The 72089-nt window shown below is 41.5% G+C and overlaps 1 protein-coding gene across 1 annotated transcript; it reads right to left on the reverse strand.

The window, feature by feature from the left end:
• Positions 1-399: 399 nt before the first annotated feature.
• Positions 400-5874, reverse strand: nrsn1l (neurensin 1-like). Its single transcript, XM_072447708.1, has 3 exons — positions 5138-5874; positions 2507-2659; positions 400-849 (listed from the first exon to the last, which is right to left on the reverse strand). Exons 1-3 carry the CDS (start codon positions 5195-5197, stop codon positions 436-438), a joined length of 627 nt encoding a protein of 208 aa, XP_072303809.1. The 5' UTR covers positions 5198-5874; the 3' UTR covers positions 400-435.
• Positions 5875-72089: the final 66215 nt, after the last annotated feature.

Here is a 72089-nt window from a genome sequence, read left to right on the forward strand (position 1 = left end):
ACCATGACAAACAAGGTATAACCTGAATATATTATTATTGGAAACTGCAGTGTCATTTGTACAATAGCTGTAGATAAACTGTAAGGATGTACTATAACATGATTCACAATAACACCTCCGGGTCTAACTGCTATTTTGATTCCATTAGGGAAAAGAAAAAGTCATTGTTACTTTTATAAAAGCATTCAAGTAAAGTAGAAATACGGCAGCAGTTTTGCTTTTTTAATGTTGTAATAAACTCTAATTAAAGGGACAGTACACATGTAACATTTGTACAGATCTTTTGTAAAAGCAGCTCTTGGGGTTAAAATTAGACTGCAGTGTGCTGTTTGGGGCAAAAATGGGGAATCAGTTGGGATTGTGTTTTTTAAAACAATAAAAATACGGTACAGTGCCTTTAACAGATATATGCAGAATTGAACATTGAAGAAATGTTTATGAAGCTGGTTGAACATTATCAACTTTAGACAGAGTTACAGGGATTTTTTTCTCGTCTGAAACAGGTGGCTTGGTAACTACATCCCCTGCGTCGCTAAAACCCATCCATTTGGACATCCACTCGCCCCTGCCTTCCCCATTTTCTGCTCCGTTGAACAGCCTGTTCTTCCATTCGGTCCGAGGTAGGACCCAAACCACAAGCCCCATGGCAGCCAGCGCTGTGCCCAGGCAGGAGAGCCCAATCCCAGCCGCCCTGCTCTGGTGAAGCCCCTGGTTGAAGTTAATGGCCTGGGTGTCCACAAAGAAGAGGTCGCCTTCCCCGAAAGACTCGATTTTATGTGGAGTGGAGTAACCCACGGACAGGCTGGCTACTCCTGCTGTTAAGATGAGGAGACCCACAGCCAGGGATACCTGCAGAATTGAAATACAAAGTACTTTTAGACACATATTAGAGATTACAATTTCACACCTTTAGTATGGCACCTCATGTCTTAGAAGATAAAAAATAAAACAGTGTTTGTAAAAACAAAATTATATTTGGATCTCTGCTGCTTCCAGCAGGACTGAGTTTTTGTACCATCTACTGGCTACAGAGGGAATTACAACAGGTTCATAAAAAAACAACTGGAAGGTTCACAAGGAAGCACACAGTTGTACTGATCGTGATTAGATGGGATAAATTCTCAGAACGAGTCTGGTGATGATTTATGGACCTCAAAACAGCTGAGAAAATTCTCAAAGCCACTTCATAGAGCGACCAATCGCCAATTATCGAGGAGGTGTTTTAGATGTTCGGCGGGGAGAGGACTTTCTGACCAGGATTCATCAAACTAGTGCAAATGAAGCTAAATGCTACTCCAGATATGTTTTTGATGAGAGAACAATTTTAGAAGATGGTTAAAAGACACCCACTAATGCTTATTTAATGTCAAGACAAATCGATTCCATTTGTTGCCCATTTGTTGTTGTAGTAAAGACTACTTCCTGAAAGGATTTTGCCAATTGTGCATGTTTTTATTTGTTGAGGAAAAACAGGTAAAGTAAATAGAGGTAAATATATCTGTGAAAATGATTTGTCATTGATAAAGTATTAAAGGTAAAAATGGTGGCGCAGAAATTCCAAAACACGCACACACAAAAAAAGCAACAAGGGACCTCCTCTTTTTTACATTCGTTTTTATTTTAAAAAAGGTCATACAGTTGTTTGTATGGTTGAAAAAACAGAACAAAATCTCCTAATTGCCAAATGTGCAGGTGGCTGACACGCACAAACCCATGTGCACAAATATCACCACACTGATTGTTGGTGATCCTGCAGAGACAGCACTAAGAACTGCACGCTGCGCACAAATTTCCAATTCAGCTCATTTCCTATTACACTATCCAGGTGTTGCTTATTGCAACCAGGTGTAAGAATGGGAGAGAACATGATCGTGTAGTGTAATGTTCATCCAGGAAGTCAATGAGAACCAAACTTGTAACATGGGGGGCCTTGGCCTGGTCTGAGCTGTCCATGGTGCTGACGTTATCCACTACCACAGAAACAGTATGTGCATTGAATACATTTTGTATGTATTCTTGTAATAAATAGATTCTTGTGTAAAGACAAATAGGTTTGATGGATGCTATGTATCTTAATGCAAGATAGAGACTAATATCAATACTGTATGTGGATAGATTACTGTAATTATACCCACATTTCTGTGTGATTATAAAACCAGTAATTATTAGTGTGGTCCAATAGATTTGGTTTTTCATCTGGCAGATCACTAAGCACGGACAAAATGTATGATTTATGCCAGCAACTTTGTTAAATTGAATGAATAGAAATTTTGGGATTTCTGTCATGTCTTGATTTTAATGCATTTTTTTCCTGTTGAGTGAAGCCTTGTGCACAAATTGTTCTCTACAAATACACTTCTGTTTGCATCATAGGTAATTTTAGGTCATTATAGGCCATTTTAGGTCATTTAAGAATACAGTACATATTTCTATGTTTTTGAAAGCAATCACAAATATACATTTAGAATAATTAATGAACATAGCAGATCTTCATAAAATGAGCTACCTTCCAGATGGCTGAATTCCACCACATGGCTGATCTCTGGCCCTGGACGAAGCCCTGGTCCTCCAGGTTCCTCTGCCACATGGTTGATGAGCATCCCTCATAGAAGTGATGCAGATATGAGCGCACCCCGAACTGCAGGCAGCTGGAGCCGCCCTGAGAGGTGAAGCAAACAAAGCATTACAACCAAGAAATATTTGTCAAGCACAAGTGTAAGGATGAATTAACATGATTAATACTGTTAGACATGTTTTTTTTTAACCTGAACAGCATGTGTTTTAGTGTTCTGCTCCGACTACTGCATGCTGGTTTTGGGTCCTTGGGCAAGACATTTGACTGAGACTCCCATCCATCCATTTTCTACCGCTTGTTCCCTTTTGGGGTCGCGGGTGACTGGAGCCTATCCCAGTGACTTCGGGCCTTAGGCGGGGTACACCCTGGACAGTGGCCAACTTGTCGCAGGGCCAACACAGAGACATAACAGACAGTTCACTCTCACATTCATTCACTAGGGCCAAATTAGAGTTACCAATTTATACCTAACACATGCATGTCTTTGGACGGTGGGAGGAAGCCGGAGAACCTGGAGAGAACCCACGGTAACACGGGGAGAACATGCAAACTCCACCCAGAGAGATCATGTGATGTTGGTCTGGTCCGGGAATCGAACCCATGATCTCCTTCTTGGGAGGCAAGAGCGCTAACCGCCTTCACCACCGTGCACTGAGACTCCCTGTGTAATAATTTGGTGTGAGTGTGTGTGCATGTGAGTGTGTCTGAGTGTGTGTGGATGTGTGCATGTGAGTGTGCCTGAGTGTGTGTGCATGTGAGTGTGTCTGAGTGTGTGTGGATGTGTGCATGTGAGTGTGTCTGAGTGTGTGTGGATGTGTGCATGTGAGTGTGTCTGAGTGTGTGTGGATGTGTGCATGTGAGTGTGTCTGAGTGTGTGTGGATGTGTGCATGTGAGTGTGTCTGAGTGTGTGTGGATGTGTGCATGTGAGTGTGTGTGGATGTGTGCATGTGAGTGTGTGTGCATGTGAGTGTGTCTGAGTGTGTGTGGATGTGTGCATGTGAGTGTGTCTGAGTGTTTGTGGATGTGGGCATGTGAGTGTGTGTGGATGTGTGCATGTGAGTGTGTCTGAGTGTGTGTGCATGTGTGCATGTGAGTGTGTCTGAGTGTGTGTGCATGTGTGCATGTGAGTGTGTCTGAGTGTGTGTGCATGTGAGTGTGTCTGAGTGTGTGTGGATGTGTGCATGTGAGTGTGCCTGAGTGTGTGTGCATGTGAGTGTGTCTGAGTGTGTGTGGATGTGTGCATGTGAGTGTGCCTGAGTGTGTGTGCATGTGTGCATGTGAGTGTGTCTGAGTGTGTGTGGATGTGTGCATGTGAGTGTGTCTGAGTGTGTGTGCATGTGTGCATGTGTGCATGTCTGAGTGTGTGTGGATGTGTGCATGTGAGTGTGTCTGAGTGTGTGTGCATGTGTGCATGTGAGTGTGTGTGGATGTGTGCATGTGAGTGTGTCTGAGTGTGTGTGCATGTGTGCATGTGAGTGTGTGTGGATGTGTGCATGTGAGTGTGTCTGAGTGTGTGTGCATGTGTGCATGTGAGTGTGTGTGGATGTGTGCATGTGAGTGTGTGTGGATGTGTGCATGTGAGTGTGTCTGAGTGTGTGTGCATGTGTGCATGTGAGTGTGTGTGGATGTGTGCATGTGAGTGTGTGTGGATGTGTGCATGTGAGTGTGTCTGAGTATGTGTGCATGTGAGTGTGTGTGGATGTGTGCATGTGAGTGTGTCTGAGTGTGTGTGCATGTGTGCATGTGAGTGTGTGTGGATGTGTGCATGTGAGTGTGTGTGGATGTGTGCATGTGAGTGTGTCTGAGTGTGTGTGCATGTGTGCATGTGAGTGTGTGTGGATGTGTGCATGTGAGTGTGTGTGGATGTGTGCATGTGAGTGTGTCTGAGTATGTGTGCATGTGAGTGTGTGGTATTACATTGCAGGAAAATAGCACAAACATCTTAAATGTAGAAATATCTATTTAAGCTGTTTTTTACTTATATGAATGCAAGAACAGAATGTATTACAAGCTTGTCCTAATGAAATGTTTTCATAAAAAATAAGGCATGGTATGTGTAAAAATGGCCAAAATAGCCCATATTTGGGACATACAAATCAGAAAATCTGGAAAAGCCAGGTTTAAATTTCGATGACATATTAGATACAAAAATTAACAGAATGGAATTTGATAATTGATAATTGACTGACATTTTTCATAACAATTTCACCTCATTTGGAGGGTTAAACCTTAAATGAATCTGGCTTGACATCAAATAAATCTTTCTTTACCATCCGTCAAAATATTGTTAAGAATTAGACTCAAACTATTTTTCTTGTGTTTGTGCTACTTTAATGGCTGATCTTTATGCCCCTGTTTGAGAAATATGCAATGTAAGTGGATTAAATGAAATTATATTTAGGTGCAGATTATATTCTTTCCACTTTCCATGTGAAAACGTATATGTTGAGAGGGCAAACTGACTGTAGTGTCTCCTTTGACCACAGATTGCATTATTTTATTATAGAAAAACCGTACCAGAGGAAGTGCATTGTTCATGTTTGTATTTTCATGTGACTCACCTCGCTGCTGGACGACTCCCCTCCTGAACCGGACACACAGGCGTTGGAGCACAGCACCATCTCACCTCTCTCAGACACCTGCCGTAAAACACACAATTTATCCTCCTGTGTTCCATACAACCCTCATAGACCTGGAAAAGAGTTGATTTGTATGTACCTCAGCTACTAGACCAGTGTAATACGCACATTGTTTATCTCCTGAATATGGATTTCCTTAATAAAACCTTTCCTTCCCAGACGTGCCATAAATCCACCGCGCAGTCTTATTGTCGCTGTGTGAACGATTGAAGGCTAGCGTCGAGGTGCTATTACCCGCCCACGCATGACTCACGTATATAACCCTCTTCGCTTATACACAAATGCTCAAATGTCCGTCAGCTCTTTCCCTCCCTACGCTTTTTTGATTGATTCCTCTCATTCCCAGTGTCCAAACGCTTTTAAACAGGCCACACAACCAAGAATGTAATCCAGTCTGGCTTCAATCTGCAGCATGACCAACAAACTACCATCCATCAACTTAAAGAAGAGTGAAGTGCAGGCCCGGTGATGAATGTGTCTCTCTGTGCTGAAAGTCGCATGTGCACTATAAAATATGAAGCATATAGTAAATCAATACATTGTTTTGGTGAATGTTTGTAAAAGAAGAATAGCTAATTTCCAGTGATAAAGTCAAGACTGTAGAGTGATAATTTCATATTAGCAAATGATTGACTGAAAAAGAGAAGGTAATTGGAGGCTGATGGTGTGAGCATAATAGCATATTTAATGTAATGTGGCAGAATTCAATAAAACACATACGAAGCATTCATCTTCAAACTGTGTAATGATGTAATTTACTCTTTTATCAAACTTTATTGTCTTTACACTGTGGTAAAATCAATAGAGACGGCGGGGTTTTCTTCAACTTACATATTAAATGGACAACGAGTTTCCAGATTTTATAGGTTGGCAAACCATTATGGCTCATGTTATGATAAGTAAACATTAAATAAATGAAAACAAGATGGCGTTTAGGTTGACAAATAGTAGCAATGGCAACAGGTAGTTATGGTTTCAGCAAAGCACAGTTTTACAGGCTATTACTTTTTCTATCTTTTCCATTTTTGTTTTCGTTTGGAACCCGTGTAAGGCCCAATTATAGTTCCCAAATTGAAGTATTTTTACGGTATAAAAAAAAAGCACAGTTTTCAAGGTGATAATTATGGGCCATTAAGAAGCAGATTTCAGAACATCACGTTGGCTTTTTGTGTAATAAGTCTACGTATTTCAGCAAAGTTCATCACCATCATTTTAGAACCGTTTGTCGGTGGTGAGTCATCGCGGCCGCGCACTTTGCTTTGGTCCGCGCCACAGAGCGGCTCGGCTCGGATCCGCACTCGGCGCGTTTGGGCACTTTGTCAACAAGAACCGAGTGTCGCAGAGTTTAAAAGGACTCGAGCTCTTACCCCGGCCCGGAGTGCTGGTGCTTCTCACTGGGGATCCATGAGCTGACGGGACCGATGGATGATCAACGCTGAAGCTGCTGCTGATGTGAACCAGACGAACAAGTGCACTGCGCATGCGCGGCGAGCCTGGCCAAAACAAAACAGACGCTCCAGCGAGAGACTGTGACCGGTGATAAACAGCCTTAAATATGCTTTTTCATTTCATAATCAGCATTTTACCTGAGCTCAGGAGGCAAAAGTGAACAAGCCCCAGATTAAAATGTGCTACTTTACTGTATATTTTTGTATTTAATATTATTATTATTTTATAATGCCAGTTCGACTCTAAGACCACACGTGTTTCAATGGGGTATTTAAAAAAACAAAAAAAAAACTTTTCTGGTGGTGCGTTTGGCATCTGCTTGTCTCCACGGAGATGCCATTGCTTTGTTCCACAGAATTGCATTGGATCTATATTTCTTGCAATTATGCAATAACAAGTATTCTATTGAGAGAGACAAAAAAAAAAAAAAACATACATTCATGTTTCTTGAGGGCGCGTCTATCTTCAGATATGATGTGTGATACCTTGTGGTATCACCTGCTTCTCTCCATGGAGATAGAGTTAAGTGCTACACTATGGAACATTCTAAGTAAGCGATGTTGGACGCCCACTAGAAACATAGCTCACCTCTATGGTTATTTCCTGTCTATCTATAATGTATCTATAAATATATTTACTCCAAATCCACATCCAACAGAGAGCAGGTTTCCTTCTTGAAGAGTTCAGTCAAATTGCTCCAGCAAAAACATACTCTCTCTTCCTATGCTGGCATAAAATATCCCACAATGTACAGCTTTACTACAATGGATTAAGGTCTAAGCCACTTGAAAAGTCACTATTAGTTGCTCCATATTCTGCTCTCCCGGAGGAGTAGTCGGAGATTTATAGCAGTGCCAGATTAAGCTGCCTATATATTTAGTGTATTGGTAGCCCATCGCAGGCACTTCTTCAGCAGGATGAGCTGTTTGGAGGTCCCCCGTGGGCATCTCCTCCACCTGTCCACATATTAGAGCTTTGATGTGTGCGCTCCCAGGGCTGTGTGCTGTTCATAGCCACAGGTGATTTGGAATTGGTCTGAACTTTTCATCCTCAACCTCGTTTCAAACTGTGTCAAAATAACAAAGTGTTTCCCTAAAAGTGACCTTTGTTTGAAGTGGACTTCTGTTGTGCATCTGTTCATTCACTGTTTTGTTCACATTTATTGTTATCTACATTATTAAGTGTAGGTAATAGTTAATTCAAATGTACTGTACATTTCCAAGACTGGATTATCACTAATTTAAGTACTACTTACTAATAAGTAAATTCAATATTTATTGACCCGCATCAATTTTGGGGAGGTTTTTATAGCAGATGCCCTTCCTAGTGGAATGCGGAATCAGTCTACAATATGAGCCAAATCTCATCAAAGCCAATAGTTCAATTATATTATTCAAAAGTGATTTTCCCAAAAATGTAAGCTGTTTCTGAACCCTTTGGAGTTAGATATATTGTATTTTATTCTAAAGAACTTAAGTTTCTTGTTAAACATTTTAAGTAGAGTCTTACTTTTGATAACCACTAGTTTCTTGTGAGTTGCCCTTCTGGATGAATAAAAGTAATTCACCCTGGAGAGACAAAGAGACCACGAGAATGGACTGTTTAGCAAGCTTTATTCGCGAGTTATTTGGCGCTCAGACCCCGGCGGAAGACGTTGCGATCATGGGCACTCCATGATCTATTTGTATTAGATGTCTCCCCCCGGAGCCTGGAGACTGGTGGTGGTAGATGTTAAGAGGAGGTAGAGGATGAGGGGAATGTAGAGGAGGAGCTGGGGAGGTGGTGGGTCGCAGTACGGTTTGAGCGGCTGAGCCATCTGCCTGAGGGCTTAAATGCGACCGCCTGGTGCTGATTGGAGCAGGGAGGAGTCACTGGGAGCGTTGATTGGGGATGAGGAGCAGGTGCGAGGGCCATGGTACAGACGCCCCCTGACCTTTCACCCTCCTTCTTTGGCCAGGAAAAACTGCATAACCTCTTGGGATAAGCGCAGAAACCTGGGAGAGTCCATGGTGAAGTGAGGGATCTGACTCTCACAGACGGACAGGCCACGCCCGCTTGAGTGCGATGATGGCGCTGGGGAGAGGGGTCCTTCTATGGTGGCCTTGATGTAGATGGATGGAGTTAGGTCTTCCAGGCTGAATTTACGCAGGCTTCATTTCTGATTCTGATGAAACAAATGGCTGTTGTTATTTTTTTAACTGGAGACTTTGTTGCAGTATTCGCCTCTGATATCGGCTTTACTCTAATTATAAGGTAAGAAGCTATACACAGAGAGAAATAAGATTTCAAATCAGAGTTTTATTTATAGATATATGAAGGAGTGAAGCTGGTGTGGGATGGCCTGATTGACACTAGATTGGGCATTTGTTTGGTTAATTTTGGTTATTTATTCATTTTTTTCCCATTCGATATAGGGAGTTGTAATAAGTAAAAAAGTTCAAATGGAATGAATCCACTCCAACTTTATTTGTATGGCACATTTTATAAACAAGATTTCCAAAGTGCGTAATAGCTTTCTTCTTATAATTCACATGCCCAGTTCTTTTTTTTCAGAGGGAGACAAAAAGGAATATTTTAAGAAATCGTTTTCTCTTAAGAGGGTGTTTGGGCTAAAATGAAAGTCACGAAAATATGTAATGAAAGAATGATACTTTGTCTTTGTGATTTGGCACAAATGTGATACAGGTTAAACATTATAAAGTGCTTAAATTTCCTGTAAATGGTGGCAGCGTTTGACTGTTTGCTTAAAAAAATACAAGACTTCTATTCTGTGGTGCATTTTAGAAGTGTGTTCAAACACTGTCTTATCTGTATGCAGACTGTATGCTGTAGCTAGCTTAAGTGCATACCATAAGTAAACAAACTTCCGCCACACTTCTGAGAGTGGAACAATTCCAGGATGCACATGAATAAAAACAGTCAATCATTATTTTGAATACTATTGAATAATTCCCTTTATTATCTGCAAACACATGATTGAATACTGTAATAGACGTATAACACCCTTTAATGATATTTTTAATGTAATGCCTTTTTACCGCGAAACCTCTAAACTGTCCATCAAACATGAAAGGGACTGAATAGTGGGCCCTAAATTGAGGGGTGCATTCAAACAGCTGTCAATGGCTGATAATGCCAGTGGGAATGCAAACTAGAGGTGCATCTCTGCCTGTGTTAGCGGGAGCTCTCATTAAAGGCGGGCTCACTTCAAGGCAGCGTCCAAAATCATTTTTAAAAAGAAAGAATGAAGAGAAAAAGAAAAAAAAACACCACATGCTCGTAATTTCAAACCGCATCGCATCATACCAATTTGTAAATATTTTAGCGTTTCCTGAAGATACATTATTTATGCCGGCCGTCATAACACATCCCAAACAGAGAAGTCGTACTGTCATTTTCGCATATTTATCCAGTCAAAAGAACATTGCCACACAGGGGCAGAGCGGGGGAGCCTCATCACGCATAACGCATATTTGTTATTGGGAAACTAGGCTTAATTGGCACGGACTGTTTCCAAGGTGCCCCATGTGAGAGGATTGCACACAGAGTACAGTTGAAGAATTCATTATCGTTAGAGCACTACACACCATTACGTCTCACCTAATACTATAGGTGAAATATGTGTATAGGGTTAGGTTCTTGAAATTAAAATATAACATTTTGAAATGCTGTTGTGACTATCGCCCATTCAGATTAAATCTATAAAATGTTGCTTGAAAATAAATCTATCATTAGCATTTTGTCAGTGAATGTTTTCTTAAATTCTCCCCCTCAAAAAATAAAAATAAAACATAAAAAACGATTAAACTGTGTAAGAAAGAATGATAATAAATATGATTTTAAGTCCATAGTGGGGGAGCTACATTTTCAAAGTTCTTATTTATTTATCATTTATTTTTTATGTGTGTTATGTTATGTTAATTATATGTTATTAAAAATCACTAATCTCATAAAAAGGCAGCAGATTTCCGTCGCCAAGGTTCCCCGGTGAGAAGAGAGACATGGAAAACCTCTTTTGGCTGTTTGTTGCTCGTCTCCTTACAGTAGTTTTTGTTCGCCCAAGCTGTGCACCCTTTGAGCGGCAGACAATCGCTATGGTTACGGGTCCAGCAAGGTCAGGCCCAGGAAGTGAGGCCTGGGTGCTGATTGGATGGCAGATAATTACACTATACTCTTTAAGTGCCTTGTTTTTTTCCATCTCTTCTATTTAGGGGTTGTTGTAAAAGCATTATCAGCCATTTCTGCCTCACGCCTTGGTGCCCCTTATTAGTTCCTTTATTCACCAGGCTGGCTGGAGTAATCCTGTGGTGCCATAAATTATGTATAGTCCTGTCTGCAATCTGAAAAATAACCCATGCATCAACCCACCGCACTGCCTTTAAAGCCACTGTCAATATGGCAGAACATTTCAGCCATCATGTTAATTAGAAAAGAAGCATCATTTATTACAAATAGTAAAAGTAAACCGGCTCAAAGTGAGACTATTCCTGGTTGATAACGGGAGGGCAATTTTATTCGTGCATTGGTTTAATCTGTGTTGAAATGGCAGGAAGGTGGCCCGCATTCAACGATCAAAGTGGCAGAGACTTGGAGAGGCTGACAGGTTTGGCAGCATACATGGGGAGAATGATAATAAAGCATATACTCACACCTATTGAATATATTGCGCTTCAAGCACAGTAAAACCGAAATGGAAGTCACTGTTGGACAAATAAAATCAATAATATCACTGGGCCATCATTTCAAGAAAACAACACAATGAATAGCCATGTGTTTTTTACTAGAAAAACATGCCTCTTATCCTTCTTGGCAGTTCTGTGCTCAACATCCTGCCACCCACATACTTAAAGTTCAGCCGTGACGTTTGGCCAAAAGTCAGAATATTTTCAAGGTAGTTTTGACCTTGTTCCTTTGTATCTGTGTAAATATAAATCCTATACTTGAAATGGTCAGTCAGTGTAAGCCTTCATTCACCCAGGAGTAGTCCATTGAAGGAAAGGTGTCAAAGGTTTTAGAAAAAATATATATATTTACATTTTGAATTTTTAAGCCTTTTCTACCATAATAAGTGCAAGATGTTGAATTTAACACAGGAGAAATGTATTTACCATCAGTATGGCATACAGAGACATGAATACTCACTGGAGTTCCCTGGTTCAGCTGGAGACTTGGACATGTACTCAGCCAGCGGCAACCTAATATCATCCTGGCATTGGACAGGTTGATATTAGAAAAAGCTTCAGTTGTAGTCATCTGGACTCAGTTTGAAAAATTAGACGTTTCGACTCTCATCCAAGAGTCATTGTCAATAAAAGAATTTAGATCGAGAACTCCGATATTAATACTGTTCTGTGGTAAGACCAGCCCATTGGGCGGAGCCTTCCTGAAGTAGAAAGAGTTGTTTGTTTCAACAGAAACTCCCCCCTTGTATCTACCGAGCTAGCCTATTCAGAATCTTAATGGGCTATTAGAATCCTCTTTGTCTTTGTGAGACCCTGGCTCAACCACCCTGAGTACCTGATTAGCATCTAAATGTCCTGGTCCTGGTCCTCTACCTTTCCAGGGGTTCAGTAACCCATTATAAATAACAGGAAGATTAAACCTTAGCCCTCCATTTCTGTTTAAAGAAGGTCTTTCTTTTTTTTAATTTTTTATACGCTAAGGAGAATCGCTTGGCCTTTCTTGATTGTTCCACGATCAGAGGAGAGGACGGGAAACTTCAAATAGAAGTATATAGGAAACCTACACACACGGACCAGTATCTGCTCTTTGGTTCCAACCACCCACTACAGCACAAGCTGGGAGTGATCAGAACCTTACAACACAGAGCTCAAGGTGTGCCCACCAGCTCAGAGGGCAAGAAGAAAGAGGAAAAACATGTCCGAAATGCCCTCTCAGCCTGTGGTTACCCCGCTTGGGCTCTCAACAGAGTGAAGAGAACCAAGAAGCAGGACAAAAGGGAAACTGAACAGAGAAGGAAGGGTGTTTCTATCCCTTATGTCTCTGGCCTGTCGGAAAAACTGCAGAGAATTTTTAGACAACACGAAGTCCCTGTTTATTTTAAACCAGGAAACACTTTAAGACAAAAACTGGTTCACCCTAAGGACAAGTTGCCGACTCAAAAACAGAGCAATGTAGTTTATTCGATCCAATGCAGTGAAGAAAGCTGTAAAGAACGGTACATAGGTGAGACAAAACAGCCTCTACACAAGAGGCTTTATCAGCACAGAAGAAATACAAGTTCAGGACCTCAGAGTGCCGTGCATCTCCATCTTGAAGCCTCTAATCACTCGTTTGAAGACGGTGAGGTGAAGGTTTTAAGCAGGGAGAAAAGATGGTTTGAAAGAGGAGTCAAGGAAGCTATTTTTGTTAAAAAAGAAAGACCTTCTTTAAACAGAAATGGAGGGCTAAGGTTTAATCTTCCTGTTATTTATAATGGGTTACTGAACCCCTGGAAAGGTAGAGGACCAGGACCAGGACATTTAGATGCTAATCAGGTACTCAGGGTGGTTGAGCCAGGGTCTCACAAAGACAAAGAGGATTCTAATAGCCCATTAAGATTCTGAATAGGCTAGCTCGGTAGATACAAGGGGGGAGTTTCTGTTGAAACAAACAACTATTTCTACTTCAGGAAGGCTCCGCCCAATGGGCGGGTCTTACCACAGAACAGTATTAATATCGGAGTTCTCGATCTAAATTCTTTTATTGACAATGACTCTTGGATGAGAGTCGAAACGTCTAATTTTTCAAACTGAGTCCAGATGACTACAACTGAAGCTTTTTCTACTATGGAACACGCCTGGACGAATGAGGGATTACACCGACACAGGTTGATATTGTGCAACACTCTGAACTCAATCTGGAAAATCTCTTGCTAAAAGTGTCTGTGAAAAGGCGGAACATCATTATGCATATTCGAAGCTGATTGGGCGAAGCATCAAAACGGCCTATGTAGCAAACTTTACCATTCACAAAGTTCTTTGATTTTCAAAAAGAAAATAGCCCGTGTTTCTGCTAAAATAATAGTAACAAAATAATAGTTTTTGTTTTGATTTGGTGGGGCTTCACCTTTGGCTCCTTGCTTAAACCACAATGCTGCCCTGTGATTGGTCCAGTCTCCTGATCAATCACAACAGCAAGAGCCTGGCCAGGTGTGTTCACAAATATTGTCAGAATTAATTTGCTGGCCAGGGGATCAACAACCCCAACAAGAGGAAATATTGAAAAAAATGAATGTGCATATTTAAATAAACATGTACAATAGGCTCCTCCCCTCTTGGGGCAGGACCCATCTGAAAAAGAGATGCTACATCTCAGTGGGACAATTAAATAAAGGTCCATAATAATCTGAAAGCTGAAAGATAAAACACAGTTATTATGAACAGTGTAAAAGACTGAGATTTGCCATTGGTTTTACCTTTCATTGTGTAAAATGCTGTGTCCCCATAAGCTATTTCTCTCTATGGAGTCTGTAGAATATATGGGAAGAGGAAAACAGATGAAATGACATGATCTAAGGGCTGAAGGTTTTAATTAAATGTGATCTAATGTTAGTTATATAAGTCTAACAATCTCATTTTAATAACAAAGGCATTATCACACATATAGTTGATGGTTGTTTTCAGACATTAAAGCCATTACAATCATTCATGGGCACATTCTTTTAATACCAATGTGAGATATTCTTCTATCTCCACCGTAACCACAGGCTTCACAAACGGCTGCCCAAATCCCTCTCTCCTATCAGAGGCACAGGCAGACGCCCACTTATCTTTTAATTGCACTAAAGGCGTGTTAGCTCATATTCCCTTTTTTCTCCCCTCTGTTATATTTAAGCACACAGTCAGGATACATCTATCTATCTCCAAGGCAGTCATACATTTTTAATTGCATAGTTAAAATGCTGGTTAAATTCACTCTTTGCTTTTTTTTGCTTTTTATCTCTTAGTAAAAGCAGGTATTCCGTCTATAGTTGTGGATGCTCCCAAGCTGTGCTCAAACTACAGAAGCCTTTTGTCAAGCCAAATGCAGCCGAGCTTTTTGAAGCACATATTGTAATTGCACAGTAAAGGCTGGCTGAAGCGCTGGGCTCTGTCTGGGCTCCACCTGAGGTGATGGCGCTGCACAGTTCACAAGGTCACTGCCTGTGTTTGAGGGAGCGGGTCTGGGAATAGGCAAGTTACATCACGCAGAGCGTCAGATAATGGCACATTAACATGAATAATGCATCCCATGTTGACAAGTGGAGGGAAACACACAGAGTCTAAATATTCTATAAGGAGAGAATTCATAGAATAGAATAGCACTTGGGGAGCTAATGGCCCGTCAGGTGTCAGATGGGATGATGAAGAGACAGCCAGCCAGTTTATGTGAATGTGCCCATGTGCACCGGCATGACCGCGCTGCTCGTTATTGTTCAATATGGGCTATAAAGGCTTTCCTTAAAAAAACCTTTTAAATGTATTCTCATTTGGGGCGCCACACTTCTCACTATGCTTGTCAGGTAGAAAAGTGCCTTTTGAAAATATAGTAAGCAGTGCATGTGGACTGTTCAATTAGATTTCCAGACAGTGGAAGTCTGCAGGAGAAATAAAGCTGTCACAGAATGTGGGCTGTGTAAGAGCACATCTATTCAGGATGCTCTGACTGCATGCAGCGCTGATTGATTTGTTTTCTATGGTCAGCAGCCGGAAGTGTGATTTGCAACTGCAGAAGACAATTACTTTGGAATGCATGTGTACCAGGCCTCAAAAATAAACCGTCTCTATAATTTACATAAACTTTTTCCTCAAGTTTCAGGAGCACTTCAGGTTCACCAGTATATTCCTGCCACAGTTAAGCACAGGAAACACGGACGATCTCATCCCAAAAACGAAGAAATTAAACATGTTGTAGCAGAACACATCTTGCCATTTAGCTGTGAAAGTGTGCACATCCATAACAAGGGCGTTGGATATCAGAGCCAATATTTTAATGATGACTTTTGGTGTAATGAAACAGCTGCTGTCGGCACACACAGAGGCGTTTGGAGATGCAGAGTGGAGCCAGGAGTGAGGCTGTGCGCTGAACACATTTAATCAGAAAGTACTAATTCAAATCCCTGGTTGTCTCTCTGTATTTATGTTCAAATCACCTTTTCAACTTCAAGTTTTGACACTGTATTTGCATAGAGTTGTAGTAGTTTTATTCAAACATTTGTGCCAAATGAAATGATTGCCAGCGCAGAATACTAATGTATAAGTGCTCATAGAAAAAAGAAAAAGAATATACATTCTCAGTGAGTGAGTGGCTCAGTGGCTATAGTGGTGGTTGGATCTCGGTCTATAAACTACAATATCTTATCAGCCTGCAATATCTGTTTGCAAAATGTTATATTAAATTGTACATGGTCATGTTGTGTCTTATTATTTTGTAGCTGTTTAAAACAAACAACCATGAGGCAGGGTTGAATATGGCTGATAAATTCACACTAAGTGAATATACTTTTCTAAAAATGATTATTATGAATGGTTAACATCATCAATATTAATTTTTAATATTAACATATAGATCATTCTACAGATAATACGCTCACCACTGACAAACTCTGTGTGTCAAAATTGCAATTATTACAATTAAACCACTATTTAAATATTTGTTGAGTGGCCAGAAATATTCTATATTTATGCAAATTATTATAATCGCTTCATTTGATCAAATCTGTTTGTTTTCAGTAGTCAGATTCGTGCATTAGTGAGAGGAGCAACCAATCGCACTGCTCCGCTAATACATCCAATCACAATCACATATAACAAAATGCCTGACCCAAACAGATATTGCAGGCTGAGTAGATATTGTACCTACACCGGGCCTCGATCAACGTTTACTGCTGTTTTGTCCTTAGGTAAGACACATCATCCACTGCCTATGTATGAATGTAGAGAATGTAGAGCAGCTCTGTGGTTGAGTGGTTAAGGTGGAAGCACATATGCCAGGCTGGCTGCAGAGTCATCAGTTCAGCTATGACAGTTTTTCTAAATGTCCTCCCTTCTTTCATCACCATTTCACACTAAACTGTCCTGTTTAATAATAAAAAAGAAAAATCCTTAAGAAAAAGTGTGAGTGGTGGTCAGAGAAGGCCAGCCGCAGATTGACAGTGACCACACACAAGCAGGATGTGTAATGAGTTTATTTCTGTTATTTAACGTTTATTTAACCAGAAAAGTTCCATTGAGATTCAGAGAGTCTCTTTTTAATGGGTCTCCTATCTTTGAACATTTAGGAAAGCCCATAAAGTACAAAGCTAATGCATTTGAATTATATTATTGGGTTGGTGTCACTCATAATTGATTGATTGATTTTGAGCTTATGACATTTTGTATGACAATTATGCTTTACAATAGTTACAAAATTGTCCCCATGTCTCTACAAACATACAGATGCACACAAAATAGATGCACATTTAATATTCACTATGTGTCCATGTTTAAATACATACTTGTGAGGTAATGCAAGCGATAGGGCAGTTTGTGGGGAGAAACAGCCCTCAGGACAAAAGACTCTTTAGTGCCAGGCCAGGCTTCATAGTCCGTGTCTCCCTCTGCTCTGTTGTGTCAGTCAATGATGGGATGGGCCCTTCCCTTGAAGTATTTCCTCTTCTGCCCTTTTTTGTATAAAATCTCTCTAACATTTCAAAGCTCGGTGGTTGAGTGGATGGCACACGTGCCAGGCTCTGTGTGCAGCCGGCCACGGGTCATGAGTTGGAAATATGAGGTTTTCTGCATGTCCTTCCCTCTTTTGTCCCTGTTTCACGCTACACTGTCCTGTCTGCTGGGGCCTGCGGGAAAAAGAATAAAAGGACAGAGAACCCACAATAGTACATGGATATACCACTTTACTCTTTCCAATTGTATTGTTTGCATGAATTATGTTTATTACTGATTTTACAAAGGTCTGGACTAGTTCTCTTCTATGTTGTACTGTTTTAATTGTGCACAACATGCCCAGGACATATTTTCTACTCTAGGACAATAACTTGACTTAATCCCACTTATTAGATCACACAGGTACAATCAGAAGTGAAGCATTAGATAGAGACATAATTTATTAGAGGTTGATTTAATCCAAAGAAGATCCAGCGGTAGGAGACAAGATTAGTTCGAACACAGTACAAAAAAGAAGGGACTGGGTGTTGATTCATCACAGTTCCCAGTTGAACCTGAAAATACAATTTGCCTGTGACTTTTGCTAAAGACAGCTAAAACTTCACTGTTGTACTGCAGAAAATAAAACAAGTACTCTGAACTTACACAGTTCATAAATAAAAAAAACTGCTAAATATCCACAAGTTGCTGTGTATTATATGAAAAACACAATATAACATGTAATGCGACTATATATGAACTGACATAGTACCAAATCTTTGCAATTCCCAGCGTTTTACCCCACGTTTCAGCCGCTGGTAAACTGTATTTCACACTTGCGCCGATAAAACAGCTAAACCTGCACTTCCAGTTCCGCTGGGCCTCTAGCGTAGCTCCAATTGTTCTTTTGCCCCGGGTGAATAAATTTCATCATTCAGTCTGATTGTCATATTAATACACTTTATCCTCTCTTCACTTCCACCCTGGGAGCAAATGCACTTACACAACCCCTTATATGGATCTAGCTCTATCTATCTCTATCTATCTGCCTGATCCAATATAGTGCATTGGACCCAGGTCACATCTCATCTCCTGCATCTCAGACAGGCTGACCCATTTCTGGTGTAGTTTAGCAGGGAGCAAGCTGCTGCCGGAGGGGTAGACGGGCGCGACATAAGGGGGCTGTAGAGCTCACTGATTCAGGGTCCTCCTTCTCTCCTCCCTGCTCCCCTCTCCGTCTCCCCCCTCCAGTCATTACCAGCAGCAGATAGCTCGACACGCAGGCAATGGATGGCTTTCATTCCAGCAGGCCGCTTCCACTTGTCTGATCATTCAAGGTCATATCGAGCAGATCAATAGATGAGACGGATGTCGAGGCAAGTGGATAACGTGTGTCTGGGGGGGCGGCACAGACACGCACCTGCACAGGGTTACACAGGAGGCTTATCTCAGTTCACTCATCTAACACTAGATGTCAGTGGAGTGCAGCAGTACAGAGAGAGCACCTGGGTGAATTATGTGCCTTTGTCTATGTGCGGTTATCTGTGTTGAAGTACAGGCAGGGTTTAATTGAATTGAAATAAAGAGGAATGAAACTAATTTGTGATGTATCAAAGGTTGATATTCCAGGTGTAAGTGACATTTTGTGCAAAATTAAGCTATATTTCAAAGGCCACAGTGAACATGTCTGAAAAAATGCTGCCAGAATGGTTTGCTACTGATTTTACATAACAAAAAAGTTCAAAGGTCTAAGTATGGGATTATACTGCTGAAATGTATTCTCAAACCTACAAATGCCTTAAAATCATTCTTTTTAAAGTCATACATAATATTGTGAGTTTAGAAGGTGCAAATGATCAATACAGAATACTATTCAGACTGTAATGTTAGTTAGATGAAACACACACACACACACACACACACACACACACACATGAATACATTAAGAATTCACCAATAAAATAAAAATAAACTTGGTCTCATTATATACACAAATGGTCGGAAATAGTGCAAACAGTGAACAGTGCATGAATAGTATTGGTTGAATAGTAGTTAAAGTGGCAGGTTTACACTAAACTACATGCATTGTACTAGAATAAGTGAACAAGGCAAACATACAAATAATTGTGATGATAATTTCAACTGAAAATTACTTTTTCGGACCATTCCTGGACCATGGCACACATTGTACCTCACATTGGTGAACAAAACAAGGTAAATACAATTCAAGACAACAACCAATTACACCAATACACCCAGCTATCATTCAAAGGTGGACCTACAAAGGCTTGGGGCCTGCCCGGTAGAGTGGCACGTGAGGCGTCATGCAATCCCTGTCCACTACCATCACTTTTCAACACTTTAGCATTTGAAATGTTGGCATACATTTTAAGAGTTAGTCTGATGTACCCTATATTCCCATGTTGTTGCATTGTAGTTTAATTAGAAGGTTAGCGCCAGAAGCTACCAACGGTTTTGCTACTTATGCATTCTTTTGCATGCGCCCGTTTGTTATGCCCAAAAGTAATGACTTAATTACATAACTAATTTGTTTTTAAAAAATCAGGAGTCGAATGTTATGCCAAATGTTGAAATAACATCTAATGACTGACGAGAGCTGTGACTTCAAAAAAGGTCAGAAGTGTTTACACAAGTACCAGCTTGGTTCCTGCGCCTGTGGAGATTAAAGTCAAAATCTTCATGTTTTTACAATGTAAGCTTCTTTGTTTCCCCCTGCATCCTCATGCCAACATCATACATATTTAAAAATCCTATAACGTCTTTATGCGGCGAATAAGGCTCTATACAGATGCTGCTTCAAAGGTACCTTGAATGCACCAGTGACTTCCATGTGGCTAAGTGTGTCATCAATATGAAACTTTCATCTAATACAGTGTCTGCTGTCACAACGCCTCACATCAGAAGTCTGGCACTATGGATCGTCGAATCCCACTACATTATAGAGAATGTGGGGCCCTGTTGGGGTAAAGATTCATTATCATATCAATAAAACCATTTATCATTGTTATAATTAGACGGTCGACTTTGTGTCAGCCCTGACTGGCAGACATAAGTGAATTCCATCCCCAAACCGCCACCCCCCAATCCGCACCTCCACCCCAAGAAGTCATTACTGTATCCTAGTGTAATATTATCGCATGGCCACATTCCTCTATCTAATCTAATTCATCAGTCTAATAGGTCATAATTAATTGCTCCATTATTAATCGAGTGATGTCATACCTACGTGCCGCGGGCTGAAAATGAAGTGACAGTCACTGGCTGAAAGGATATGAAGAGAACATATACTTGGGCTTGTGTCTTGTGTGTGTCAAAAGCGCATCAGAGCGAACCATCTCCACCGATCGACGCTACACTGTGAGCGCAATGATTATCAGCGATTATAATGGGGTCAAAGGGTTCACACGACGGAGGAATAAGAATGATTCAGCTGCTCCTTCTGTCGATGTTATCGATGTTATCATCGACTATTTTTATCCCAGCAACTTTAGAGGTAGCGGATATGGAGGTTTTCAAAATATTATTCTGAATGTGGCATTAAGTAAATACGGACAATAGTCATCCAGATGTAAATAATGCAAAATGACATCTGACGATCCAAACAATGTATAAACCAAAATTATGACAAAGATGAAAACAAAAAAAACAAAAACAGAAATCATGTTTTCAACACAGCACTATTAGTTGAAACTCTATGAACTTAAGTTCTTCTGTTTGTTGTTGAAGAACGGTACATTTGCATCTGGTCCATTCTTCACCAGCATCTTGTGATATCAGTGCCCATGGATCCAACTTGACATTTTTGCAACAAATTCTTGGTCAGAATTACCACGCTGCCAACTGTGCCAACGTACACATAAGCATATAGCTGCAAATGCTGCTTGTTAATGCCCATTCTCATCAGATCTTGGAAGTTAAGCAAGACGGGGCCTGGTACTTGGATGGGTGACCACTGACAAGACATTTCAACCACATTGCAGTATGAATGTGGTGTGTGCGTGGTTGCAGGTGATCAGAGCGGCCGACGGGACAGATTGCTTCCGTCAGTCTACCCCAGGGCAGCTGTGGCTTTAATAGAAGCTTACCACCACCAAATGTGGAGTGAATGAATAATGCACTGTACAGTGCGTTGAGTGTTGTGAAAGGCAGTGTACAAATCCTTTGATTTAGTAATTAACTAATTAAAAATAAGTATATTTTGTGATGTTAGGATTGAGAGAGTGAGGTGAAGTCATGACAATTTTAATTATCATTTTAAATTCAACACCAAGATTATTATAAGTGGTTTTCTTAATTAGGTAATCCTATTAATTAGTGATTTGAAACAGACAATCATGCTTCATCACAGCCCTATTATTAATAATTGTCAGTTTCTCAGCACAGAGTTGAAGCTCTTGTCTTCCATGTGTCAAACCCTCATCAAACCAGACCATCCAGTGAACTGCTTTACAGTGTGACCGCACGATTACTCCACGATTATGACAGGGTCACGAGGTTCAGACATCACTGGCGAGGATATTACACCGCAGTGGGGCATGAATATTTAACTCTCTCATTCTGGTGATGCTATCACTTTGGCTAACTTTATCCAGAGGAGATGATGATTAGCCCTGCAGACAGGGCTAACGACCCGGGATGGATTAGAGTGGATGGCCATTGAATATGCTAATGACATGCACTGGACAGTCTCAATTATGTAAAGAAGTCAGGTGTGGAGATTCGGGTTAGGTTAACACTGGTCGGTGATACCTAGAAAAGGCCCATATACAAGGATTATCTCATTAGGTTCAACTGTAATATGTCAGAAGAGAAGCCCTGAACTCGCTGTGGCTAGCAGATTATTACAATTTCAATGGTGTTGTATGGCATGGTGGAATAATAGGACAATTTAAAAGGTATCCCATAAATAATCATTATTAACGGAAGGCAACATTTGTGTGTCTGTGGCTGTATTGTTTGCTATGATTATTTGTTTATTCATGATATCTTCTGTTGAAATAAATAGGTATAGGCATTGAGTCCAATCATCAGGACAAAGCACAGGACCTTGGGGGACAGAGCCTTTGCTGCAGCCGCCTCCACCCTGAAACTCCCTCCCACACCCCATACGGAACAGGGACTTATTACAGATCCGATCCTGCCTTTAACTAATGCTGTTGTTTCATGTCATGTTTGTCTTCTCTTTGTATGTAAAGTGTCTTTGAGGGTCCAAAAAGTGCTATATAAATGTGATGTATTATTGTTATTATATGCCACAGCCAGCCAATTGATTTGCAGCCGTTTCCTCAAGCCTAGAGTACCATTGTGTATGGTTTATGTGAAAATAGAAAACCAAAAAGCCAACATGTCAAGCTTTATATGCTTTGTGCAAAAGGGGGACATAATGTCTGCAGGCTTCTGGCACTGAAGTCATTTGAGCCCATGGTTCTGTCCCACCTCAAGTCCATCATCTCCCCCCCTTCTGGACCCTTTGGTTTGCCTACAGGAAATGCAAAAAGTACAATATTAGCTAAACTGTTGAACTAATTGCACTGTTGTTATTATTTTTTATATTCAAGTTTTTTTTGTTTTTTTTATGTTGCTTGGTATCACCAAAGCCCATTTAAAATTTGTGAATTTTTGTTCTCTGACAATGGCAATAATTATTCTCATTTGGAAGTGGAATCTGGCCTGTGACTTACCACTCAACTTGCTTGTTTGCCTGTAGTGGTGGTGCTTCTTTGGTATTTCCTTCCCGAAACGTAATTTTAAAGCAAAGGACAAAGAAAATAGCCCTTGTGCGATCAGAGCTGAGATTGACCTTTGAGAAAACCACTCCACCACCTTAGCCAAGAAAGGAATATTGAAAACTTTACAGCACACTATAAACATAACTTTGCAGCTCATGAGGTTTCAGATTAATATTGTTTTTGAAATGATAGCCTGTATTTAATGTCCTTGAATAATCAAATTTATTTTACTCGCTTATGAAATGATTAACCCTAATCCCAACTCTTAACCTAGTTTATGGTGGGAAACGAATGTGAATTTTCCCTGACCCATTGCTGAGGTCAAGTGTTTGCATTGGTCACTTGGTTTTGTGTCATATCTCTGTTAGCTTTCCCATTCAGGGGTAATTGTTTAGGTTGTATGCTGTACCTCAGGCCAAAGGTTTAAAGTTCACCTCCTTTACCAATTAAACCAGTATATTTTCAAGAATGAATGAAAATTTGACTTGGGAACTTTTGATAACTTTATATTCCTTTTGGGTGGTGCTGTAGTCTGTAGTTTGTAGAAACAAAAAGCAAGGACACTAAGCATACTTAGTTACAGTAAAAGTATAGCTGATGCTTTCACGTCATCTTTTTAAAAACACACTACTCAGCACAAATGCAGACTATCAGTATATAAGGTATTGAGAGGTGATGTCAGTCAGACAGAAAGCAGCATTGGGCCCATTCATTCATTTAGTGAGTATAGATCCTGAGCTACATTGATTTGCTTTAATTTAAATTATTGTAGCTGAGCCAATACAGCCTATTAGGCCCATCTGAGTGACGTATTCTTTCTATAAGCAGCTGAGTCGACTTTAGAGAGAAATATGTGTAAAATTAGCTGAAGTCTGCATTCTCTATTGGTGGGAGTCAAAAGCAGGTCATGGAATAAAAAGAAAGCCCTGTCTTGTGAATTGTCTTTTCTGTCTGTAAATTGTATTGTTTTAATTTGCTTTTATTTATTTAACTGTACTGTCTTACTTTACTGTTTTATTATTTCTGATTTCCTGTGTTTGAGCATTCTGAATTTAAAAACCAAAAACATTCAATAGCCTTAATGCAGTTGTGCTAATGGCTATCCAGCATGCCAATAATTATTCAAAACATGAAAGGCATTAGCTTTTTGGCAAACTATGACTGTTTAAAAAGCACTTCTGGGATTGATTAGGCCGGTGTTCACGGACCACTAAAACCCACCAAGTATATGTATGCAAAACAAATGCACACTTAAAACACTTTGCTCACGCTGGCACTGCACTCCACTGAACCATCTGCCCCTTTGTTCCGAGTAGCACTGCAACCTTTCCCAGATAGTGTGTGTCTGCGAGCTTTTTCCGACATATCAGTCAAGTTGTGTGTTATCGCCGGCTCGCACACTTGCTTGTAGATCCAGCTAGCGCGGTGGCTTGCCAGACGTCCATTTGGTTGGGGACTAGAGCCAAGGTGAGGTGGAGGTCAACTCTACACAGCTGAATCATTGAACAGCACTGAGGCATGAGCAGGAGCCAAGGCGCTGGCAGCAAAACCGACACAATACAATGTCATCATGTGGGTATATGGAAAGAACAGCAACTCCTAACAGCCGTCCAAATTTTACAGGGCATTTAAGATTTGTAACAGATTTGACGCTGCTTCGCACGAGATTTTAGTATGTTTGGCAGACTGGAGCTTCTTACTCTAAAATTAAACATCAAACTTGGTTTCCTGGATGCAAACGACAATTAAAGGGTGAAGGGGGATCTATAACCTGCAGCTTTGGGTGTTGGGCTGATGTCACCAGAGGCGTGTGCATGACCATACGTTGCATACACAAAACTTTCTCACAGTAATGTATGATTAATACATGCATTTAAAGATGCTTGGTCCGCACTGAGTGTTCCAATGCTGACCTGGCCTTCAGCTTCTTTCAGATTTGGTGTATGGCTGAAATCTCACCAGTCATAGGAGGACTGTTTTCAGGCCTATGACATGATGCCACTGTGTCCTGATTGATGGCCTCTTTTCCTTCTCAGTGCAGTACATACATGTCAATAAAGTCTACTGTATTTTGCATTTGTACTCTCGCGGGGAGAGTGGGGGATGATGATGTGTTAGCATGTATGAGGAGAAATAAGCAGAATTCTTCGCACACTCTGCAATTTACATGCTGATATTTTCATTGTATGTCCAAGATCTAACATGCACGTGGTGAAACACACAGAGCTTCACTCATAATGCACTGCTTTGACACCAGAGGATGCCGGACACGGAGCCTCTCCTCCTCTGTACAAACAGCCGACCCACTCGCTCTCTGCACTACGGCTCTGGGAGTATCAACTTGGGATGGGAAAAGTGGGCACGAGTACAAACAACCACTCACTCCACATTTTGAGCTGGCTGAAGTCCGTCTGGACATGGCCGTTGTAAAGGGCTAATGACTGACCAATCCAGCACATCCACCTACGGCCACAGAGCTATATTCTGCTGGGCTTTATAGTGAATTTGCGCTTCTTTTTTTTTGAAAGTTGCTTTCACTTTAGAACAGAGGTGAGGATTTTTAGCCTTTTTCAGTTCCGTTTCACATTAATAGATTTGAATGACTGGGGGGGAAAGGCGTTTTAATAGCATACTCTAGATTGTGCTATTAAAAATAGGTACTCATTAGCGTTAAACTAGGGGCTTATTTTGTTTAAAAAAAAAAAAAAACAAGTGCAGACACTTTTTGAAAACTTTTATTCACAAGTAATTTTCAATCTGCAACAGCATTTTGAAGACATGGTCAGAAAACAGTGAAGATCAGTCACATGCTAATCAAGCACCCATCAGTGACGAAGAAGCTGCAAGGCTGCCAGCAAACAAGGTTGTTAGGGTAACAAAGAATATTAGTTTCAGGCAGTATAAACTAATAGATTAATAAAACAGGCAATTATCAGGAGGTTTTTCAGAGTTCTCAGACTGGATCCACAGATTGAAAAGGTTTTTTGGATGAAAGTCGACACACGTCTTTTTCAAAAGTGTCCAGATGACTATAACTGAATCTTTTTTTTTTTTATGATGGAACACTCCTGGTCCTGTAAGAATGAGGGATTATGCCAACTAGGTGCTTCTTTATTGACCTACTTTTTGGGGGGGCTGGGGTGGCTTGTTTTCGGCCTTTTTTTCAAAAGTTTGGTCGCATAATGCTCTCTGAAAATCAACTCTGATGGCCAATGTCGAATTTTGTGTTGATGAACTCTCTGAGTCAGTATTTGTGTCTCTTATTGTGGTGTCACTGTCTACTGTATTTTCAACATACTTCCCCACGCCATAGCTGTAATGGGCTATATGAAAAAGGACAATGGGAAAAAATGTGGCATAATGAAATTTAAGTTCCGGGCGTGCGTTATTTATTCAATAAGAAATTCTTTCATTCATATTTCAGTTGTCGATATTTTGACCCCTTAGGGCTTGTGTTAGTATAGTAACACTTTGCCACAATTATAGACAGATTTGATGCCAGCCTAGTCTTGGGATAATTGCACAAACTAATTCATCTAAGTGTATTATGAGCCACATGTTTATTTACTGACCCCTGGGGCTGAAGTAAAGTCTATTTGAAGCATTAAAACAATAATATGCAAATATTAAGGATCATTTTGTGTGTGTGTTTGTGTGTGAATTCTCCATTTAGAAATTTCAGTCTCACTTTGATATGAATAAAAATATAAATCTCCTTATATCTCTTTGCAGTTGGTGGTCAAGGCTGTTTTTTCTATGTGGGGCCAAAGATGCGTAATCCCTGCTGAGTGTTTCAGCTTTCATCCGTGGATCTGATCAATAATTAATGGATCTCCCACAGCCTTGTAGGCAGGGAATGCTTGAGAATAAAAAATAAAAAAAAAATGAATAAAAAAGAAAAGGAAAAAAGTGAAAATCAGCCACAATTCTGCCAGGCCCTGGGGTGGTTGCATAGGATAGACAGGGTTTGTGCCCGGGCCGCCAATTAGTGCGAGCGTTTTTCCAGTTGCTTGCTGCGTGCGATACTTTTGGGTAGGCGAGACATGCACAGTGGAACGCACTGACAGACACCTCCTGAGACCAGCTGACCTACTCCCCTAACCACTTTATTGATCTGTGGGCCAAAGATGTGAAAGCCTATTGAGGTCATCATTAATGATTCATCATATCCAGAAAATGTCAAATGTGGCTTGGGAGCGTAAACATCAGCGCGTCAGATGTTATGGACGCATAAACATGGCAGGGCTTTGAAGAAATCCTCCATGCATCTATATGAATGATGGATGTGGACGGAGCTAAGGATGCTGGGTATAGGGAGACCGGGCTTTGGGTGATGCAACTGTTTCATCACGATTTGTTCTGTCATTCACTTTTCTCACAACCCCGACTGAGAGCTATATTCTGAATAATTTTCCTTGTGGCCGTTGCTCGGCCTTGTGCACATATGTATATACAGTATAAGCCCCTCTCAGTGTGGACCAAGTAAACTGGATCCAATAAGCCTACATATCAAACTATAGGCATTTTCTTCAATGCTTTTAGCTCTTGCCATTGTCCCTTTGATTAATATTCTAGCACACCGATGCACACACTCACACATGCATATACCATGCATTAGCTGGACTCCCAAGGGACCCACACACACATGCATGCAATTCCCCAGGGACAGATTGAGTGGAGCACTGGGCCACTCGCAGACATGCAATTGCATTGCTTTTCAGGCCTTTATGGCTACAGTACATGCACTTAGAGCTCAAAACTGGAACGTATTCAAATCAAATCAAATCAAATCAATTTATTTTTGTAAGGCCCAAAATCACAACAACAGTTGCCTCTGAGGGCCACAGGGAGAAATGAATCAACAATGTCTGTGGTGGCGATGGAGTCAGACAATGTCTGTGGTGGCGAGGGACGATGTCCCAGGGTCCTCTGTCCTTAGACTCTCCTTCTCGGCCAGGAAAAAACTACAAAAAAAACCTCTTTGGGAAAAAAGCGTAGAAACCTGGAGGAGTTCCAGTGAAGGAGAGATCCGACTCTCACAGACGGACAGACGGACACAAGGAGACTGGAGCTGGACCCACTCTTCAGGCAGAAGAGGGACCGTCTGAGTCGAGCTGGACCCACTCTTCAGGCAGATGAGGGACCGTCTCAGTCGAGCTGGACCCACTCTTCAGGCAGACGAGGGACCGTCGGAGGCGAGCTGGACCCACTCTTCAGGCAGATGAGGGACCGTCTGAGGCGAACTGGAGCCACTCTTCAGGCAGATGAGGGACCGTCCACACAGGGCAGGGACCACTTCACCAGGGGAGGGGCATCTGGGTCCACAGGTCCTCAGGAGTGAGAGAAAGAAAAAGAAGGCGGTGAACAGTTTGCAAGTGGAATCAAAAAATAAATATTGTTTGATAGCATAAGTAGTCAGAAGAAGAAGAGGATAGTGCTCAAGCTGTCATACTTCCCCCAGCACAGTTACTCCTAGGGCAGCGTAGCTGAAGCTGTGGATTTATCTTTATGTTCCTAACTACTCTGACCATAAGCGATTTCGAAGAGGAACGTTTTAAGCCTGGACTTAAATGAAGAGACTGTGTCAGCATATTTAACATGGGTCGGGAGCTGATTCCATAACACAGGAGCTTGGTAGCTAAACGCTCTACCTCCTACAGTACTTTTAGAGACTCTTGGCACCACCAGAAGGCCAGCATTCTGAGAGCGAAGAGCTCTGTTTGGATGATATGGTTCTATAGCATCTTTGAGGTAGGATGGGGCCATGTCATTTATGGCTTTGTAGGTCAAGAGTAGAATTTTGAATTTGATTCTAGACTCGACGGGGAGCCAGTGAAGAGACTTCAGCACTGGCGTAATGTGCTCTCTTCTTTTTGTTCCTGTTAGTAATCTTGCTGCTGCATTTTGAACCAGTTGAAAGCTTTTTATGGAGCTTTTAGGACACGCTGCAAGCAGGGAGTTACAGTAGTCTAATCTAGTCGTTACAAATGCATGGATAAGTTTTTCGGCATCACTTTTAGGCAGGATTCTTCTGATTTTGGCGATGTTGCGCAAATGGAAATAGGCTGTTTTACAAGCTTGATTTATATGAGCTTTAAATGAGAGCTCCTGGTCAAATAAGACTCCAAGGTTTCTTACAGTAGAACTGGAGGCTACACTGACATTGTCCAGTGTGACTATCTGCTCGGATAGAGCGTCTCGTAGATGCTTAGGGCCAAGCACAATGACCTCGGTTTTTTCAGGGTTAAGAAGCAGGTAGTTTAGTGTCATCCAGGTTTTTATCTCCTTCACACAAGTACTAAGTCTGTCTACTTGATCGCTCTGATCAGGTTTCATTGATAAATACAGCTGAGTGTCATCTGCATAGCAGTGGAAGTTAATGCCATGCTTTCTGATAATGTTGCCTAATGGTAGCATATAAAGAGTAAACAGAATTGGACCGAGTACCGAACCCTGTGGCACACCGTAAATTACTTTAGAGCTTGGTGAGGAGCTCTGGTTTACATTAACAAATTGGAACCTATCAGATAGATAGGATTTAAACCAGCTGAGGGCTGTTCCTCCAACACCTACATCACATTCTAACCTCTGCAGTAGAATGTTGTGGTCAATGGTGTCAAACGCTGCGCTGAGGTCCAACAGAACCAGGATTGAGACCAGTCCATCGTCAGCGGCTAATAACAAATCATTTGTGACTTTAACTAGTGCAGTGCAAATTCAGAGAAGTGCACGGTAATTAATGGGCACAGTAACGTAAAAGATGACTTATTATGTAGAGGAAAGAATGATGATGTAATGCATGTGTTAAAAGTTTGTCTGTGAGTCAAAAATAGATCCGCTTAAGTCATGCAATGGAATGATGCAAGCGCTCAGCAGCTCTGCCCTATGTGTGCCCTATATAAGAGGATATTTTCACCCAAGCTTTGTATGCATTTGTGATATTTGCAATTTATGATAACATTCTCCCTTGAACTACAATATTATGTAAAACAGACATCTTGAAAAGACAACGTTTTTTTTTTTTTCCTGTTGACCTATAATCTTTTTAAAAGCACAATATTGAGCATCAAGCAGGAAATACATTGTAGTTCAACACATGAAACATCGCAGCTTGCAGCAAACCAGTCAAACCTTATTATTTTATGAAAATGAATTAGGGGTAAGTGCTACATTAAAACTAATCCACCAAAATTAACATTAGCCTTTTTATTCTTTATTGTTTGTGGTCATTTGAATGAGCCTCAATATTAAAAAAATAAATACACAAATGTATAAATGAATAAATCCAGCTCCTCAAAAAGCAAATCCTGAACCATTGAATTTGAAAGTGCTGTGGAGACATATAAAATAGATTTTACAAAAGGTATGACTATATGTTACAGCCCAGCGCATCTAACAGTGCAAGTGAATTCGCAAAAATTGTGCAGACATCCGACGTTAAAAACCACGTCATTTTTCTCTTCTATAGACAATTGAAAATTGGTCAATAGCATTACGCTCCTCACCTATGGGCTGCAGACATCTATGGTGTATTGTTGCTCTGTGCAGACTGCATGCTGAGGTGAGGGTCCATGTCTGAACAGTATAGGGCTCTCCACGCTGCTGCGCTCCAGGGCCCCCTCTGGCACAGTCTCCTATTCACACTCTCGGATTTATTGCTCTGGCCCAATACAGAACTGCCTTGTGTGGAAGCCCTAAACACATCAGAGCAGGGGGACATAAATTCACTTTTATGAGGGAAAGTTTTGCCTCGAAAAAGCCTAAATGCCATTTATGGTTGAGCATGGCTGGTTTTATTTAGCTATTTTTGTCACTTAAGTTCTATCTTCCTTGACATACACATTTTACAAGTTTGATGCATTTGTTGCTTGGTTTTCCATTTACCATTTCTAAGACTGGGGTGAGATCATATGGTAGGATAAAACAGTCCCATATAAAAGATAAATTCAAATAATATACATTCCAATGCAAATCAATACAGATTTGCCTCCTTGCTTCTGTCCCAGGGCAGGTGTACAGAAGTAACTCGCAGATTGTAGAGTGAACGGATAATGCAACGTAAAGCACTCTGGGTGTCTTGAAAGGCGCAATACATTATCAATGCAATATTTATTTATTTGTTGCATTTCTAGCCTCGAGAAACCCAGTTGAGTCAAGCAAGCTGTTGTTTGCTTAAGAATCCCACCTCGCTTACCTGGGCCAGGTGGTGTGCACGTAGAAGTGAGCTTTGGGCAGGTGGACCAAAAGGAGAGGGTTGGATTTGTTTTCTGTGTACAAACAAACAAATGAAAGAACAATTAAAAAAAGCCAACATTTTGATTTCAATATAATGACCCTATTCATATTTCAAGTGTGAAGATGAATTCTGATATTGACTTCGAAATCTAAATAAAATCAGACAAATCTTCTGTATTGCTCATTAAAATGCCATAAGCACCACATGATGATGAGGAGGAGACAGTGCAATGCGTTCACTGGACATTAAGTGTGTCTCCCATCCCTCCCTCTCTCTCGCTCCTGACCATTCCACAGTGCAGCCTCCTATTAGCCCATGCCCATATCTCCAACTGAACAATGACTTCATGTCTCTACAGTTAATTATCTGTCTGATCCATACCATAGTAAAGAATGAATGAACTGCTACACTGTTCCATACGTGGGCACCACTAATGTCCTTTCCATAGGCAGCAGCAGAGTCATGAGACAGAGCTATTAGACCAATGTAATGAGTTTACGTATGAGTAATGGCCACACACTCGCTTGCACGCAGGGCCCCTCTCTGCATGTTCCTTCTAAATCAGTTTCACTCCTTATTTGAACAAATATGCACTAATTTCACAGGTGGAGAAATTATTTTAAACAAACAACTTGTGCACAAAGATTGCTCTGTTAGAGTGCTGTATAATTCGTGCCTGGGTGTCAAGTATGCCCTTAAATCTGGAGAGGCTCGGCGGGTAAGTGAAATGGTGTCCAGTATAAGTGGTGTAATGGCCCCAGCTGTGATGCAGTGTATGTGCGAGTCATGCATCAGTGCCTTTAAACACCCAGCCATCATTCCACAGTACTGCTGTTTATTTAAATTGAATTGGCCTGCTCCGGCTGTAAAGAGAGTGAGCATAAAACACTGAGGGCTAGTGAATTACCCACAATAAAGCCCTGGGCTGAGACTGTTGACGGGGCTAAGCCGAGGTGGGCCAAACTAGGCCAAGCAGGACTACCAATCCCCCAGCCTGCCTCCAACAACAGCCTGAATTCTTGCTAATTGTCTCTCCTTGTCATGCCTGTTTACTCAAGCCTCACCACTCTGCCTGCCATAATGGATTCAGGGCCTGACAAGCCATGTTTGATTGATTTCTCTCTCTGACCACTCAGTGGAAGGACTGCTGGCTGCGTGCCAGATGTACAGTGGGCCTTCTTCATATGTGTGCTTCTGAAGTGTGCGTGCACAGATGGAGCCACTATAGCATATCTGCCACGCTATAAGTCTCCAGTTGGATACTGCGGTGTACAGCGCTGTGCCCGCAGGGTGTCATTAACATTTAGAAAGGGCCCAGCATCAGTCACACTGCCTCTGCTTAGGTGTGTTTAACCTTTCTATATGGACGCATCCAGCAGCAGAACAAAGGGGATTTGACTAAGAAATGGACAATGGCTCCAATGACAGCATCTATAAAAATGAAAAGCTATAAGTTTAACAGAGGACGTACAGAACACATTTTCATATGTACCAAACACATCACATGTTTGACAGCAGAAGTGAAAGCAAAGGTGGCTTGAAAATGTCCTCAAAATGGAGCTGAAGTTTACATCAGATAAGTTTAGTTTGCCTGTTTGAGTCCCATGTGTGGGAGCAGCACTGGGACCGTGTGTTCTCATGGTGCAGATAAATGACACGCCAGAGCCTGTGAAGAGGTCAGTCAGAGTTCACCGCCCCACACTTAAACATGCTCCTGTCCCCAGTATTGACCAGGACACTCATGTTCAGCATCACACTGCCTATGCACCATGAAGGGTACTGCAGAAACCACCTCCTACTGTGTAGTTGTTTGTGCAGTACAAAAAATAACATAATTTGTATTTCTTAAACGTTCACATTTATCCATTACATTGTTAAAGAAGCAGTTGTAGCTGGTTACTTTTACAGCAATTATGAGAAGCAAAATGTTCACAATAAGTACATCATATACATTGTATCTGCCTCATTAAGTTCAATATAAAAGTGTGTAATAACCTGAGTAGGCTACATTATTACAGGTTGTACTTCAAGTAACATTTGATGTCGAGGCAGAAGATTGGACGGCCATGTGCACGTCCTCCCACTTTAAATGAACAAATCAATTGTTTTATTATGCTTCTGAATCCACCACATTTCTGATGGACAATTTTGGCTTGCTAATGACCCATTGGGGATTGGGGACACTTAACAAAAGTGCAGTTTATGTCGAGGATGTTGCAATCAATAATGCACAACCTAATAAAACACTTGATCACAAGAAATAAGAAGCTCTGCATAACTGTAACCTGCATGATTCTATCTAAGTGCAAAGTTAAAGCCGTACTTTGGAACATTCTCCATGGAGATAGATGTTTTTGGTCATACGTCACATCCTGTGCCACCAGAACGGCCCCGCCCCCTTTTGGGTTGAAAACAAACGCCGCATCCATTGAAATGAATGGGATGCAATCTGTGGTAAACGAATATAAAGGACCAGTGTTTTGGCTTGAGACAATTCACAGTCGACTTGACTCTAAGCTAATCATTATGTGTGTATCAGATGCATGTGTTGTTAATGTTCATGTTTTATAATAAATGGGCTGACAATCAAAATGAGATATTATTCAACAGTGTGATTTGTGTTTTTTTATGTGAGCTTTTAGTTTGGCGTTTCTGCTTGTAACATTTACTTGGTGCCGTTCTATTTTTACGGGTAATTTATGTCCAGTTCTTATTGTGTGATTTCATAAAGTTAGATTAATTGTTTGATGTCTACTTTGTGCAGTTTATTGGTTCAGGGTTCATTTATCACAAGCCAGGGGGTAACTGCTGTTTATTGCTAACATACATGAATAACAGAAAACATGTTGGATCATGTGGAGCCTGATTGAATATTTACATAATTCATTGTCACGAAGCAACATGCCCAACATTTCTGTTGATTTTGTTTTATATAATAACCTACACTTTATTCCTCGGAACTGTGCCAAAAAAGATAAAAAATTTTTTTAAAAGTGAGCAGATAAACTGGCCACTTATGATTCCAATGTTTAACGTACATTATCGTTATCTATCGCCAGAGCCACAGCAATTATGACTGTAAGCAAACCAACAATAAGCTTTAACATGCCGACCGTGGAACCTGCTAGTTTTATGTGAAGTGGAGTAGAGACAACTGCCACCTCCATTAGACGAGAGAGTTTCTAACTTTTATTATTCCTGATTTCCACTGTATCACGCTGTTATGTTTGTAAGTGCTTAATATGTTTTAATAGTTCAGTTTTAGGGACATTGCTGACGGTACAGTCTGATAGAGAGAGGCTAGTATGAGGCTGTGCTGTGGCCTCTCTTATTCCACTGACACTGTAGAATTGTGTGTGTTAAAACTTCCCTGAAACTTTCTACAACTATTACCAAAGCCTTTGATGTCTTTGTCAAAAACATTAGATAGTGACCACAAATTTAGTGATTTGACTGTTTATTAGCTCCACTGGTAGCATTGATCTGTTAGTGGACGTGACGTTATCGCTCTTATTGAATGAAGCAGGATGTTCTCACCTGGGACTCGCAATGGCAAAATTGCTGACCGAAGTCAACTATACTAAAGGACTACATTTCTTTTTACAGTAATTTTCAGACTTTTTTCACGACTTTTTCCCATGCTAGGAACCCTGCGGCCCATACAAATGCAGTTAATCTATCAATTTTTACTGGCTAATGGCCCCCGGGGGCCTCCTTGCAGGAAGCACAAGTGTCTCACACACTTGTGTGGTGTAGAAGACGATGTTGGTGAAAGTGCTGTTCAGACTGTCCCCTGAACAGCTTCAAAATTGTGTGTTTTATTATAATCCGACTCATAGTCACTGATAAATTAGTCTAATTAGTCTAATTAGGCCCGCGGTTCAGAAGAAAACTGGCACACTACTACCGTGTACCATCTTTCTGTGTAAATATCTCATGTTACAACGTGGGCACCTGTGGCTTATCAACAATTGCGGTCTATATGTGTGCAAGTTCGTGAAAATTACGGTATTTCTTTTATTCATTTTCCATTTAATCTCCTCCAGGCCAAGTAAGAGTCAGGTTTGTAGGATGCAAGTCTGCTCCCAGTAAGGACACATGTTTTATGTGTTTTCAAGTGCATTCAAAACAAAAACAAGGTATTATCTTTGTCAGTGTTTCTGCTAAAAGGTTATGCAATAGGGCTTTAATGCATTATGGCTCCACTCTAATGTGAAGACTAAAATCACATAATTTTCAAGTCTCTAATTGTGAACTAATGGAAAAGCTAGAAGCACAAAAAATATTCAACTCCAGTTAGAAATAAGAAAGAGCAGAAAATAGACTATAATTATCACTGAATAACTAAACCAGGACCTGCCAAATTAAACAGTGTCAGAGCTGTTAACATGTATGTATGTATCTACAGATGTGCACAACTATTAACTGAATCTACATGCACATTGATTCTGCATTTCACATTTAGCATTTAGCACAACATCTTCCTCCAAGCGCATTGCCATTGATTAGCATGCAATCTTAGCTCCATTTACGGTAATACATAGACCCTCGCAAATCCATGTGCTGAGAAGTACAGTATGCATCACAATTAAGAATGACTTCAAACCGTATAACGGCATATGATGTAAACACGCTAATCGAATGGCAAATTGTAAAGCGCTCTTAAATAAAAGGGGTGCATTAGCCATAGCTGTCAGTTTGGAAAGAGTGATAGACTACAGTGGTTGAAGTATTGAGCGTGTGTGGGAGTGTGTATGTAATTGCACTACTAAAATAATTACAACCACTATTATCAAAGGGCTAAATCACTTTATGAGGTAAGCTAAAGTTATGATTGATGCTTCTAATGCTGTCCAATATGTCAAGCGGGGAGCAGTGTAGAGCAGCATGCGTATGGATATGAAAGTGTAGTTAGGGACTATAATCCTTTGGTGTGTTGTGTAATTAATTGGTGTAGGTGACAAGAAAGGGGTGATTTGGCTCTTAAATTAGGGGTCATCTGGTGACACAACAGGATTAGTGCATGACACATTTGGGGGGGAAAATAGGTGCTTAATGCATTGTGATAATTAGACCAGATAATGTATTCAGAGTTCTTTCATCATTCCTGAAATGTTGACCCAGAAAGGATAAAAGAAAAAAGAAGTTTTATTTAATGTGCATATGACAGCTTAGGCTACACAGTTAGGAGATAATGAATGAAAATACCTGATAACATCTTTATTATTATACATTTTGTCTTAAACTATCTGAAAACATTTTCCATGGTATGTAAAGTCTTTGCATTTTTGATGGAATGTCGCTTATTGATGACATAAGTAGAGGGAATTTCATTTTTTTTTTCCTAAAACAATGATAGATATTTACCACAGACACTAAACCACCAAACAGTAATAATTTGAAAAATATGAGAACCTGTCACATGAACTTTTCGAACATTACTTTAAAAGTGTCTTATGAGTGTAAGCAAAGTAAAGGCGAATACTAAATAGTTACATTTACTTTCTTGTGCTTAAAGGCCCTGTACTTGATTTTGACGTGTACACAACACAACACAACTTGTAAACAACTGTTTTCAGCAGTCCACATGTATCGCTCACTTACCTAATGCCTTCACAGCATCCGAAATGTTCACCGTGATGAGTTTTGAAGCACTTTTAAAAACTCTCTGAGACCAGAGTGAGTTTTGCAGTCAAAGCTAACAAACATTAGCATGCTAACAGTGCACATCCCGCTTCATGGAGAATAGAACACTTTAATTAGATTAAGAGAAAGCACTGTCTCCTTTTCACCTGCTATTAAAATACATCTGTACTGGTGCAAAACAGATTTTATTTTAATAGAAGCAAAAATATTGGGTATGGGCTTTTTAACCAACCTAACAAACATACCTGGAGTTATATTTAGCTTAGTTCACACTTGTTTCATTAATCAAGGTCGTCTCTCCCGGAACCTTGGTTTAAACATTTTTAGAATTGTCAATCATCACCAGACTCTTGAGAACCGATGTGTTTAAATCACATTTATTACAACTCTGTTTCTGTAGTAGCATGTTGGGGCAGAAGGTAATTCCTTCTGCTGCCAGTAGATGGTGTGCTAACACCAAACCCTGATGAGGGATGCCTAACTGGTAAAAAGTTATGTGTGCTTTTCAACACATGATATTTTAAGTTCTAAAACATTAGATGTAATGTAAAGTTACTCTATAAACAATGCATCATATAACATTAGGCAAGGCAAGGCAAGTTTATTTGTAGAGCACATTTCATACACAAGGCAATTCAAAGTGCTTCACACAGCAGGAAAAATGCATTCAAATCAAAATGAAATTACAGAAATACAATAAAATGAACTAAATTAAAAATTATCAATCCAACTGATTTTCTAAACTAATAAAATCACAAACAAAAGAGAAGAGTGCAAAGAAAAAATCCTTTCAGTCGTATGCGCAGCTAAACAAAACTGTTTTTAGCTTAGATTTGAACATTGTCAGAGTAGAAGCCTGTCTCACATCTTCAGGAAGACTGTTCCAGATTTTAGCTGCATAAAACTGAAACGCAGATTCCCCATGTTTGGTCCTGACTCTGGCACCAGCAGGAGGCCGATCCATGTTTAGTCCTGACTCTGGGCACCAGCAGGAGGCCGGTCCCTGAGGTCCTCAGAGTCCGAGATGGTTCATATGGCACTAACATATCCAAGATGTACTTTGGTGCTAGGCCATGGAGAGACTTGTACACAAGCAGAGCTGCTGTAAGTCTATTCTCTGAGCCACAGGGAGCCAGTGCAGAGACCTGAGAACAGGACTAATGTGATGGTACTTCCTGGTTCTGGTCAGGACCCGAGCAGCAGCGTTCTGGATGTACTGCAGCTGTTTTACAACTCGTTTGGAGAGGCCAGTGAGCAGGCCGTTACAGTAGTCTAATCTACTGGAGACAAACACATGGATAAGTCTCTCTAAATCTGGTTTTGACAGTATATTTTTTATTTTGGCAATGTTTTTTAGATGGTAAAAAGCTGCTGATGTTATTGATTTTGACGTGGCTATTAAAGTTCAAGTCTGAGTCCATTATTACCCCTAGATTTCTAATTTGGTTTGTAGGTTTTAGAGCGAGACTCTGGAGGTGACCGCTAACACTTTCTCTTTGTTTCTGTGGGCCAAAAACAATTATTTCAGTCTTGTCTGAGTTCAGCTGGAGAAAGTTGTTTTGCATCCACACACTGATCTGTTGGATGCAGTGACAGAGTGAATCTACTGGTCCATAGTCACCTGCCGATAGTGAAACATAGATCTGAGTGTCGTCTGCATAATTGTGATAGGACACATTTTCACTGCGTATCAACTGACCCAACGGCAGCATGTAGAGGTTGAACAGAAGGGGACCCAGGACTGACCCTTGGGGCACTCCACAGGTCAGGGTCATGTGGTCTGAGACACAGCTACCAATTTCAACAAAGTACTTCCTGTCTTCCAGATAGGACCTTAACCAGTTTAGGGCAGTGCCAGTGATGCCCACCCAGTCCTCTAGTCTCTGTAAGAGGATCCCATGATCGACAGTGTCAAAAGCAGCACTCAGATCTAACAGAATTAAGACTGAGGCTTTGCCCGTGTCAGTGTTCAGGCGGATGTCATTTGTCACCTTGACAAGAGCAGTCTCAGTGCTGTGATGAGGTCTAAAACCTGACTGAAAAACATCAAATGAGTTGTTTATTAACAGGAAATCTGTGACATTACTATCTGATTACCTGGGATTTTCCACAGTATGGCATTAAACTTGAATTTATTCAGTTGCAGGTGTTTTTACTCCTCAAAAACATTCATTCTTGAAGTGAGTGGTCACATCTCCACCAGAGAAGGTATTTAGTGCATGTTTAAATTGTCTCTATATACACAGCAAATATCATAATGGCCTCATAAAACAACAATGGTAAATTGTCACATTTATTTAGTGGTTTTCTACCTCCAAGTCACTCAAAGCACTTTACATCAAGGAACCACTCACCCATTCACACACCAGAGTGCACAGGCACTGGGGGCGAGGCGGGTCAAGTGTCTTGCCCAAGGACACAACGGCATTATTTATCTGATGGAGCAGGAATTTCTACCAACTGACCCCTTCATCATTTCAAGTTTGGTGTGCACCAGGTCATAAGATTTGGCTGCCACGTGGTTCCAGTTCATAAAGAAGTTGGATTAAAAAACAGATTGTAAATAGTAATAATGTATTAGCTTAGCTTAGAAGTATAATTCTAATTAAAATCAAAAAATCAACAACAAATAACCTTATCATTATTATGTACTGAAGAAGCAAAAAAGAAAAAGAAAAAGGATAACAATATATATTTTTTTAATTATAATTATTTTTTTCTTTTCTTTCTTTATTTTTCAACAACAACAACAACAACAACAACAACAACAACAACAACAACAACAACAACAAATAAATAACAAACTGGCAACAAGCCTGCACATCCCAAACTGTAAATATGATTTTTTTTGACAAATTTTGACAAAGAATCCCCCAAAGTGCAGCGGCTTCCTGTGGTCCCAGAGCACATCTTTAGAGGTCTAATGGAGTCCAGGCTTTGATGGCTCAGGGCACGTTTGGGGCAAAAGGGCACTTACACAATTAGGGCCATTATGTGTCATGCATTTATGAATTGTGACATTGTGATAGTGTTTACCAGATATTTTTGTGGTCCACTTTTTTGTTAAGTAAATCCTACAGCAGTAAGTTATCCATTTAGGTCAGATTTAGATCAGAGTTCTGTCTCTGGAGAGGGGAACTACAGAAGCATGTGTGAATGAAACTCAACACAACTGCAGGCATATTTTTGATGACATTAAAACATGGTTAAAATTGTTAAATAATTATTTGTTGTGTAAAGATTATTTGATCAATCAATAATCATGAATTTTCAAGTCACAATAAAATTGTGATACGTAAATCAGAATATAAAATCTGGAAGCAACATTATGTCACATTAATTCAATTCAACCCAAAAGTAAACCTACATTTTAAATGTTTTTTTTTTTTTTTAATTTGGCTGTTTATGTCCAATAAACATAACTTTACTCATTCAGAGTTATGATTTTATGAAGCTTGTTGCATATGGTGACATATTGTATGTGGATTTTTGGGGGTGTAACACTTTTTTCTGTCTTGTGGTTATAAATGACCTGATGTGTAACGGAGTAACTTGTGAGCCACCTAAAGCTCAGTTCTTTCAAGCTCCACCATACACAGCTTGTCTTCAGAAAACAGTACTCCACAGTAACGGCTGCATACATTGATAGAGGAAGTGTTGTTGGAGCAGTGTTCCTCGACCTTATGAAAGCTTTTAATATGGTCAATTGCCAAATTCATCTTTTTATCATAATTTCAAGCTGGCTTCGCCATATCGCCATTATTATTCTGTCTTTACATAATAATCTTTGCGCTAGCTGCCCATCCAATGTGCAGTGCCACTTGTAGGCACAGATGACGCAGTCACATGTCACTTGTGTCTATGCAAAAAACAAACATCAAGCAGCTCAAGAACTGACATCTGAACCAGGTTTCAGAGTGGCTGGTCTCAGCTGATTATTAACGTGTCTAAAACTGTCAGTATGATTTTTCTAAAAACTGAAAATAACCCTCCTGTACTAATAAACAGAACATCAATTAAAACTGTTAGTGAATTAAAATACCTAGAACTCACTATCAAATTCAACTGCAAGTGAAAAAAGTTGTTCACAAAACAACTTTTTGAATTCACTAAACCTTTCAAATGATGTTCCGTTTATTAGTACAGGAGGGTTATTTTCAGTTTTTTTTAGAAATTAAATATGTAAGAGACAATTTACCAACAGAAGCAGGAAGTGTGTTTTTTAACACAATGACATAATGCAGGACAAGCTGGGCGTCCGAATGTAAAACTACTCTGAAACATATTTAAATGCCACCTTAAAAAAGACTAATCATTACTGTGTAATTTGTATAATCAGAATCAGAATCAGAAAATGTTTATTGCCATTGTCATTGAACACAGTAGGAACTTTGTATCGGCTTTATGGTTTAGCATTAAACAATGAATACAATAATAATAATAAATATAGCCGCAAGCGGCAATGATCGGCCCTCGCCACGCCGCCGCCACGCCGCCGCCACTCCGCCGCCACGCCGCAAGAGGAGGGGGCGCTAACGCGCCCCAATTGTCCTTTTATTACGCCTACTGCTGAATCTGTGACGCTGTCACATCTTCTCCCCTTTGTTTTACCATCAAAAAGCAATTTTATTTTGAATTCTTGGCAAAATGTGCGGCTTTGCCGCACAGACACCGTGACTCTTTGAATGAAAATGTGGATAACTTTTGATGGTCTTGAAGATGAGTCTCACCAAATTTCAGGTTAATAGGGCTGACGCCCTGGGAGGAGTTTGTGAAAGTCTAAAGTGTAAACATGTTCTGGCGATTTCCCCATTGGAATAACATGAAAGGTTTCGGTCATCGTTACGGCAACGCCATAACAATTATGACATGAGTCATTGACTTTTTTGATGGGGATGCTAAAATTGAGTTGTGTGTCAAATTTCATATAATTTCGCAAAACTAAACATTTAACCTCCATATAAAATCTGTAGGGGGCGCTGTGGCGCCAAATGAATTTATTTCACTTCAAGTAGGTTTAGGGCAAAGAGTTTAACAACTGATTCTAATTTGACGCAATTCGGACTTTATCTGCGCAAACGGCAGAAATTTTAAATATGGGAGATTTCTGAAATTCTAGCTACAGTTTGCGGCTTCGCCGCACAGAGACCATGAGAGGTATCAATGTAATTTGGATAACTTTTGATGTCCCACTCCTCAGTAGCATTTTCACCAAATTTCAGCTTTTTAGGGCCAACGCCCTGGGAGGAGTTCGTAAAAGTACGACGTTTGGAAAAACTCCGAAGTCATGTTTAGCCATTTTTGAAGCAATATGGCCGACATTTGGTTGGGCGGACGGCGTTGCCGTAATAATATTTTTTACTTCTCTTGTCACCATCTACCTCTGCGCCAAATTTCATGATTCTACGATCAGATTTTTTTTGGGTCATTTCCCATCTCTCAATGCATTTTTGGTACATTTGGGGGCGCTGACGCGCCAATTTTTTTAATTTTAGAAAAGGGAAATAGCCAGAATGTAGAGAGGCACGATTTTTAGAGGCGTGCAAATTTTTGTGACTTTTCGTCAATGTTCACTGGGTGAAAAATAGGGGGGTTGGTCCCGAGAAGAAGAAAGAAGAAAGAATATTAAAGCCGCAAGCGGCATCCAACGGCCCTCGCGGGCCGCCGGCCTTCCGACTCTGCGCTTTCGACTTGATAAAGATGGCGCCCTTATTGTGTTGAATTAAAAAAGAACTTGACAGACGGCGACACATTGGACATGGCCAATCCAGTGCAAATCAACACAAGTGTCAGTCAAATTTGCTGCGCCGCCGCACAGAGACCGTAGCACTTGGAATATAAATATGGATAACTTTTGATGCCGCGCTTGTGTAGATGATACTTCCCAAAGTAAAGCTTGATCGAGCTATTGCCCACGGAGGAGTTTGTTAAAGTGTGAAGCGTAAATGTGAACATTTCAAAGATTTGGCGTTTTCCCATTTGTGACAGTATATTTGCAGCTCCACGGCACAGAGACCGTAGCACTTAAAATCAAAATATGACTAATTTTTGATGCCCCGTTTGTGTAGATGATTTTCCCCAAATATGAACTTGATCGGGCTTTCGCACTAGGAGGAGTTCTTTAAAGTGTGAAGCGTAAAAATGTGGTCATTTTAGAGATTTCGCTGTTTTCCCATTTGTGACATATATTTGCGGGTCCGCCACACAGAGACCATAGCACTTAGAATCAAAATATGGATAACTTTTGATGCCCCGCTTGTGTAGATGATATTCTTCAAATATGAGCTTGATCGGGCAATCGCCCTAGGAGGAGTTTGTTAAGTGTGAAGCGTAAAAATGTGGTGATTTGAGCAATTCTACGATTTTCCCATAAGGATAACATGGGATGTTTCTGTCATCGCTGAGGTTACGCCGTACCAAAATATGACTTTGGCTGTCATACTTTTATGATCAGGATGGCAAATTAGAATTTAGTGCAAAATGTCATGTTATTTGGAAAAACTTTATTGTTTATAGGCCACTCTGAAGGCCAAATAGTCCAAATTCTGGGTAAAGTTTGTGGCTCCGTCGCACAGAAACCGTAAAAGATATCCTTAAAATTTGGATAACTTTAGATGCCCCACTTGTCTAGAGGACGTACACCGATTTTGAAGTTGGTGGGCAAAACGCACTAGGAGGAGTTTGTTAAAGTGTAAAACATAAAAATGAGGTAATTTGAGAGATTTTGCTGTTTTCCCATTTGTGACATATATTTGCGGGTCAGCCACACAGAGACCGTAGCACTTAGAATCAAAATATGGATAACTTTTGATGCCTCGCTTGTGTAGATGATTTTCCCCAAATATGAACTTGATCGGACAATCGCCCTAGGAGGAGTTCGTTAAAGTGTGAAGCGTAAAAATGTGGTCATTTTAGAGATTCCGCTGTTTTCCCATTTGTGACATATATTTGCGGGTCAGCCACACAGAGACTGTAGCACTTAGAATCAAAATATGGATAAGTTTTGATGCCCCGCTTGTGTAGATGATTTTCCCCAAATATGAGTTTGATCAGACAATCGCCCTAGGAGGAGTTCGTTAAAGTGTGAAGCGTAAAAATGTGGTAATTTGAGCAATTTCGCGATTTTCCCATAAGGATATCATGGGATGTTTCTGTCATCGTTACGGTTACGCCGTACAAAATATGACTTTGGCTCTCATACTTTTATGATCAGGATGGCAAATTAGAATTTTGTGCAAAATATAATGTCATTTGGAAAAACTCTATTGTTTATAGGCCACTCTGAAGGCCAAATAGTCAGAATTCAGGGAAAAGTTTGCGGCTCCGTCGCACAGAGACCGTAAAAGTTATCCTTAAAATTTGGATAACTTTAGATGCCCCACTTGTCTAGGGGACGTACACCGATTTTGAGGTCGGTGGGCAAAACGCCCTAGGAGGAGTTCGTTAAAGTGTGAAACAGAAAAATGTGGATATTCGAGAGATTTTGCAATTTTCCCATAGGGATAACATGGGAGGTTTCCGTCATGGCTACGGCTACGCCGTAAAAATTAAGGCATAAGTTTGATTGGTCTTTTGCTCGGGACCCCAAAATAGAATTTTGGGCAAAGTTTAGAACATTTGTGTAAAACCAGTTTTTGTCCATCAATGTTCACTCAAAGGCAACTCTGTAGGGGGCGCTATCGCGCCCATTTCAATTTTGTCATCCTAAACTGGTCCAAACTTGAAAGTTTAACAACTGATTCAAATTTGGTCCTAATCGGACTCGTTTTGATCAAATGGGAGCAATTTTTAGATCTGCAATATTCCAAAATAAGTTGTCCAACTTTGCGGCTGTGCCGCACACAGACCGTAAAGGGTATCTCAAAAAATTGGATAACTTTAGATGCCCCACTCTTCCAGAGGACGTATGCCAATTTTGAAGTCGGTGGGCAAAACGCCCTAGGAGGAGTTCGTCAAAGTTTGACGTGAAAAAAATGGCTAACACAGCGTGTTTTCATTTTCAAAGGAAGATGGCGGCCATAGGGTAAGTCTGGGGGCGTGGCCACGATAATATTTTTTTTTTGTCCTCACGAGAGGAATGCGTGTCCCGAATTTCGTAGCTTTACGCCAAAGTTGACCTCGGGGCGTCTCCCATAGGCGCAATGTAGTTTGACTTTTGTCGGTGAAAAAATTAAATTTTTCGCCGATTCTGAATTTTGGGCAAAGTTTGGTGAGTTTTTGAGCATGTTCAGGGGGTCAAATTAGAGATCAAAGCGCTGAAGAATATTTCTGTCATAGCAGGATGTATGCATGATCCATGCCTTCGGCATGGGCTAGTTCACTGTACTTGCCAGGGGCGACGGGGCAACTGTTTGGTCAGACAGTTGCAACGCTGCCTTCGGCAGCGTTGCGGGAGCAATAGGCCCTCCGCCCTGCTGGGGCTCGGGCCTAAATATTCCGATGCGAAAACAATGTTTCCCATTTTTCAAATATCATAAACTATACATTTTCGGAAAGCGCTCGCGCTTTCCTACCTCATGGTGTGGGTCCCTGGTCACTGACGGGTACTTTCGTTAATTTTGAGTGGGCTCCGCCCACTTTGTGTTTTTGGCCCTCTATACAGTAATAATGTTCAATTTTTCGCATTACATGCTTATATGCACGGAACATGCAAGAGATGGGGAACGTATTCGTGAGCTACTTAGCGCAAATGAGTGCTTTATATGGGGATGACGACCGCTTCGCTTCGCGGTCGTCATCTCAATGTAAAGTGCTCGTTTAGTGCGCACTTTTGCACGGGCTTCGCCCGTTTACAACGGTAATGTTCCATTTTCCTACTACTAATTAGTATGCACGGGGCGTGCATGAGTGATGGAGTGCGTTAGTGAGTGTTTGGAAGTGGGCGAGCGCTTCGCGCTCGATTTCGTGCGCACTACGTGCGCACTTTCGCAGCCGTGCTTCGCACGGCCTTACGAGATTAATAGGCCTCTCGCCAGCTTGTGGCGCTCGGGCCTAATAATAGCAACATACATAGAATGTAATATGACATACATGGATTTAGCATGTACTAATAAAATAAGGTAAAAAATAATCTTGTCTCGGTATGTACACAGATATTTACACAAACATTTACAGACGGTCGGAAATAGTGCTGAAAGTGAACATTGTGTGAATAGTGTTGGTTGAGTATTCTTAAAGTGGCAGGTGTGGCAAGTGTTCATGAGTCCAACGATAGAGGGAAAGAAACTGTTCTTGTGGCGGCAGGTTCTGGTCCGGATGGACCGTAGCCTCCTGCCTGAGGGCAGCAGCTCAAATAGTCCGGCTTTCCTCAGTTGCAGCAGGAAGTACATTTCTGCTGGGCCTTCTTGATGAGGGAGCTGATGGTGAGCTCCCACTTGAGGTCCTGGGTGATGGTGGTGCCAAGAAAGTGGAAGGATTTCACGGTGGTGATGGGGGAGTCTGTGATAGTGAGGGGGGGTTGGGGACTGTGACTTTCCTAAAGTCCACAATCATCTCCACAGTCTTTTGGACTATGCACTCCAGGTTGTTACCACTGCACCAGGACACCAGCAGGTCCACCCCCCTCCTGTAGACAGACTCTTCCCCATCCGAGATGAGCCCGATGAGGGTGGTGTCGTCCACAAACTTGATCAGTTTTACGGAGTCGTGGCTGGAGGTGCAGCAGTTCGTGTATAGGGAAAAGAGCAGGGGAGAAAGTACACAGCCCTGTGGAGCTCCTGTGTTGATAGTCCGAGTGTCTGAGACATTCTTCTCCAGCCGCATTCACTGCCTCCGATCTGTCAGGAAGTCAGTGCTCCCCCTGCAGGTGGAGTCAGGCACGTTGAGCTGGGAGAGCTTGTCCTGGAGCAGAGCAGGGAGGATGGTTGAATGCAGAGCTGAAGTCCACAAACAGGATCCTGGCGTAGGTTCCCGGGGAGTCCAGATGCTGCAGGATGAAGTGGAGCGCCAGGTTGATTGCGTCGTCCACAGACCTGTTGACTCTGTAGGCGAAATGCAGGGGGTCTAGCGGGGAGGAGGTGAAGGACTTGAGGTGGGGGAGGACAAGGCACTCAAATGACTTCATGACAGACGTCAGCGCCACAGGCCTGTAGTTATTAAGTCCAATGAGCCGGGGCTTCTTGGGATTTCAAAGCTGACTCTATAATTCCATCTACAAAAAGGACATCTGGAGGCTGTATTTTCTATGTACAGATTTTTTCTTCTTTATTAGAGATAGAGAAGACATGCCGTAAATTGTTGGGGCTGAGATTCGAACTCACAACACAGTCTGACATGTGTGCTGACAACCAAAACTTATTTTACATATGCGCGCCTGCACTTTTGCACATGAGCCAAGCACTATCATCACTTTGTCTATGTAGAATTGTGAATCGATTTGTAATCTATTTGTCAATGCAGTGTTTTTGCAGAGGTAGTGTGTATGATTTTGACCTGTGATGAATTAGGATACTTATGAGATGTCATATGCGTTGTTGGGAGGCAGTTTTTGTTTCTTGTCCATTTGTCATGTTTTCTGGGTTATGTGGCTGGTCTTGGCCAAGCAGGGGACAAAGGAAATTAGCTTTGGCTATAACCCGACATATACATAAAGGTAGGTTTTGTGTGTGTGTGCAGTTTTCTTGATTTTTAATATAATTATAATATTTAATATGATATTGTCCCTTTTTAAAATAAATACATCTATGTATGCCTTTAGTGTTTAATCACTGTCCCATCCAGCCGGGCTTTTTTAAAAACATAGAATTTTATTTTTCTTGGGGAACAAAGCCGTCAAACCCCAGGACATCAACTAGGTGCACATTCCAAAAAAATCGGGGAAAAACAAATTGGATTTTACAACTAATACCAACATAATAATTATTTATTTTGACATGTAGCTTAGACCCTGAACGCCAGAACTTATTTTGGAGCATAAACATAAGATGAGCTCCTTTGGGTTTTGTGTAACTGTCTTTTTAAATGTGTGATTTTCTTGTGTCACACTGCAAGACTCGCTTTGGATCCCGGCATTAAACTTCTTATATCTTTTTCGCTAATGTCACCTACTTATATGAATGTACACATTCATACAAGTAAGTAACAGTCACACAGGACATGAAACACATGAGGAAATTGTTTGTACTCTACTTTTTGGAAGAAGAAAAACATAAAAAATGAAAGCGATACCGCCAAAAATGGACGTCACATCGAGTAATCATGTTGTTTTGTCAGGGTGTCAATACTCTCACAGTAATTGTATCACAAAAACTCAACATCTACGTGACCAACTCTTTCCTATATAATGCATTGAATGGATTTTTTTAATGGCTCATTGATAAAAAGCAGAATTGTTGTTGTAGCTTGGAATAAGATGGTTATTCCAGTGGCGGCTGCAGCCAGGCTTTGCTCTCACTTCAAATACACAACAGTTGGCCAGTCAAGGCACACGATACTTACTGAGGTGAGCACAAAAACATATCATACAAGGACACTGGCTTTGAACAGCAGTTGAAAGAAACACCTGCAGCACTGAACATGTCTAACTAAAGTGAAGGTCCGACCGGATGAAAGAGGTGAAAATTACAACTATGTCCATTATAAACTACAGGATTTTCATTACAATTTTATGTCGCTATCCATTCTCTCCCCTGACTCTAAGTAGGTGCCGCCTCAAAGTCGTTTTGAGGAGATTTCCAAGCTTTAAAATGTAATTAACCTATAATGTGTTTGATGGGACAGGTGGTGATCTTATGGCAACCTCAATCTGGCTGGATTAGCACGTAATTTATGTTAAATGTACAGCGAGACATGAATTCTTTTAATACAACATTTCCCTCATGTCATCGAAAACACAGAATAGATTACAGAATTAAAACAATACTGAGAGAAGTTATTTAATTCATAGTTTTCAAAATGGGGGTAGGATGTTTTAAAGGGGACATATAATGCAAAATAAACGTCAAAGAGCATTTAACCTTGTTACAATGGTGTTTCCTCATCATTAATTTACTCAAAGTTGTATTTTGATTAATTTCACGTCTGAGTAATCTTGTATTGTTCTGCAACTGAGGCTCGAGTGCAAAGAAAATTGCTGTTTCGACATACCCCTTTTCCCCGCCCTCATTCTTGCATTTAGTTGAGATTATTTGAAAAATGAAGAGTCCGACTGAAACATAGAGGGTTCCAAAATGTAGCACTTTGGCCATACACATTGACATAAATAAAACTCCACCCAGATGGATGGCTCTGGGACCAAAAGTTATGACACACAGGTTCGTTGCAGTTAATCATGGGGCTGTGCATCACGCAGGGGCACTAAAATAACACGAGCATTACTGTCTAGAAAACATGAATATTGTAGGAAAACAAGAGCAACAGAGCACGGGCATAAAGAAGCCCAACCGGAGACAGTAATGCACAAGTAAGAGACGACAATGAGAGGTTTTATATTCGAAAGTACCACCTCCTACTGAACATAAACCCATACTGCCATACATGCACTTTTCTTAAATAAAAACATGTTAAATGACAACCCGTTGCTTGACTTATCAGTTTTGCAGTTTTTAGATTTAATTACTTATTCAAAAGGGACAGTGCTTATTAATTAATGTACAATGTAAATATGCTCAAATTAGCCTATTGACTACTTTCCATCTGTAGTCAAAAAACTACAAACGACATACAACACAGCACAAACGTTCAATACAAATAGTTCCATAGTCCGTTTTCAAGTCAATGGATCTGTTTCTATTATGAGGCAGTTTTATATCAATATTAATATGTTGTTGTTTTTTTAATGTAAAATGCAGATTGTTTAGAATCCAGAGAAACCGATAAGCTCTGCCATCAAACTGCATAAGAGAGCAGTGTATTGATGTTTAGCGCAGTTCCCTCTTTGCACTAAAGTGTTCAAATGAAGCACCATGTGTAGTCTTTAGCTGTTTAGCCCAAATTAAATATTAGCCTCCGTTAAAATAAACAGAACAGCTACTAAAGAGAAAACAAACAATACATTCCAGGCGTGGAGAAATACAGGAGATGACAAATATAATACATTATTCTCATTCCTCCATTTTGGGCTGTAACACCGCAATCTGATTCACAATTTTGATCAGATATAGCGTGTTCTCATTCTGTAAAGGTATTAATGAATAATAACCCAATTCCACAACTTCAAAACCATTGCTGTATGGTAATTAAGTCCAATCAAGAAAGTAAATTTTGCTTTTAAACCGTGGGCGGTTTTTAACAGCTGTTTAACGCCTCCTTTTTTACACTCTTACAGACAAATAAGGCTTCACCAACTTTCTCTATGAATATATCTGCTCTCCTACAACTGCACCTCGAGTTGAGGAAAACACAAGAATGAAGCAGGGGCCTTTGTGCTCCACTGTCACTGCCAAAATGTAGGGTCCTCATGTGAAGCATCTAAAAATAATAATCACTTTTCTCTGCTGGGGGAACTATCAAAATAACTGATATTTTCCTTCATAAACGTCGGGCTCTTTATTGATTTTGCAGCGCTGACATTTGAGACGACTGCAGCGGCGCCGCAATGAAGATCAACAAACTTGGAGGTGTACTCAAGGCCACCCGAGGACCACAATCGGAGACGCTTTAAATGGATATTTCCCATGTGGATTGGTGGGTCTTTTATGACTGCAGCCCAGCGTGTAGCCCGCTTCAGAAAAAATAAAACAAAGTGCACGCGTTTCTTCCTGATGCACGTGGAAAAGGAAAGCGCAGAGACAATGAGTGTTTTTGAAGAGTTAAACCGCGACAGGCGCTCCCGAGAGATCCCGATTACGAATGCTGCGAGCTTTTACGCCATCACAAACAAACAAGGACGGGTTCAAAGAGGAATTCTAATTTAAAGGCAGCAAACTTTTCATCTTGCGCTGCCTTCATCAGTATTTGATGAGCAACAAAAAGCGCTAACCATCTTTGGATGTTCTCCTTTCCTCCAGGCACTGTACTTTACTTTGACATAACCGACAAATGGCGCTAATTGGGGGATTGTGCAGAAGTTGGAAACAAACTTGCTGCATTGTTTAAAATATACAAGTGGAATATTTAAGGTTGTGATTTTGTGCGGCAAGTACAAATATGGTAAAAAAGAAAATATATCAATTTTATGTTTAACTAATATACTGATTTGTAATTGCATATAATTTTAGACGCAAGGGTTTTATTGTTAATAGTTTTTTTTCCACCAACAGAAGCAGCATTTGTCCAGTTTGAAAACACACATCTTGAGAACATAACTCTAATACCTACCTACACTAATATCATAATATAGATATAATGAGTCAAATGTACTTGATTGAGCTGAACTGATTTGAAACGTGTCATCACACTCCAAGCAAGTATGTGGCCTTCACAACATCTCAGGATTATTCTGGGACGCAACAAGAAAAAGAAAAAAATGGAGATAAACGGATATTGTAAACGTGTCTTCTGCGTAAGCTCACACCTCAGCAGTGGCGTTATAGACACCATTTTAAGAACTGGCATTTGAAGTCAGTCAGTTCATTTTTTTCTTGTTGTTGAATGAGAATAGTTTTTATGTTTTGGATCGACTGATAATGTTCTATTGGGGGAAAAAAGAAAAAGCACATTGATGTTAAATGCATGTATAATGTTAATGTGACCACAATACAGATCTATTTTAAAAGCAGCTATTCAGGTGAAAAAGAAGCTGTTACGTATGTTAGCATGTTAGCATGTTAGTTGTTCGTGAAAAGCGCTTATAAACTGAATATTTAGGATGCTCAGAAGGCATTTGGTAAGTGAGGAATGCATGTGGACTGCTGCAAAGATCTGTTTTTCACATTTTTAAGACAAAAAAATAGTCCCCTCTCCACTGATCTGAACTGTAACTTGGCCTGTTAGCATCACCTGCTCGTCTCAATGGAGATGGATACATTAAATGCTATACTGTAAAAAAGCGAAATTGCCATGGAGACGCAAAGTCGCATTACACAAGTAAATAAATGAAACCCAGTTTTGGGTAAAACAAGCTGAACTACTGTTCTAGCCTATGATTCACTCACAAAGTGTTTGGATATTTAATCTGCAAACCCTTGAATACCTTGCTTACCATGTTGGACATAATTTACTGACAACATAAGCCAACAAACGTGAAGATCGGCCTGTAAAGGTTTCCAGCACCAATCAGAGCAAAGCATGGGTGTATTTCAGCATCAGGCCATCTTCTCCTGGCCAAATGGGGACAGGATCTGGATTGGTTGACCTTATAATGGTGTGCTTGGGCATATTGCAGCTGTTAGAATGGCCATAGCAGGTATTATGGCTCCATCCTGCTCCAGTGTTCATCTGGTGTATATAAAAATGTAAAGGTGTCACTGTGGTACAGGCATGTGGTGTAGTTCATCACAACTGCAGAGTACTTCAAGTACAATGGAGTTTGTATGTTAAACCAATGGAGATTTTAAGATGCCAAGACTAAATTTAACCTTCTGACATTAGCTGGGGCTTCTTGGTGCTTCCATGACTCTTTTTTATTCATGTTTGGAAATGTATCTCTGTGGACGTTTGGCTCAGCTGCAGTAACGTAGCTCTTTGTTGTTGTTAGATCCTGAGCTATAAACACAAAATTCAATCCAGGGACAATGTACATTATTTTATGCATGCCCTTTTTGATTTTATATATGTTGTTTTATCATTGTTCATTGTTTTATGTTGCATCGAATCACCAAAGCAAGTTCCTATGTCTGTAATTTTTGTTCATTGGCAATGACAATAAACCTTTTTCTGATTCTGATTCTGATCTAAATTAGAAAAGCTATGGACCTTGTTTACGGCATATTTTTTATAATAGTTGTGGAATTACCTCTATGTGTGTCTCATTCAGGGCCGGTTCTAAGCAAATGTTCTACAAAAGTAATGAGTCACAGTAAAACATTACCTTTATCAGAAAGGCAATATTACCTGTTACAATAGTAACGGCTATAGTAATAGTAATAGTAATAGTAATAGTGAAATATAGCCGCAAGCGGCAATGATCGGCCCTCGCCACGCCGCCGCCACGCCGCAAGAGGAGGGGGCGCTAACGCGCCCCAATTGTCCTTTTATTACGCCTACTGCTGAATCTGTGACGCTGTCACATCTTCTCCCCTTTGTTTTACCATCAAAAAGCAATTTTATTTTGAATTCTTGGCAAAATGTGCGGCTTTGCCGCACAGACACCGTGACTCTTTGAATAAAAATGTGGATAACTTTTGATGGTCCTGAAGATGAGTCTCACCAAATTTCAGGTTAATAGAGCTAACGCCCTAAGAGGAGTTTGTGAAAGTATAAAGTGTAAACATGTTCTGGCGATTTCCCCATTGGAATAACATGGAAGGTTTCGGTCATCGTTACGGCAACGCCATAACAATTATGACATGGGTCTCATTGACTTTTTTGATGGGGATGCTAAAATTGAGTTGTGTGTCAAATTTCATATAATTTCGCAAAACTAAACATTTAACCTCCATATAAAATCTGTAGGGGGCGGTGTGGCGCCAAATGAATTTATTTCACTTCAAGTAGGTTTAGGGCAAAGAGTTTAACAACTGATTCTAATTTGACGCAATTCGGACTTTATCTGCGCAAACGGCAGAAATTTTAAATATGGGAGATTTCTGAAATTCTAGCTACAGTTTGCGGCTTCGCCGCACAGAGACCGTGACAGGTATCAATGTAATTTGGATAACTTTTGATGTCCCACTCCTCAGTAGCATTTTCACCAAATTTCAGCTTTTTAGGGCCAACGCCCTGGGAGGAGTTCGTAAAAGTACGACGTTTGGAAAAACTCCGAAGTCATGTTTAGCCATTTTTGAAGCAATATGGCCGACATTTGGTTGGGCGGACGGCGTTGCCGTAATAATATTTTTTACTTCTCTTGTCACCATCTACCTCTGCGCCAAATCTCATGATTCTACGATCAGATTTTTTTTGGGTCATTTCCCATCTCTCAATGCATTTTTGGTACATTTGGGGGCGCTGACGCGCCATTTTTTTTTATTTTAGAAAAGGGAAATAGCCAGAATGTAGAGAGGCACGATTTTTAGAGGTGTGCAAATTTTTGTGACTTTTCGTCAATGTTCACTGGGTGAAAAATAGGGGGGTTGGTCCCCAGAAGAAGAAGAAGAAAGAATTAAAGCCGCAAGCGGCATCCAACGGCCCTCGCGGGCCGCCGGCCTTCCGACTCTGCTCTCTGCATTTTACAGAGATGGCGCTAACGCAATTGTCTAAGAACTAAGACAGCGACACATTGGACATGTACAATGCTGTGCTTAACCAGTGCAAATGAACACAAATGTCGGTCAAATGTGCAGCTCCAGCGCACAGAGACCGTGACACTTGGAATAAAAATATGGATAACTTTTGATGCTCCGCTTGTGTTAATTATTTTTCCCAAATATGAGCTTGATCGAGCTATTGCCCACAGAGGAGTTCATTAAAGTGTGAAGCATAAATGTGAACATTTCAAGGATTTGGCGTTTTTCCCATTTGTGACAGTATATTTGCAGCTCCACGGCACAGAGACCGTAGCACTTAAAATCAAAATATGGATAACTTTTGATGCCCCATTTGTGTAGATGATTTCCCCAAATATGAGCTTGATCGGGCAATCGGCCTAGGAGGAGTTGGTGAAAGTGTGAAGCGTGAAAATGTGGTCATTTTAGAGATTTCGCTGTTTTCCCATTTCTGACATATATTTGCGGGTCCGCCACACAGAGACCGTAGCACTTAGAATCAAAATATGGATAACTTTTGATGCCCCGCTTGTGTAGATGATTTTCCCCAAATATGAGCTTGATCGGACAATCGCCCTAGGAGGAGTTTGTTAAAGTGTGAAGCGTAAAAATGTGGTGATTTGAGCGATTCTACGATTTTCCCATAAGGATAACATGGGATGTTTCTGTCAACGCTACGGTTACGCCGTACAAAATATGACTTTGGCTCTCATACTTGTATGATCAGGATGGCAAATTAGAATTTAGTGCAAAATGTCATGTCATTTGGAAAAACTCTATTGTTTATAGGCCACTCTGAAGGCCAAATAGTCAGAATTCTGGGAAACGTTTGCGGCTCCGTCGCACAGAGACCGTAAAAGTTATCCTTAAAATTTTGATAACTTTAGATGCACCACTTGTCTAGAGGACGTACACCGATTTTGAGGTTGGTGGGCAAAACGCACTAGGAGGAGTTCGTTGAAGTGTAAAACATAAAAATGTGGTAATTTGAGAGATTTTGTGGTTTTCCCATAGGGATAACATGGGAGGTTTCTGTCATCGCTACGACTACGCCGTAAAAATTTAGGCATTTTTGTGATTGGCTTTTGTGATCGGGACGGCAAAATAGAATTTTGGGTAAAGTTTAGACAATTTTGGTAAAACTAATTTTTGACCTTCAATGTTATTTTAAAGGTCACTCTGTAGGGGGCGCTATCGCGGCCATTTCAATTTTGTCAGCCTAAACTGGTCCAAACTAGAAAGTTTAACAACTGATTCAAATTTGGTCCTAATCGGACTGGTTTTGATCAAATGGGAGCAATTTTTAGATCTGCAATATTCCAAAATAAGTTGTCCAACTTTGCGGCTGCGCCGCACACAGACCGTTAAAGGTATCTCAAAAAATTGAATAACTTTAGATGCCCCACTTGTCCAGAGGACGTACGCCGATTTTGAAGTTGGTGGGCAAAACGCCCTAGGAGGAGTTCGTCAAAGTTTGACGTGAACAAAATGACTAACACAGCGTATTTTCATTTTCAAAGGAAGATGGCAGCCATAGGGTAAGTCTGGGGGCGTGGCCACAATGATTTTTTTTGTTCGTCCTCACGAGAGGAATGCGTGTCCCGAATTTCGTAGCTTTACGCCAAAGTTGACCTCGGGGCGTCTCCCATAGGCGCAATGTATTTTGACTTTTGTCGGTGGCGCTGTCGCGCCATTTTTTAACGAAAAAAAAAATGGCCCAGAAAAAATCAAATTTTTCGCCGATTCTGAATTTTGGGCAAAGTTTGGTGAGTTTTTGAGCATGTTCAGGGGGTCAAATTAGAGATCAAAAAGCAGAAGAACAAGAAAAATAAAAATAATATTAAAGCCGCAAGCGGCATCCAACGGCCCTCGCGGGCCGCCGGCCTTCCGACTCTGCGCTTTCGACTTGATAAAGATGGCGCCCTTATTGTGTGTTGAATTAAAAAAGAACTTGACAGACGGCGACACATTGGACATGGCCAATCCAGTGCAAATCAACACAAGTGTCAGTCAAATTTGCTGCGCCGCCGCACAGAGACCGTAGCACTTGGAATAAAAATATGGATAACTTTTGATGCCGCGCTTGTGTAAATGATATTTCCCAAAGTAAAGCTTGATCGGGCTATTGCCCACGGAGGAGTTTGTTAAAGTGTGAAGCGTAAATGTGAACATTTCAAGGATTTGGCGTTTTTCCCATTTGTGACAGTATATTTGCAGCTCCACGGCACAGAGACCGTACCACTTAAAATCAAAATATGACTTACTTTTGATGCCCCGTTTGTGAAGATGATTTTCCCCAAATATGGGCTTGATCGGGCAATCGCCCTAGGAGGAGTTTGTTAAAGTGTGAAGCGTAAAAATGTGGTGATTTGAGCGTTTCTACAATTTTCCCATAAGGATAACATGGGATGTTTCTGTCAACGCTTCGGTTACGCCGTACAAAATATGACTTTGGCTCTCATACTTTTATGATCAGGATGGCAAATTATAATTTTGTTCAAAATATCATGTCATTTGGAAAAACTCTATTGTTTATAGGCCACTCTGAAGGCCAAATAGTCAGAATTCTGGGAAACGTTTGCGGCTCCGTCGCACAGAGACCGTAAAAGTTATCCTTAAAATTTGGATAACTTTAGATGCCCCACTTGTCTAGAGGATGTACACCGATTTTGAGGTTCGTGGGCAAAACGCACTAGGAGGAGTTCGTTAAAGTGTGAAACATAAAAATGTGGATATTTGAGAGATTTTGCGGTTTTCCCATAGGGATAACATGGGAGGTTTCTGTCATCGCTACGACTACGCCGTAAAAAATAAGGCATTTGTCTGATTGGCTTTTTTGATCGGGACGCCAAAATAGAATTTTGGGTAAAGTTTAGAACATTTTGGTAAAACTAATTTTTGACCTTCAATGTTAATTTCAAGGTCACTCTGTAGGGGGCGCTATCGCGCCCATTTCAATTCTGTCACCATAAACTGGTCCAAACAAGAAAGTTTAACAACTGATTCAAATTTGGTCCTAATCGGACTCGTTTTGATCAAATGGGAGCAATTTTTAGATCTGCAATATTCCAAAATAAGTTGTCCAACTTTGCGGCTGCGCCGCACACAGACCGTAAAAGGTATCTCAAAATATTGGATAACTTTAGATGCCCCACTTGTCCAGAGGACGTTCGCCGATTTTGAAGTCGGTGGGCAAAACGCCCTAGGAGGAGTTCGTCAAAGTTTGACGTGAACAAAATGGCTAGCGTGTGTTCATTTTCAAAGGAAGATGGCGGCCATAGGGTAAGTCTGGGGGCGTGGTCACAATGATTTTTTTTTTTTTGTCCTCACGAGATGAATGCGTGTCCCGAATTTCGTAGCTTTACGCCAAAGTTGACCTCGGGGCGTCTCCCATAGGCGCAATGTATTTTGACTTTTGTCGGTGGCGCTGTCGCGCCATTTTTTGCCGAAAAAAAAAATGGCCCTGAAAAAATCAAATTTTTCGCCGATTCTGAATTTTGGGCAAAGTTTGGTGAGTTTTTGAGCATGTTCAGGGGGTCAAATTAGAGCTCAAAAAGCAGAAGAACAAGAAAAATAATAAATATAGCCGCAAGCGGCAATGATCGGCCCTCGCCACGCCGCCGCCACACCGCCGCCACGCCGCAAGAGGAGGGGGCGCTAACGCGCCCCAATTGTCCTTTTATCACGCCTACTGCTGAATCTGTGACGCTGTCACATGTTCTCCCCTTTGTTTTACCATCAAAAAGCAATTTTATTTTGAATTCTTGGCAAAATGTGCGGCTTTGCCGCACAGACACCGTGACTCTTTGAATGAAAATGTGGATAACTTTTGATGGTCCTGAAGATGAGTCTCACCAAATTTCAGGTTAATAGGGCTGACGCCCTGGGAGGAGTTTGTGAAAGTCTAAAGTGTAAACATGTTCTGGCCCCATTGGAATAACATGGGAGGTTTCGGTCATCGTTACGGCAACGCCATAACAATTATGACATGGGTCTCATTGACTTTTTTGATGGGGATGCTAAAATTGAGTTGTGTGTCAAATTTCATATAATTTCGCAAAACTAAACATTTAACCTCCATATAAAATCTGTAGGGGGCGCTGTGGCGCCAAATGAATTTATTTCACTTCAAGTAGGTTTAGGGCAAAGAGTTTAACAACTGATTCTAATTTGACGCAATTCGGACTTTATCTGCGCAAACGGCAGAAATTTTAAATATGGGAGATTTCTGAAATTTTAGTTACAGTTTGCGGCTTCGCCGCACAGAGACCGTGAGAGGTATCAATGTAATTTGGATAACTTTTGATGTCCCACTCCTCAGTAGCATTTTCACCAAATTTCAGCTTTTTAGGGCCAACGCCCTGGGAGGAGTTCGTAAAAGTACGACGTTTGGAAAGACTCCGAAGTCATGTATAGCCATTTTTGAAGCAATATGGCCGACATTTGGTTCGGGGGACGGCGTTGCCGTAATAATATTTTTTACTTCTCTTGTCACCATCTACCTCTGCGCCAAATTTCATGATTCTACGATCAGATTTTTTTTGGGTCATTTCCCATCTCTCAATGCATTTTTGGTACATTTGGTGGCGCTGACGCGCCAATTTTTTTTATTTTAGAAAAGGGAAATAGCCAGAATGTAGAGAGGCACGATTTTTAGAGGTGTGCAAATTTTTGTGACTTTTCGTCAATGTTCACTGGGTGAAAAATAGGGGGGTTGGTCCCGAGAAGAAGAAGAAAGAAAGAAAGAAAGAAAGAATAATATTCCGATGCGAAAACAATGTTTCCCATTTTTCAAATATCATAAACTATACATTTTCGGAAAGCGCTCGCGCTTTCCTACCTCATGGTGTGGGTCCCTGGTCACTGACGGGTACTTTCGATAATTTTGAGTGGGCTCCGCCCACTTTGTGTTTTTGGCCCTCTATACAGTAATAATGTTCAATTTTTGCATTACATGCTTATATGCACGGAACATGCAAGAGATGGGGAACGTATTCGTGAGCTACTTAGCGCAAATGAGTGCTTTATATGGGGATGACGACCGCTTCGCGGTCGTCATCCCAATGTAAAGTGCTCGTTTAGTGCGAACTTTTGCACGGGCTTCGCCCGTTTACAACGGTAATGTTCCATTTTCCTACAACTAATTAGTATGCACGGGGCGTGCATGAGTGGAGGAGTGCGTTAGTGAGTGTTTGGAAGTGGGCGAGCGCTTCGCGCTCGATTTCGTGCGCACTACGTGCGCACTTTCGCAGCCGTGCTTCGCACGGCCTTACGAGATTAATAGGCCTCTCGCCAGCTTGTGGCGCTCGGGCCTAAAAATAAAAATAATATTTTTAGCAAAAACAATATAGCCGTTTCCACTATAACAACAAATTATACATCGTTTGAAAGCTCTAAGCCTTCCCCATGCCGCCATGGGGTGGAATCATCATTACGAGCGCTTACGCGCTCGTCACTCCCCATTCCGTCGGGATGCCCCGCCCACTCCCCATAGACTTCCATTGATTTGAGCAGATACAAGCATGGCCCATGCCTGCGGCATGGATTCTCGCGTACAGGACGATGCCAGGAGGGTTTTTGGAGGAATGCAGCGCTTCGCGCTGCTGTTGTCAACAATTTGTGAATGGGCTACGCCCATTCACAAATTGTTGACTATTTCTGTCATAGCAGGAGTAAGTATGCATGATCCATGCCTTCGGCATGGGCTAGTTCACTGTACTTGCCAGGGGCGACGGGGCACCAAACATGCGGGCTGCGCCCGCATGTTTGGTCAGACAGTTGCAACGCTGCCTTCGGCAGCGTTGCGGGAGCAATAGGCCCTCCGCCCTGCTGGGGCTCGGGCCTAATAATATTTCGATGCGAAAACAATGTTTCCCATTTTTCAAATATCATAAACTATACATTTTCGGAAAGTGCTCGCGCTTTCCTACCTCATGGTGTGGGTCCCTGGTCACTGACGGGTACTTTCGTTAATTTTGAGTGGGCTCCGCCCACTTTGTGTTTTTGGCCCTCTATACAGTAATAATGTTCAATTTTTGCATTACATGCTTATATGCACGGAACATGCAAGAGACGGGGGAACGTATTTGTGAGCTACTTGGCGCAAATGAGTGCTTTATATGGGGATGACGACCGCTTCGCGGTCGTCATCTCAATGTAAAGTGCTCGTTTAGTGCGCACTTTTGCACGGGCTTCGCCCGTTTACAACGGTAATGTTCCATTTTCCTACTACTAATTAGTATGCACGGTGCGTGCATGAGTGAAGGAGTGCGTTAGTGAGTGTTTGGAAGTGGGCGAGCGCTTCGCGCTCGATTTCGTGCGCACTACGTGCGCACTTTCGCAGCCGTGCTTCGCACGGCCTTACGAGGTTAATAGGCCTCTCGCCAGCTTGTGGCGCTCGGGCCTAATAATGCGAGTTACAAGGGTGTTTATTATGTCTGCTTTTGGCTTGACCTTCATTTCACTGGGGGCAGTACCGGTGCTTCTTGGGGCTGGTGTGAGCGGGGCTTGTGCCGTGTAAACACTGCACGGTGTGTCATTTAAACGCGCCTCAGCGCTTCACAGCATCTTTTCGTACACGCTCCCTTTCCCTTTCCCACATCCCACCGACAGTCCAGCTCAAAATATAGAGAATAGTCTTTAGCGACTTCTGGCTCTGTGTTGTCCACACTTTTCCCTCTCTCTCTCAATAAGACAATATTTGTCAATATTTGTTTAGTTTGAGTTTATAGAGGTATATAGTGGTTTACAATAATTACATGTTTGCATAATCCAACCAACAAACAAGTCCATATGAACATTTTTTTATTTTAGATTTTTTTTTATTACCTCCATTAACCTGGGAAGTGGATTCTGTGCGCATAAAGAAGAAAAAAAAGAATTCATATCAGTGCACGTCTGAAGCTGGCGCTAAATTGTAGATCTGCTCTGGAGTTTGCTCATTTCGATTCCTCCATCGGTCACACTTGTGCTTCAGACAGAGCAGTCTGAGGTCTCACTGCTGTCACTATGGTGATGCAGAAAGACACAGGGAGAGAGGAAGTCAAATCCTCAATGAATGAACTGAAGTGTGAAAGTTCGAGATAGAATGGATTAGTTACTAAAACGTACACATCTTAACCTAGAATAAAGTGAAGTGATGGTTTGAGTTTAGAATCAAACAGTGGCTCTGTGGTGTGTCGAGCACTGGCTCCTCAGGGAAGGGCCCTTCAAACTTTCATACATCATCTTACATTTGTTGTGGTAAATGCTTTGTGTTCACAAAGTCAGGAGAAAAGCCCTGTCTTTCACCAAGAATGGAAAATCAAAAAAGAATAGAGCTCCGCTGGAACCCCGGGATGCTGCGGGGGGCAGCAGGAGGAGCAGCAGCAGCAGCAGGAGGAGCAGCAGGAGGAGCAGCAGCAGGAGGAGGAGCAGGAGGAGCAGCAGCAGCAGCAGGAGGAGCAGGAGGAGGAGCAGAAAGAGGAGCAGCAGCAGGAGGAGCTGCAGCAGGAGGAGGAGCAGCAGGAGGAGGAGCAGCAGCAGGAGGAGCAGCAGCAGCAGGAGGAGGAGCAGCAGCAGGAGGAGCAGGAGGAGGAGCAGCAGGAGGAGGAGCAGCAGCAGGAGGAGCTGCAGCAGGAGGAGGAGCAGCAGGAGGAGGAGCAGCAGCAGGAGGAGCAGGAGGAGGAGCAGCAGGAGGAGCTGCAGGAGGAGGAGGAGCAGCAGGAGGAGGAGCAGCAGCAGGAGGAGCAGCAGCAGCAGGAGGAGGAGCAGGAGGAGGAGCAGCAGCAGGAGGAGGAGCAGCAGCTGCAGGAGGAGGAGCAGCAGCAGCAGGAGCAGCAGGAGGAGCAGGAGGAGCAGCAGCAGGAGAAAGAGGAGCAGCAGCAGAAAGAGGAGCAGCAGCAGGAGGAGCAGCAGCAGGAGGAGCAGGAAGAGGAGCAGGAAAAGGAGCAGCAGCAGGAGGAGCTGCAGCAGGAGGAGCAGCAGCAGGAGGAGCAGCAGCTGCAGGAGGAGGAGCAGCAGCAGGAGGAGCAGCAGCAGGAGGAGCAGGAAGAGGAGCAGGAAAAGGAGCAGCAGCAGGAGGAGCTGCAGCAGGAGGAGCAGCAGCAGGAGGAGCAGCAGCTGCAGGAGGAGGAGCAGCAGCAGGAGGAGCAGGAAGAGGAGCAGGAAAAGGAGCAGCAGCAGGAGGAGCTGCAGCAGGAGGAGCAGCAGCAGGAGGAGCAGCAGCTGCAGGAGGAGGAGCAGCAGCAGCAAGAGCAGCAGCAGGAGAAAGAGGAGCAGCAGCAGAAAGAGGAGCAGCAGCAGGAGGAGCAGCAGCTGCAGGAGGAGGAGCAGCAGCAGCAGGAGCAGCAGCAGGAGGAGCAGGAAGAGGAGCAGGAAAAGGAGCAGCAGCAGGAGGAGCTGCAGCAGGAGGAGCAGGATGGGGGAGATGCAGCACTATGAATGCTGGGAGCTAACATAGACATATTCCTGCATAAAACTATTTAAAAGCTCTAACACAGACGTGAACCCCCTGAACTCATCCTGGTCCATGAATCATTCCCAGATCCACAAGGTCAAGATCAGGATGCGAGGCACGTTGTTTACGTGGCTCATGTTTTAGATAACATATTTTCAAAGAACATTTGGCAATTTATTTTGACACCATGTGCCCTTTTCCTGTGTTCCCTTCTCAAAACCCTGGACACGCTCTGTCGATGCTAAAACACCTCTAACTCTGACTCAATCTGACCAGTGTTTAGCGTAATTATGCCAGATCTGCATATGACTTTACTGGTGTACATTTTCCTGAACGGTTATAATTCAAAGCGATCGCTGCACATAAGCTGCGCTGTTACTGCTTTGGTGTAAATTGTCCTAACGCTCCGCCTGATTTGAAATTCTCTTTCCGTTGTCTTAGCGGTTGATCTCAAAGACACTTCTTATATGGGTGGAAATCCAACGAATAATGATTGGAATATACATTGTGATCTTTAATGCATGTACAGCCGTGTTATAGGCCTGACCTGAGGGGAACGCAGCCCGTAGCCAGTCCCTCCCCGAGCCAAATTACACCAGGCAGCCATGATTTCATGCTTCACTACATCACTTTTCTTGTGCTCTCTGCTCCTGGCCTCCCCTCTCCCTCACCCATGTCATTTACCTCAGAGTTAACCCCGCTCTGTGCATCTTATCATGGCTAAAGAGCAAAAAGAGGTGAACCGCACAGCCTCTGCAACATGAATATTTAATCTGGATGTTTGGATTACCATTTTTTCCTCCTAAGATTCATTGTTCTCTCTGACATATATTGCACACGGCCACTTCAGCGCCTGGATCGTACAACCTTACGGCCTTCTAATCACAGTCTAGCATAGCCCCGCCCCCTCCGCAGCGTTCGCCACACGGTAGCCTAGCCGTGCATACGTAGGTGGAATGTGCACGTTAGTTGCTTTGACGGACAAGGCGTTTTCTGTATGTTTGTCTGTGTAAGGGGTGAGAGTGAGGGTAAGACCAGCTCATGGAGACTGTGAGGGCCTGGGGCGGGATTAGATGATGAGGTGAGAGAGAGCGAGAGAGCTTGGAGAGAGCAGTGGTGTCTGTGGGAGGAGAGGGAGAGAGAGGAACAGAGTCTTTTTGATTGCTGGCAAGACTTTATTTTGAAGTGTCTGTGTACGAATGCATCAAATGTTATGTTATTGTTATTTGAGCTGGTTATTTCGTGAGCAAATGTGATGGTGGTTGGTTTGCTATAGCCATTCAGCGCAGTCCAGGGCCTACATTTGTTTTTTGTTAGAATCGACGTCAATGATTCCTCACCGTTCCCATTTACCATTCACTTCATCGCAGTTTAACATATTTTACTAACTTTTTTTTACCATGTTGTAATGTTGTTTGTACTTCAAAAATGGTATGGCCACAGATAACCACAGATACTGAAACAAGCACTGTTCTAGTGACTTTTTAAGGAACACAATGAAGATAAACATTCCGCAGTGTGGCAATTAAGTGGTTGACAATTCATTAGTCATACATGTTAAACTAAATAATGCCACCCCCATAGTTTCAACAAGAAAATACACAATATGTGCATATAAATGGTCAAAAATGAACCATTCTGGCCACAGGTGCCATTAAATTAGCAAACTTTATTTTAATAGTGTTGTCATTTTATTTTACTTTTCAACTATTTAATAAAATATTTCTGACATTAAAATAGTACAGACTCTCACAAACACTTCAGGAAGCCCATCAGTCAGATAATATCTGACTGATGGGCTTCCTGAAGTGTTTGAACTCGACTATATATTATATAGTCGAGTTCAAACAATAAATACATTGGTGAGGCAGTGCCATTGACAGACATCGAGGCAGAATATCCTCCTAACACCTACAAAAAGGATTTCAAAAAATACCTAAAGGCCTAATAAGATAAGATAGCCTTTATTTGTCCACACAATGGGAACGGAAGTAGGAACAGAAGTAAAAGTACAGATAACTTATAGGAAGCTTTAAAAAACACTCTTAATAGAAACCACAGATAAAGGAGGCATTGTGAAGCTCAGTGGGTTCAGGAGCGTTGCAATTGTGAGCTTGAATTCAGACAAAAGAGCTAGAAAAAGAAAATATTTACGAATTTTGATATTTTTCTTAGTTTTATTTATTCATTAACCCAGGTAAGAGCCTATTGAGAGCGAATTACCTCTTTACCGAGGGTGACCCTGAGCAATATCTAATGAATGAATTTGGAAAATGAGATGTACCTGAAGTAGGAAGAAAGAGCGGCCAACAAAAGGGCCCAGAAATGCGTGGGCCAAGGTTGTGCAAAGGAGAGAGGGCGCCATTGAGATTTCCTCCAGCCCGTGCCTAAGGATGCCAGGTTTGAAATGTTTAACTCCCCACTGTTTCGACTAGAAAGTGACTCCTAATCCTCTAAATTAATCATATTTCCCACAAATATACAATAGTTCATGTTGATTATGAGGCCTTTAATGTCCAAAAGTATTTTAAAAACGACATTCTGGATGCTATTGTTGCAATGTTCTTTTAAAAGGGTCCACCTCCTGTTGGATGCACAATACACACGTGTAATCTGAAGCCACAGCCGCACTCTTCCTCATCTGTGTGTGATGGCCTTCCTCCCTTTCTACCCATCACTCTATCTCCAAATGAGCAGTGAATGGAGGCGCGGACAAGACGCTATAGATTTGAATGGCTTGCTTCGTGGGTGTTTGATGGGGGGAAATGGGTGCACAGCCATTCTGACCTGAAGCGGCCGTATCTCTTCACATGCATTGAAATGGGCTCTTTTAAATGTATAGTTTCTCCAAAATTACCATACAAGTCATTCAAAACAGTGAGCCACGGGCAGAGAATGCATCAGGATCGTTTGACCCGAGTCTATCTCACAGATCTCAATGAATTGGAGAGTGCTTCTTTGTATGTGAAGGGGAGGAGAGGTATTTTCTCTTACACTATACACTCAAAAACATTTCCGCAGTGACTTATGGTTGAATTGGTTGTGTGTATGCTTTCTGCTTCAATCAGTGCTTCTCAAACTGTGGTGTAAGTAGCATAAGTGACACAGACACACAGGGCTTTCTAGTGGCAGTGTTATGTTTTATTTCTGAATATATTATCTATTATATAATAATAGAAAGTTCTATTTTTGTTTGTGTTATTTGAATTTAGAGAACTACAGCCTTAAAAGCTAGTTTGAATCACTTTTTTTGTGAGCTAGTGTGCGTTCACACATGCTCAAACACATCATTTAGCATGCATTTAGCATCTATAGGTAGACTGGGGATTAACAGATGTGGTGAAAAAGACGCAATTTGCAATTTCACAACGTTAAATTTGACGCTGTTGATTTCAGTCAGTCAGTACTTCTCATTTTCTTTCTCATCTCGATAAAGAGCACAAACACACCCGTGAAGGAGGACGGTATCTCCTCAGTAACTTTGGTCCCACACTGGGTAGTGGGCACCTTTGCTGCAAGTGCACCCGGGTCCGCTCTACATTTCACGAGATGTTCCTTTCTGCAGCTGTAGCTTCATCTTGGCAGCGGGCTAACCCTGCCGCCTTCCTCTCCAGATTCTCCCCTTTGATAGCCCTTTGGAGACTGGGCCGCTGTGCGTTTACTGCACTCATAAAAGCATTGTGCTGTGTCTGGCATTGCAAATCTAATCAAATTTGTGCTTGGAAAACAAGCTCTTCATTGCACAAGGGTCTGCTGTTTAACCTCGCACTGAACCTAGGGCTGAACTACGGAAGCCCCACTGCCATGTTTGTGTAGCAGCTTTAGTTTGTTTTACAGGGGCATCACTGGCACAATGTAAAGTAAAAGTAAGTCACGCAAGATTTCCTGTTACCTTTTTGAGTAGATATAAATGTATGGAGTGTTGTATTTTGTCATTTCTCGTCCACTCCATGCAGAGACAGCCATGACATGAGCTCAGAATGTGCCGCTCGAGTGGACAGCAGCGTTGTGGGTTTAAATCCGGCTCTCAACTATTTGTTGCATGCCATTCCCCAGTCTCACCCCATTTCATGCAATACTGTCCTGCCAAACGAAGCCTATACATACACTGTATATAAGAGAGAGAGAGAGAGAGAGAGAGAGAGATGAGCTCAAAATGGCCTTTCATCTCAGAGTTTATCTTGTCATTAAATGAAGCGTAAATAACAATACATCTTGAAAATGAATACGATTAAACATAAGCGATCATTACCTGGTCCGTTTGCGTAGATTGTGTCCTTAATGAACTTCCCTTTCCACCTTCAAATATCACAACAAAATGTCTTTATTGTAAAGCCCTATACATATAACCTAATTAAATGTATGTGATCTTGATAAAAGACTAATGTGAAGCTGTTTCACATGACACAGGCTAATTCACTCATGTCAATGTAATAAAGACCACAAGATCATTGGTTTTAGTTTGTGCTTTTATTGAACAGTTTATCCACATCAAACTGAAACTGATCACATTTGACAATTGCTACCAACACTGTTAATTTCAATGCAAATTCACTGCCGGCGTGTTGTTTGGTGGTGCATGTTGGGATAGTGTGACGACAAGTGCAGGAGCTCTATTGTGCTATTCTGTCTTCACAACGCCAGCTCAGTCTATTCACCTGTCCCCTGCTGACTTTTACATTTACTTTTATTTACTCACAGCGTAACACTAATGTCAACATGCACTTAATACCACAGTCCTCCCTCACGCTCTGACAGACAAGTTTATTGTAACTGTCCTTGCACGGGCCTTACCTGTTCTACTCACATTGCACGCTCTCCTCTGTTCTGCCCTTGTGAGTAAACCGAGGTGGAAAAACAAGACAACGCGCCGTGGCTTTTACTGGACTGGATGGTTGTCTAGTAAAAAGACTGACATGCGGAGGGAGCAGCGGACCTGAGCCTTCAAGGTAGATGAGTTCCAGCGGAGAGAGACGCCACTAACCCTTCATATCAGCGGGTCAGGAGGTGTGCGCACGTATCTCATCCTGGCATATTCACAAGCGCAGGCCTCAGCTCCAATCCATAACATTTAACATTTAAGTGAAGTGCAGAGATCTGAAGGCGTCTGATAAGTATGACAGTATGCAGAGGCCACACATTTGAAGGAAAGGGCATGAGCGAGAGAGCGAGGGAAATGAATGGTACTCACAAACAGGCTGCACAAAGACAATCATGACACATCCGCAGACACACAATCCCATTCACAGCATCTATAAAAGCTCCTATTAGAGCTCATCCCATCACAGAGCCCACCTCATCACTGACCCCGCACTGTAAAACTTTAACACACCTCTGCGAGCTCGCTGTCATTACGCAGGTTCTAATAGGCTTGTGTGTGTGCGGCTCCTCCGGCTTTATTTGCTGGATGTTTCCTCTGCAGATGGAGGCTTTACAAGGCCCAGAGCCTGTTATTGGCCTCCTGTCACTGTCCCTGTGAGCTGTGTTAAATCTATAACCCACTGACAGCTGAGCACATACTGCAGGAACAATGGCACAGCAAGAGAAACAATGTGACTATCAGGAGGAAAAAGCCAGGCTTTACAAGGCCCTCCGTGGATTCGGCTGATGAGGATTATTATCAGTGCGCTGCTGTGTGGAGATACACAGGTGTGTGTGTGTGTGTGTGTGTGTGTGCGTGCGTGCGTGTGTGTGTGTGTGCTCTGTGCTGCTAACAGGCTAGCACCAGTTTACCAAAAGGGAAGAAAAACAGGTCCTTTCACTTTTTGTGTTTGTGTTTTGAAATTAAGGTTGAGATGAATGTAATTTCTCTGAAAGAGGGTCAGTTTTTGCTTTCACTAAAATGTTCCACAGTAACCGTATAGGGACAAGCAGGTAAGAGCTGTGACAAGAAGACCCCACTTACAGTAAGAATGCATGTTAGCGTGACCGTTTACACTCAATGTGAGGTAGGTTCAGCACTTATTTTGAGTGGGTTACTTGCAGTCGCCAATAACACCATCTACAGTGCAGGTTCACGTGGGCTCACTTGATAACACAGAAGAAAATGCCTAATCAGCTTAAAGCTGCTCCAGACTGCTATGGTGTCTGAGAAAAATAAACTCCTTCTGGATTCTTTCTGCAGACCCGTACTTCCCCTCAATGCTCCGAGGTCAGAGTAGCAGCATTGGACTGAATGCCATAACGTAGAAAATTAAAAGCAAACCAGTAACATCTCCATTGAGTCAAGCAGGTAGCACCTTCCAAACTGCTGCATGGGGCAACCACTGCGATGTGCATCCTTAGTGCAGAGGTTTTCGAGGTCTTGGGCTATATGGCCTGAAGTTCGAGGCCCATTGCGCATGTTTTCGGTTGATGGTGAAACTGGAGCACACAAAGAAAACACAGAGAGAACATGCAAACGCCACAGAGAACTTCCCCACTTGCGAATTGAACCCAGGATCGTCTTGCTGTGACGTATTAATACTAACCCATTTGAAACTAAATGACCTGTCTTTGATTGCAAACTTTACAATTAACCCCTAAAACTATAATAATGTCTCTTTGTCTATTGATACTCGTAACTTGTGTAACCTTCACCACTATTTCCCCCGTATACTTTACACAGATCCTTGTCTGTGCCATTGCATTAAAGCTATTGTTCAGTAAAGAGCTTTTGTGTTTGAGAGAGTGCGTCCTCACATCAATACAAAGCCAGGAGTGTGTGCAATGAAGTGCTATCCATTCTCCTGTTTGTTTGTCCTGGATGTTCCCACAGCAGTTACAATAGTATGCCCCGCTAATATCACACGTACAAGCATATATTTCAGCCTAGCTCTCACACGCAGCACGTTAGCTTATCACTGTTAATGTAGGAAGCAGCCACCGATTCACTATATGTCTACCACACAATGAGCACGGATGCATTAGTGACACGGCCCATGCACATTACTGGGGATTATTACCTATGCATATTTCCTCATGTGTGCTCCCTGCTCCCTCTCACCACCAGTGGATAGGATTCCTGTGCTAGTTGCAGAACCATTAATAGAAATTAAGTGCCAGAGAAAGCTACTGGAGGGAGACCAGCAGAGCCCGAATGGAGTTTATGTGAAAGATAAATACATTTCTACAGAAGAGTGCCTCCGTTTATTGGTTGAGAAATGCGCTGTGGTATGATAGAGGGGCAACAAATGAGTATGGAATGGGACGATATGGCTGAGAGAGAAAAGAATGTCATGGAATTAGAAGCCTGACATGAATAGGAAACAGACACAGTAAAGTTAGCTGCAGTTTTACATAATACATTTGATGAGAGAAAGGATCATGAAACTGGTCACATCCATTGTCAGTCACAGTACACACGTTTGTCATTATTTTGTATTATATTAATTCATATTTATTCAACAATGTTCACATAACTTGTATAATTGTATTAAATCAAATAAATAATAGAATAAGTAAGGTGGTAGTGCAATAGTCCTCTTTAATATCTATGGTTTAGTGCAGTGTCTCTCAAACTGTGGTACGCGTACAACTGGAGGTATGTGAGCTCCTTCAGGTATTCCATAGTAATTCAATGATTTGTTGAATTTAAAGTGAATTGAATCCACATTTTTGTCATTGTTTGGGTTAGTCCTGCTATAGACAAAGCAATAGTAGAGTCCTTTTATTTTAGACATTGTTTAGCTCTAGTTTTAGACCTAGAATAGTTCTGCTTTAGACCTGCTTTTAGGGTTAGGGAAGGCCAAATATTTTCTATGATGGTACTTGGTGTGAAGAGTTTGCGAGCCACTGGTAGCTCTCTTGCCTCAGAGTAAGGTTCAGAGTCAGATTCCTGGACTGGGTCTTTGTGGAGTTTTTATGTTCTCGTTGCCAGCAGTTCAGAGCTAGTCCTCCTCTGATAATACTCAGTTTGTGCTTAACCTTAAATGGATTCTGACAAATAGAGGATTTACATTATATTCAAATGTTCACAGTAATAATTATTCCTGCTCCAGATAAGCTAAATACAAAAGTGGGTGCTAACAACAGTGTTTCCAGTATATTACCTATAATAAACACATTTTTCAAGTTTTCAGACTCAATTCTTTCAGATCTCGTATTATTTATGTATTTATGTAATAAAGGACCATGTACAAGCTTGTACCAGAGTAAGCCTTAGGCTAATTTGCATCTACAGTCCCCCTGACAAAAGTGGAGTGATGGAATGGTACGATGCAATCATGCAGGGTGGCTATTCTTGTGGATCATACAGAGATTGTAGCACAACAACTCACAAACAGACACAAAAGAGACCACAATTGTCAAAAGTTTGAATCTAGTGTGATAACCTATTTATATTCAGACATATTGACAATTATCTTATTCTTAATATCTCATCTTCTGTTTTGCTGATTCTTAGACAAAGACAGGCAAAGATAATGAACCCCTAGATGACCACAACAAAATGACATATAACTCGCATAAAGGTCTTTACTTAACAACTTTTATTAGACCCCAGAAATATTTTAAATTACACAGCACCACACTCTTCTGTTAATTTAAATTATAAGCCGGCGCTGATGCCTCTTGGAAAGATGTGGGAGCAGAACGCTGTGGTGGCTATCACCCCATTAACAATCAATTGTGTAATTTACCAACAAGCGTTTGTAATGGGAGTCAAACGCCTGGTGCCATCCTGCCTGGCTGCTGCCTTCCCCTGTCTGCTGCCTGCTCCCAACTCTGTCCTGTGAATGTGAAGTTATTATGTGTCATCCCCCTGAGTGTCACACAGATTATATCCTCATCATCATAGCCACTCTCCATGTACACTCCAACACAAAGCTCTAGCTAATGAAAATTCTGCTTCATCTGGCCTATCTAATGTCCCTAATAACGAAGAGTCACCAGGGGGCCCGCACGTGTCATGCTGATTACGCCATGCCCCAGGACTGGATGGACAGGTCCGCTGTGACACATGCAAATACACAAATCTGCCCTCCATCAATCTGAGGGTGCAGTCTCATGAGCGACCACCAGGAGGCAAGGGTGAGCTGTGGAAGAGGGAGCGCACAAACCACAGACGCAGCTCATATAACGGGCCTGAATGTAGGATCTTCAATTACACACATGACTTATCCCATTGTGGTGCTGTTCTAGCGAGCAACAGATCATGGTTGGCATACTGACGGAGGAGTAGCACTTTTTATTGGAAGCACATGGGGCTAATAAAGAAGTTCTTAGTTCCCACTTCTCTGCACATTATGATTCAAGGCTTGCATCACACAGAAGTCAGCCCGTTTTATAGAGATATGATAATAATGATATTCTCAAATGGCATAAACTTCTATGTGAGATAAAACAGAAGGGCAGTACTCTGTGTTTAGAACATATCTTCAAAACAATTATTTACACTCAATTTTATATATTCATTTTTAATAAACCAACTTAATTTGACATGGAATCTGTTCTCTTGCAGTTGACTATAGTTTCAATAGTCATATCACCAATTGCTGCTCCCACTTAGTCTG

This window comes from Eucyclogobius newberryi, unplaced genomic scaffold (assembly GCF_026437365.1).
Source record: "Eucyclogobius newberryi isolate DKJ021-1_F unplaced genomic scaffold, fEucNew1.0.hap1 SCAF_16, whole genome shotgun sequence".
Taxonomy (NCBI): domain Eukaryota; kingdom Metazoa; phylum Chordata; class Actinopteri; order Gobiiformes; family Gobiidae; genus Eucyclogobius; species Eucyclogobius newberryi.

Bases quoted from the DNA above. Each gene is read 5' to 3' on its own strand.
- nrsn1l (XM_072447708.1), bottom strand. From the start codon at position 5,197: ATGGTGCTGTGCTCCAACGCCTGTGTGTCCGGTTCAGGAGGGGAGTCG. The intron at 2,660-5,137 runs GTGAGTCACATG...TTCACCTCTCAG, and splicing joins GGGAGTCGTCCAGCAGCGAG to GGCGGCTCCAGCTGCCTGCA. The intron at 850-2,506 runs GTAGCTCATTTT...TCAATTCTGCAG, and splicing joins GGAATTCAGCCATCTGGAAG to GTATCCCTGGCTGTGGGTCT.